We start from the raw sequence: 60714 nt of genomic DNA, 5'->3' as shown, positions 1-60714 counted from the left end.
ATCTAAAATGATACAAAGTTAAATACTTAAATCATTTAAAATGATAAAAAAAATTCCTAAAAAAAAATTGACATAAAAAGATAAATATAATATTCTATTTTTTAATCGGAAAAAGCTACGTCATAACCTGCCAGGTCTATTCTGATTCTCACACGCAATGCCTTTCTTATTGTTCAATTTGTTAACTTCAAATACACATTTGTTCTGTTTTTCTTCACCTTTCTGTATAAGATAAAAACCAATAAACATTTTCCCACTTTTCTCCTAATAATTGTTTTTTTCATGATGCTTTGTCTGTGTTTTCGGGTCTACTTGATGATTACTATTGAATACTGATACCAATCATAAAGCCCATCAATGCACAATCCTGTGAAAGGTCATTATACTAGTCCTATCAAGTTGGGACCATTAACTTAACTGTGCAGCCCTTTTTGGTGTTGCCACTTGCGACCCATTCTTCCTGGCCCCCCCACCCCAAACAATCAAAGCGCACTCCTTAGTAACATAAAAATATACCTTTAATTTGTATATATCTTCAAATAAAGTTGTATGTATTATTAATAATATTTCAACTTTCAACTTTCAACTTCCTCCCCTACTTTTAATTTATACACAAGTGCCAGACATTTTATGTCTACTTTTTCTTTTAGTTCTTTCTGTTGTTTTAACAGTTAACACCCAATGGAATTGTTGCCCTTTTATTAAGACATAGTTTTAGTGTATTTTTTCTTATTACTCATATTTTGTAGTGCAAAGTGGAAAGTGGAAACTGCAGTAGAAAGCGCTGCATGCTGGATGCTCCTGTAGTCCTAGATTCCGCTTAGTTCTGACAATAAATTATAAAAGGTAAACTGAAGTTTATTTTTGACTCTCCTCCCCTGTCAGGATTTAAAATTAAAGTATTTAACAAAGGGGCGTTTTATTAAAGGGTTTAATGTATTTTCAGGGAGATAATTTATCTTTAATGAGCTCAAAGTTATGTCGTTTTGAGGTTAAATAAAATGTATTTTTATAGTTCCAATTTATTTTAGGGTTATATTAATCTTTATCATCAATTTTTTTTAATTTTTTAACTTTAAAATGACATCGTTTTGAACTCATTGAAGATAATTTTATTTTCGACGAATGAAGAAATATTAAACTCTTTATTAAAAATAGTATTTTTATAATAATTCTTTAGTAATTCTTTTGAAAAGTTACTAAAAATATTAAAGTTGATTCTTTTATTAAAAAATTATTCAATTATTAAAAAATCTGTAGATATATCTTTAATTAAAAAAAAATACCGTTTTTCAATAAAAGATTAAACAAAGGGAAAAACTACTCTTATGCAACATAAGAGTAGTTTATCTTCAATAGACTCATAAAAAATCATGACACTTTTTTTTTTTTTTATAAATTATGAGTCCCACCACACATGTATCTATAACATGAGAGAAGATCTCTAATGTAATATGAGATTAGATTAACTCTTAAACAAATGATCTCAATATCTTAATTCTGTTGACGACTGGATGAGTCAACAGTTCATTACATTGTTACATTGGTTGAATTGCAGTTGCATGCATGCTGTGAACTGTGCAATGAGGGGAGAGTATAATACACTGACACTGAAAATGAATAATCGCATGTGCTCTGCACGTGATTCCTCGAAAGTGCACGTACTCTTACTCCTTTTCCTGTAATTTTGCCCCCTGGCAGCAGTAAGCTATTTTTGGTTTTGGAAAATGGATTGGCCTACTACTTAAAGGGGGGGCGGGGGAAATGTACATTTTTAATAATAAAGTATAAAATTATAATTGTTAATAAAAAATATTTTATAATCTTATAATTTGTTATACATATATCCATATTTTATTATGATTTTGACTGTTATATATTTAAATTAACATTTACAAGTTCTTCACCTTTTGGGTAATGGATTAAAAATGACAATGTAATGGGTCATGGGTATTGCCAACGAACCAGACTCCCCCCAAACGAGATTCCAGCTGAGTCAGAAAATTAAATGCTCAAAAACATGTGAAAGCGACGTTTCGAAACAACATGGCAATGTTCGTTTCTTCAAATACAAATATAAGGAGAGTCACAGACATAGAATATACAGGGCTATTTTTAAAAAAATTAAATAATTAATATAATTTTTAATGTACGAATAAAATATATATATTATCGCATATAATATGTAAAATATATCTCTACAACTATAGGGGTTTACACTTCTTTTGATGGAAGAAGTAATTTTTCTCCCACTGATCCACAATGAGACCCACCTGCATTTAAAAAAAAAAAAGGTTTGCATGAAAATTGAAGGATCTGTTATAGAAGAAGACACTTTTCTTTTTTTGAAAATATTCCAATCGGTTCATTGCTTCGCAACTAATTCGATTCGGGACGGGTCCAGAATTAAGGTTTTAAACCTCTCCTAAAGATGATATTGGAGAGATTCAAACACATGCTCTCATTTTCACCTGCTTAGCTCTCGTATGTCAACTGAACTACCATCATTTAGTAAGAAGACACTTCTCTTATTGCTTGAAGAAATGCTTTTCCCTAAATAGAATACTGTGACAGGCTAAGTGTTTCTTGAAGAAAAAAAAAAAATCCTCATATTAATTGGGATAAAATCTGAATTCCAATTATGTCCATGACAATTTTGCCCATGTCACTATTGTTGTGTGACTACCTCTTCCTATGAAATCTTAGTCATTCCTCTTTGTATTGTAGACAATCATAGCACAATTGTCAACTGCAATTACAGAGATCCGATTTTATTTTTTATATTTTATAAATTACGTGTATATTTTATGAAAATCAATCCTATTTGAGTTGAGAATATCCACATTATAATAAAACTAGCTCTCCTAATTGAGATTTTTTGTATTCATAAAGACTTAAACCTAATACCTTACTTCAACAAAATCATACACCACTTGAATTAATCTCTTCGATTTACAGAGACCCGATTCTAATTCATTAAATAAGAATACATTGTTTACAGATTTAAATCCAACACTGTAACAATAACTTTTCTATGCGGGATTTGTATAAATTGGCAGATCCAGTAATAATCACTCACATGCACGTAGTTGGCCAAACATTAAAAACGTGAAAATTAAATAGCTTTATAAGAAGATATCAAAACACAAATAAAAAAGGGTTATATTTATCTTATGTAATAGAAAAATGATTATCTCATATTATAAAAATAAAATTATAACTGAGACTCACATGTAAGAAGAAAAAAAAAAATAGACGTGAGACCCACTTTCACTTTGTGTATGTAAAAAGCTTGTTTATCTTACGTAACATAAAATAAATATGGGTTCATTTTTTCTGCAGTTACTGTAGATAAATTATCTGCAGTAACTTGCATAAAATAAATACGATATCGTTTTGGCGCGGAAATCATGGTATTTTTGTAATTTGAATTTATTTCAAGGTTATAATAGTCTTTATACTTATAATTTTTTAATATTTTAATACCAAAACGACGTCGTTTTGAGAATAAATACAGATAACTTATCTGCATTAACTGGAGAAACATTTTTCGCAATAAATATAATCCAATAAAAAAAACCCTGGCTTATTTATGTGGGGCCAAGAAGGTCCGATGGTAGTAGCAATGGACCCACTCTTCAGAACAATAACACAAAAATGATCGTCCTTCCCTCACATTCTTCCTTTTATATATAATGCATTTAAAATTGTGAAGGCTCCCTAGGCTCTCCTAACTTTCCCACATTCCTATAACAGCATTATGATTAAAATCGTTGCCCCATTTGGTGAGTGGAAAGAAAAGAAGATCCTCCCTCTCTGATTTGATCTGCACAAAGTCCACATTACTTTAAAAAATCTTTATAAAAGATTGGTAGGTCTATCTGCATAATATGCAGTGCATATTCTCGATCTGATCCTCTCTGACTTATAATGTTTTTTTATGAGCTCCTTTGATTTCACCTTCTTAACCTTTGCATAAAAGAATTTAACACCATAAATTACATTTGTCTTGATAATTTCCTTCTCTTTGTTCACGTGACTTCAAAGTCGCTTGCTTTGGGACAGATCATGGAGTGGGTCCTTCTACAGTTCTACTTCTTTCTTCCTATCTGCCTTTTTTTAAAAAGAAAACATATATTTTAAAGGAAAAAGAGTGATTTCCAATTTCAATTCTTTTTACCAACAGAGACATAGAGACATGGAGATATTAATGAAACCTACAATTCCTTTGTTATTATAGCAGCTCTTACATCAATGTGAGGGGGAGTGAAGAGGAACAAAGATAGTGTCAGTAAATATTGCTATGAAGTCATACATACGAGAGATAGTTATTTCTTAAAAGAGTAAATTAATGTTGGATTCTCAACAAATATTATGGAATCAAATTTAATTCTTTAAAAAATAAAGCTGACTTGTGTTCTTTTTAAAAATTAAAATAGATTTATATTACTCCTTTTATGAATTTAAGGAAGGGTTTTTTTTTAATTTTAGAGATCACAGTTTCAACTAACTAAATTTATTTTAAATTTTAGAGGGCTCATAAGCCAATTTTTTCTAAATAATTAAAATAAGCCCCATAATTTTTATTGAGGAATCAGAAAATACTTTACACATATTAAAAAAAAGAAGATGCCGTTGTTTTGTTATCGTGTATGATGACACTGCAAGTATATAGAACATATTACCCTCTCACGTGATTAATGTTATTTCTCTCAAGTACAAAATCGAAATATATATATAAAAGAATGATTTTGGTAAAATAAAATGATGAGAAATTTTTGGATTTTTGTAACAAACGAATGGTAGATGGTTGATCTATCATACATTCTTAAAACATGAAAAATATAAGAATAAGAAACTACAAGATAATTAACTAGAAATAAAATGAGGCATGTATCAAAAAGAAAAAAAAAAACTAGAAACAAAATGAGGTATGAGTATTTCACTCTTAACATATAATTTGCGATAAATAAAATATTGTTAAATAACGAGAGAATGAGATGAACATTTGAAATAATACTGTGTGTATTAACTGATGAAGGATGTACAATATATAAACAAACTAATGGGCTAAGCCCAAACCTAATGTAATCAGACCTAATACAAAATAAAAAAACCCTAATTGCAATATATTTCTAACACTCCCCCTCAAGCTGGAGTGTATAGGTCATATGCACCAAGCTTGTTACATATAAACTCTATTCGAGGACCCCTCAAAGATTTTGTAAACACATCTGCTAATTGCTCATTAGAGGGTACAAAGCTAGTTTTAATTTCACCAGCAAGAATCTTTTCTCGAACAAAGTGACAATCTATTTCTATATGCTTGGTCTTTTCATGAAACACTGGATTTGATGAAATGTGTAGAGCTGCTTGATTATCACAAATGAAAGTTGCCTGTCCAGTGTCTCCAAACTTAAGCTCTCTGAGAAGCTGTTTAAGCCAGATGAGCTCGCAAGTAGTAGTCGCCACTCACCATGGAGCGGTATTCTGCTTCAGCACTTGATATGGCAACTACGCTTTGTTTCTTACTTTTCCAGGAAATCAAGTTACCTCTAACAAAGACACAATACCCAGAAGTATATCTCCTATCAGTTGGACAACCAGCCCAATCAGCATCACATTACCCAACAACTTTATCATGACCTTTATCTTCATATTCAAGGCATTTTCCTGGAGATGCCTTGATATACTTAAGAATACGAATAAATGCATTACAATGTTCTTGAGATGGAGAATTGAGAAATTGACTGACAACACTAACTGCAAAGGAAATATCAGGCCGAGTGACTGTGAGGTAGTTCGATTTTCCAACCAATCTTCTATACTGCTCAGGATCTGAAAAGGGCTCCCCCTGATTTGGTAGAAGCTTGATACTTGGATCCATAGGAGTATCAACAGACTTTGAATTCAACAGAGCAGTTTCTTCAAGAATATCCAGAGCATATTTCCTATGAGATATCACAACACCAGCTTTAGATTGGGCCACCTCGATTCCCAAGAAGTATCGAAGTTTCCCAAGATCCTTAGTCTGAAAATGATGACATAATTGTTGTTTTAATCGAGTGATCTTATGCCGATCACTGCCTGTGATGACAATATCATCCACATATACCACCAGATAAATAGATCCCGAAGCAGAATGACGATAAAAGAGAGAATGATCAACTGCACTCCAAGTCATGCCAAATTGTTGAACAACACTGCTAAATTTACCAAACCAAACTCTTGGAGATTGTTTGAGGCCATAGAGAGACTTACGAAGACGAAAAACAAGACCTGACTCCCCCATGAGCAACAAATCCAGGAGGTTGCTCCATATAAATTTCTTCCTCAAGATCACCATGAAGAAAAGCATTCTTGATATCCAGTTAGTAGAGAGGCCAATGGCGAATAGCAGCCATGGCAATAAAAAGGCGAACATTAGACATTTTCGCCACAGGATAAAAAGTATCAATAAAATCCAAGCCAAAGACTTGAGTGAAACCCTTCGCCACCAAGCGAGCTTTAAGACCATCCACTTAACCATCAGGTCCAACCTTAACAGCATAAATCCATCTGCAACCAACCACAGATTTTCCAGAAGTAAGAGGCACCAGATCCCATGTGCCATTATGATGAAGAGCACTCATTTCATCAATCATAGCTTGTCTCTATCCCGAATGTGAAAGTGCATCACCTGTAGTCTTAGGAACAGATACAGAGGACAAAGAGGAAAGGAAAGCAAAATATGATGGAGAAAGACGATGGTAACTAATATTGACTGTATACCTGGCCGGAGGGCGAGTATCACGAGTACCCTCACGAAGAGCAATGGGAAGGTCATTATCCGAAGGTGGGACCGAAGCCGTGGGAGGAGATGCAGTTGAATGTGAGTCCACAGATACATCTGACGAACTATGCTCGATCTCATCAGCAGAGAAGGTGATAGAAAGAGAGTCAAAAACATGGACAGGTAAATACGGAAGGTAAAGAAGGTCATCTGGGAAGGATGACTGTACAGAATCAGTGTCCACAGGAGTAGTATAGGATCCAAAAAGGGAACTGATTCAAAAAAGGAGACATCTGCCGAGATAAAGTATCGACGTAAAGTGGGAGAGTAGCAACGGTAACCCTTTTGAGACCGAGGATAACCCAGAAAAACACATTTATGAGACTTGGGAGCTAACTTATCCAGACCTAGACCAAGATGATGAACAAAACAAGTAGAACCAAACACATGTGGAGTTAAAGGATATAGAGCTCGAAGGGGAAATAAAATAGAGTGAGGTTCCTTATGATTGAGAAAAAATGATGGCATGCGATTAATGAGATAGCATGCAGTAAGTATAGCATCACCCCAGAATGTGTATGGAACATTGCCATCAATTAACAAGACACGAGTGGTTTCAACCAGATGATGATTCTTGCACTCCGCTACACCATTTTATTGAGGTGTATGATGGCAAGATATTTGATGAAGAATGCCACAAGATGAAAAGAATTGTTGAAATTGATGCGATAAGTACTCACAGGCATTATCACTACGAAAAGTACGAATAGGAATACCAAATTGAGTTTTTATTTCATTATAAAATAACTGAAAAATAGAAAACAAACCGCTTTTTCATTAAAAATAACCAAGTACATCTGGAATAATCATCAATAAAAGTAACAAAGTACTTAAAACCTAGAGTAGAAGAATGATGACTTAGTCCCCAAACATCAGAGTGGACCACAGAAAAAGGAGAAACAGCTTGACGACTAAGACGACTCGGAAACGTACTACGAGTATGTTTCCCAAACTGACAAGACTCGTAATTTAAAGTAGAAAGAGACGATAAATGTGGAACCATCTTCTGAAGTTTTGCAAGACTAGGATGGCCCAGACGAGCATGTATAGTAAGAGGAGAATCCACAGTGGAGCAGGCTGAAGAAGAAGGAACTAGTTGATAGAGGCCCTGAGACTCACATCCTTTGGTAATCTTCTTCCCGAACTTCGATCCTGAAAGATGACATAGGTTTTAGTAAAAGAAACAACGCAGTCAATGGATTTGGTCAAACGACTAACAGAAAGTAAGTTAAAAGGAGAATCGGGAACATATAGAACATGATCCAGAGATAAATTGGGTAAAAGAAGAACTGTGCCAATCCCCCTTGATTGGACCAGAGACCCATTGGCCATAGTAATAATGGAAAAAGAACCAGTAGTACAAAGGGAAGTGAATAAGGACTTATTACTAGAAATATGATTAGAAGCCCCATAATCAAGAGTCGAAGGACCTATAGAGTGAAATTGAGAGATGCCAGCAAAAGAATTACCAGTGGGAGCAATGGATGCAGTAGGACCTGATGTTTGCTTCTCAGACCACCAAGTCACAAATTCGTTCAGAAGAACAACTGGAGGTTGTGCACTGGAAGGTAACTCTGGAGTCGAGGTACTAGAGAAAGCCTGAGCAACATGAGCATTCCGACGAGGTGGAGATGGCCTTCCATGGAGCTTCCAACAGCAGTCAACAGTATAGTTGGTCTGATGACAATGAGTGCATAATAGCTTTCCTTTAGAGAATCGACGTCCACGACCATACCCTTGAGCAGCAAGAGCGGAAGAGTCAACATAATCCACTGGGGTATATGAATCATAGGAGGTGCTGATGACGTAGAGGGCTTAGAGGGAATTCTAAGCAAGGTAGACATCACGGAATCCAGTGTAGGAACTGTAGCAGATCCCAAAATTTGATCTCGATTGGCAGATAAACGGTCAGGCAAACCATATAAAATGAACAACATAAAAAGTGTATTACGTTGTTCCTGTTCCTTAGTAACATCACCAGTGAAAGGCAGAAGTTCATTAAGATCATGAAGTAGACTCTGAGCTTTCCCCAAATATTCAGTCATAGGACAATGGAAGTCCCGAGGAGCAAATGTAGTCATCAATTTCTGACACACACCATAGAGTCTCTGGGTATCATTGGTGTACAGTGCTTTTGCCTGACTCCAAACAGCTTCACAAGTATTGGCAGGTCGAAAAATCTGCTTAATAGACGGATGAAGAGTAGCTTTAATGAGACTACACAACTGAGCATCAATCATCTTCCATCATGTGCGCTCATTTTCCGCCACAGATTCAGCCTTAGTGGTAAGATGGGATTGATAATTCTGCCCATCCAACCAAAATCGCAGATCGGAAGACCAAGAATCATAGTTGGACCCATCCAATTTATCCACACTCAACGAAGCAAGGATATAATTTAAAAAAATAGTAGACTATGGCTTTTGTCCAGCCGGAGTCCCAGAAACAGAAACATTGGAGACAAGAGAGTCCATAATAAAAAAAAAATCAGAAAGAACAGATCACACAACTAACCAGTAGAAGAGGGATCTGTGCGTCAATGCAAAAAGATGTCGAAACAGAAAAACAAGACCGGATCCAGAATCGTCTCAGCAAGACGAAAAAATTGCAACCAGTCGCGGCTGGAAAGGAGGCTCCACGCGCCTCCACGCGCCGCCGGTTGGAGGAGGGTGCTGAAACTTGCTCGCGCGCGTGAGAGCGCGTGGGACGTCTTCTGAGGGGGCGGCCGGTGCCGTTGCGACCGCGTTGTCAAGACGATCACGACGGTAGGCTGCGTGCCGGAAAATACCATCGGACGGTGGTGGTTGACGGTACAGAAGCGTGAATGTGGAAGAAAATCGTCCGGAAACTGACAACGAGACAGTTCCGAATTTTTTTTTTGTAAAATACGATGAACAGTTGGTTCACCGGAAAAAAAATCAAAATTCCTTAGGCTCTTGATACCATGTTAAATAACGAGAGAAAGAGGAACATTTGAAATATTACTGTGTGTATTAACTGATGAAGGATGTACAATATATAAACAAACTAATGGGCTAAGCCTAAACCTAATGTAATCAGACCTAATACAAAATAAGGAAACCCTAATTATAATATATTTCTAACAAATATCTTTGATGATATTTTCGTACAGTAATTATAGTCGAGTTGGTCTCAGGTATAATGTTGTCGTCTAGCAAATGTACCGGTCGTACGAGTAATAAAATGATAAGTAAAGTATCGTTCTCTCAAAAATTGATCTCCCAAGCACTATTTTCACTACTCTATCAAAGTTGGATCAACCGAAATAATCTTTGTGAAAATGATTAAAATAATAAAACTAATGCTATAGCTACCAAGTAACAATCAAGAACAAGAAAAGGAACTTAGAGTAAAAATCAGAATTAAAATCACTAATGCAAATGGTAGTTAGGGTTTCAACTTTCTCAATTTCTTCCTAATCAATCTGTCATTTCCCTCAATTAACATTCAAAATCATGTTGTTGACAATTCATCACAAATTAATTGAAACTCAATCTCATGGTATTTCAATACTTTGTCCTATTAAGAATCATAATCTTTTAGTAATTTCGCTTAGGGCAAACATTAAGAAAAATGAATAAACACAGTCATAGGTTCTATTAGTCTATCTCTAGATCAAACAAAATCTAGCAATTATTCAAATCAGAATTTCACATCAACATCCATATTATCATACAAAACTCAAGTATCCCTTTATGAATGGCCAATTCACAAAGGAATTAAGAATGGAAAGCAGAATAATTGCACAACACGAAATAAGAATATTGTATTGAAAGGAAAGAGTAAATATAATTAAGATTCAAAAGGTTCTATCTAGTCCTAACTACAAGAAAACCTACCCTGGAATGGTAAAACAAATTGAAACAATAGATGAAAAAGTAATGAAATCCATAAAAAGAATTTGAATGTCGATCTCCATGGTGAAGCTTTGATCCTTTCTCCCACTCTTCAGTCCAAGAATAGAGTTTTTCCTCTACTTAGGTTGCAGAAAATTGAATGCCTTTTGCCATTTTTCTTTTTCCTTTTAATAAAAAGATCCATGAGCATTTTACGATGATGTTTGTTGAGTTTGCTCGCTGAAACGAGTAACTCAGCGAGCAAAAAAATGAGGTTTTAATCTTCCAATAAAAAAGAAAATAAGACTGCCTTTAATTTCACATGTACATTTTATCTACTCAAGCAATACATACGATATATATGGCATAGCTAAGGTTGGGGTATAAATGAGGTGGGTTAAGTTAGGTTTTGATCTAAATAGGTCTGACTTTGTCTATTAGCTAGCCTGATATAAGTTAAATTATTAGTCAGTTCTAGCCTATATTAAAAAATCATAAGGTCTAACGTAGACATGTTAACATATTTAATGCTATCAAATCTTCAATATTTATAAAAAAGAAATAAATAAATAAAGATTATTATTTTACTAATTAAATTTATTTAAATATTTATTTTATTTTAATTAAAATAAATAATATGATGTAGGCCGACATATAAACTTGTAGAATAGGCCTTATAAAAACAAATTTATAGCATGTACTATAAATGGTTTTGTTTTAAAAAAAAACTTGAGTCTATTTTATTTTCCACTGAATATATTAGGACAGATGTGTATAACCTCTGATAAATTGCTTCCCCTAGCTGATGTATATGTTTCTTACATACTTTTTCGTACAAAATATTCCTAAATATTGTATTAAAAAATATATATTCCTAAATATAGGCATGAAAAGAAGCGTTCAAGTTTCACCTTTTAATACTCATTTGACATACCAAGCAAAATTTATTTAACGTATGCTTTAATGGAAGTGTGACTTATCACTTACGTAATCAATGACATATTTAAATAACTTTCAATTATGTGTTTATTTACCTATTAAATTATAAAAAATTATATTGAAAACTGATTTTTATACAAATACTCCAGCATTTACAGCAAAATTGAGGCTCCATATTGTATTTGACCAATGCAATTATTCTTCAGTGACTCGGAAGAAAGAAATATATTAAAACATAATATAAAGTGTTAAAAAAATCATTACCCACAATTTAAGCTTAAACTTTTTTGGCATGAACTTGAACTTTCGGAACAAAGTTCGGCCAATCTCTTGTCAAATGTGGAGTTTGTCAGCAAATTCTACGGACTGCGATTTAAGACATTCCATTTTATAGTACTTACATATATTTGACCTATAAAAATTTAGTTTTCCTCGTTGCACCTTAATTTTAGTTCCCATTCAGTTCATTTTTATTTCTATTAAATATTTATTAAAAATATGTTCTTATTTTTTATTTTATTAACAAAAAGTTTAATTGGGTTAGACTCTGACATCCTACTAAGATCAAGGCAGACCTTCCCAACTCATGTATTTGTGGAGTATGAGTCAAATCCTTAAACAACTATGTCCACTCTTGTTGACAAAAAAGAAAAAGAAAAGCATATTTAATATCTAACCAAATCTTTATAACAATAAAATCATGCTTTTAAAGTGAAATAGATGGAAAACGGGAAACACAATTTAATGGCCACTGTATGGTATTTTATGGCCTGAAAACGGCTACTAAACCGAAGGACGAACTTCCAATCCTATAGTCTATAGATATTCTACAAGCGGTTGAAGAATGGCGAAAAAAGGAACATGTAATTTTCAAAAACTTTTGAAGAAAAACGTAGTTCACTTAAGTGATACCCAACTAATGTATCAAATCCGCGCCAACTTTTTGGTTGTTTCAATTATGTAATCACAAGGTCTAAAAGATTAGCATCTAACTTTACTTATTAAATTAAAAAAAAATAGAGGTGAGTTATATTTATAATTTTTTCTTCATAATTTTTTTTTACAATTCTTTTATTATCATTATATTAAAATTAAATTAATCTTTTTTGTTTAAATTATTATTTTATAACTTTTGATTTGATTTTGATTCAACAATAAAAAATTAATTATAAAAGGCTATAGGGTAAACATATTGTAAGTTTAATCTCCGTAAAAATAAAATATTCTTAGTCATATTTTCATTTACATATCTTTCGCATATTTGTCTATAATGAATATTTGAATAAACTAATTTTTAAAAGAAATATTAGAGCATAAGTACTGTCCTCATTTCTATGAATAATAGAAAATTGAAGAAAACAAAACTGGAGTGTTCACAATAATTGTATCACACAGTGACACAGGATTGATTATTGGGGTAAATTCCGCGCTAGGAATAAATTTTTGATACTACTGCTGCTGTACCTAGATTCAGTGTATCTCATTAATAAAAACAGTACACATCAGAAGAGAGAAAAAAAAATTAACAATTTTTTTTTTAACTAACATGTAATATTTTCACTGGTGAAATGTACTGAATCTTTGGTTCAGGAGTAGTACCAAAAATTTATTGATGTTACTTACTGTTAAAAAGACATTCACTCAACTACCCAATAATGATAAAATAAATGATTTGATTGGGTGAATTTATGACCCTACTGTATAACTTTGTTGGCAGTCATTTGATTTCATAGCGAGGTAATGTGATCCTTATTTAATTAATTCAAATGGTTATCTTTTTTTTTTGGCGTTACAGAGAATCGAATCACACATCTAATACACCCTAAACATACCCAACACCACTAGGCTATTCTAGTGGCTGAAATGGTTATCTAATATGATATTAATTTTTTTTTTTAAAAAAATAGGCTCGTATTTCATCTCATCACCTAAAAAAATCCTATTTTATTTACAAAAATATATATCATATTTTAATCTCTAAAATGGGCTCTTGTGATCGCTGCCTAAATATTCCTTAGAGATTTAAGGAAAAAAGCAACAAACACAATGAAAAGTAACGTACGGCGCCAAGTGATCATGTCTCAATTTTACATGGGTTTGCAATATTGGAATTTGGATTGATATAGAGGTGTTGATCAATTTGAACTAAAAAATCGATAACCGAATAAATCGAAAATTAAAAATCGAAAAATCAAAAATAAAAAAAAATCTGCAAATTTTAATTGGATTAGATCAATTTTCGGATGGGTTGATGAAAACCGATCCAATATATTAATTATCATCTACTTACTTGTCCTTTCTCCAATCATAGCCCAAAAATTTCTAAATTCAAGACTCATTAATTCATCAATTAAACACAAGAAAAAACTTAGTCACGTCTCATCAACTATAGTATTATTTACTGATATTTTTGTATTTCAATTTTTTTTTACAAAAGATATTATTTGCACAATAATCATGAAACTAATTTTAGGATATTCAAAAAATCGAAAACCGATCCAATCCAATCCAAATCAGAAAAAATTGGATTTGATCGAATCGGATTTGAAAAAAAATTCTAAACCGAATGGATGATTACATGATCAAATCGAAGGAATTGGATCAGATAAGTTTTGCTTCCAAAATCGATCCAATCCAGACCGCGAACACTGCATATACCATAAATACAATACAATCAAATGGGAATAACTATGGAATATACTAGCTACGGATTATAGGCATCCCCTGATATGAAGATGATTGACAGGTCTACTCGCTTTTGCTTTTTCTGTTGCTGGTAAAAACAACTGTATCTGTAATTTAGAAACGTAAAGCAGAATAACATAGTCAAAAAGGTGCACGTTATCAAACATGATTGATTTAAGTAAGTAATATATAGTTAATTTCATTTAAATAATTTTTTGATTCAAATTCTTGTGAATTTTATGTGAATGTTTTCGGCTCCAACAAGTTAAGAATGTTTCCGGCGATTAACATTAGATGTGGTATTGTGGCACTTAATTGTTGTTTGTTTGGTATATATTTACAACACTAGCAATCATGGCTTTGGACCCCTCATTTTCAAATCACGCGGTCACCCACAAACAATATGATGATGCTGAGATTCATATTTGAGTAAGATAATATAATAAATAACAGTGGTCATTCTTATATTACAGTTGTATTGGAAAATTTTCATTGATTGATTCGTTTTCTTAAGATTTATTATTCATTATTATACAGAAATTTGATTATTATAGAGAAATTCTGTTAGACTTCGCGTGTCTTAATATGTTTTAAACTTAATTCCTTCGACGATATAGGTTAATACTAACGTAATATATATATATATATATATATATATATATATATATATATATTTAAAAATATAAAAATAGCATTTATTTTATTATTTCATATTATTATTAAACAATTACAAGATTTAACACGAATAATAAAAGTAATAAAAATTTATAATTTAATTAATTAATCGATTAAAATTATTATACTTTCATATAAAATTATTGAGTGATATCAGAGTATCAAATCTTATGCCAATATAATATGATTCTCTTATTTAAAATAATTTTTTAAGGAATTTTAATATAAGAATATATTAAAGTATGTATCTCATGATTTTCAACTAATACTATTGAACTGGACTTAACACGTATTTAAATTTGACCTATTAATTTTTCGGAATTATATTTTTAAATAAGTCATGATCCCACTCTTAGGGAGCCCAAAATAGAGGAGACTATCTGTTGGGAATTCGGTTTCCTCAAGCTCGGCTAAGCAGCCTTTCGCGAGAATCAATCAACAAGATCATCGATCTCGGATCTCGACAATACCTCGGCCTGAACTTCACCAGGTCGGACAGCGCAGCGGAAAATCAAAAACACAAACAGGAGAGAGAAGAACACAAACAGATTTTAACGTGTGAAAACTTTCTCCAATGAAGAAGTAAAAACTCACAGGACCTAGTCCAGATCAAAAATTCACTAAGAAAATAATGGTTACAAAGAATCAGGATTCACCAATGTGGTGGTTAACTTAACCTCTCCAACAATGTTGATAGTCAAACTCCCCTAGAGATGTTTCGTTCAAACTCTTTGTAGAGATCTCTCAAATACAAAGCATAAAGTTTTGCTCAAACAATTTTCTCTCAAATTTCTAATCTCTCTCTTAACCTAGCCTCCACCCACAACTAATGAATATATAGAGAGGTGAGATCTAGGTTTAAGGTTTTTAGGAAATTCCTCAATGGGCTTGGACATAGCATTGAAGGAGGAAGTCCAACACTATTATCTACACAACAAACGAGTTTATAAGACAAACCATAACAAATTAATCTAACACCATATCTCAATCCAAAACTTTAAGACATTAAGTTTATAGGTTCTCTTACTTATATACTCCATGATTAGCTCATTCATTCCCGATATGAATTTTTTTTATCACTTGCACTTAAATTCCCAACATGGTTAGGGAGAGCCTATCATCCACGCAACAAATGAGTTTAAGCGACAAGCCACAACATATTAATTTAATACCATATTTTAATCCAAAATCTTAAAATATTGAGTTTGTAGGTCCTTTTACTTTTATATACCATAGTTAGTTCATTCCTTCCCGATATGAATTTTTTTTATCATTCACACTTGAATTCCCAATAGGATAGGAGCTTACCTTTAATTCTGATGTCATATTAATTAATGAGGAAAGTTATACTTACAATCTCTTACAACCATATCTTAACCGTTGATTTTCGCAAATCAACGGTTATTATTTTTTCAAATCAAATTCATTAATTAATTATTAATTCACAATAAATGATAACCATTGATTGACGGAAATCAACGGTTAAGATATGATTGTAAAAGGTTGTAAACGAAAATAGGTTGTAAGTCCTTCCTCTTAATTAATTATTATAATTGTTAAAATTGCCTTTTTTAATATTTATCAAAACATTATTTTTAAAATAAATATTCATATAATAATTAATTATAAATCTTTTAATAAATGTTAATTTAAAAATTAAATAATTATTTAAAATTAATATTTTTAAACTGTAATTGATTATATAAATAAGTAAGAAACAATACGAGATAGAAAATCGGTCAGAGTAACACGTAATTAGTCTAATAAATTTTCAATCTAAATCGTACTTAATTCATTATGGACTGGTTCACATTCGTATCAATTCGCAATGGACAAACTTCAATGAGTTGAGTTGGCCCGAATTGAAGTAGAGATCAAGTTTCAAATCCTTGTTATTGTTAGTGATGAGGGTGAGTCCATATCCAATGTCACCTATTCCTTGGTTGTTACCGATAAGGGTATCTTTTAAATCTTATTCGCTTTCATACTCATAGGTAGGTTTATGCATTTCGTTTCGTATTCGTTCGTTCACTCAATCAGTTTTGGAATATTTGTAGGTGGCTTTACTAAGGTTTCTTGTTGGACATCTATCTTTTCAAGCCTTCATCTTTCGTAAAATTTTCTTAAGAATATAAAGGACATTGGAAGCTAACTATTTGGATTGGATGGTTGTTACTTTCGTATTTATTTATTTTTTTAAGAAAAAGGAAATAGATTATGAATTATTATATCATCATACGAAAGAAAAGACATCAAGATGGGAAGAGATGAGTGGTGATGTGGGCCAATTAATCATCCGAGACATTTCTCGTAGAAGACTTGGAGATATTGTTGGTGATGGTCGTGATGGTGCCTTTGTTATGTTAAGCTACAATATTAAGAAGCATATACAAGGAATATATATCATAGCACTGACTGACTCAATAAATGTTGAAAAAAAAGGTTTACCAAAAAATGATTAAAGGAATATTAGTGGGCAATATAATGATACGCATTTACCATCAATAACATGACGTACTGACCAAGGTACTTAATTTAGAGTAAGAAGTGGTATTGAACCGAATTGAATCTTGGGGTAGAGGACGTGTAGGGTTAAATCTTGGGGTGTGTATTGATCAAATTGAATCGAATTTTTTAAAACAAGAATCGAATTAATTTAAACAGTTCGGTTATTGGTGGGCTTGGAGAGTTGATTGATCACCTTGGAGGCTTGCAATCTCTTTCTTACATGATTCTAGGTGAGTTGATGTTAAGAAATCCTAGTTTCTTTTAAGTTGTATGAAAGATTGATTTCTATGTTTTTCTATGAAAATGGATCTTTGAATAGCATGATTGAGTTTTAAGCCTTGTTGGTCTAAAGAGACTATTTGGCACTTTATGGGAGCAACATATGACTTAATTAAATAAACATCAAGTGTCCCGCATGTTGTTTAAGTTATGATTACAGTTGTTTCTGGAAATTGTTTTAATTATGAAATTAATTTGAAACAAAAACGTTTATTTACAAAGAGGACAAAGTTTATCCGTATTTTAACTCAAACGTTGTGATTGTAATTGCGCTTAATGCCATATGTAATGTTAATAAATCGGATATAGAACAGGGTGTTACATGCATGGGTCGAATTGAATCGAATTTTTTGAAAAATTGAATCTAATTGGTTTAAACGGTTCAGTTCGAAAATGGTTCGTTTCGATTCAAAATCGGTTCGGTTTGATTCAAAATCGGTTCGCTTCGGTTCGGTCGGAAACAGTTCGATTCGATTCAGAACCGGTTATGGTCGACTCTATTATAGAAAAAAAATTAAAGAAATAAAGTAATAAAAATCAATTCAGTTCGATTCTGGAACTGATTTTTTTAAAAACGATTCGGTTCATGAATAGATTTTTAAAAATCGGTTATTTTAAGTGAGTTAAGTTTGGTTCACGGTTTGGTTCAATTTTTTGGTTATTTTACATATTTATAGTTAAATCAGTTAAATTTAATTTATATAATAGATATAAAATTAATAATATTATGATAAATAAAAACAATTGGTCTAACGGTAAATGTTGCAAGCCTCAACAATCAACAAGGGTCATTAGTTTACAATCGGTTCAAATGCAAAAACGGTCCAAACATTAGACCGAACTAGCTGGGGTACCCGTCGGATCGACGGGTTTGGTCCGGTTTTCACAATGTGGTTATGCAATAGTTTTTTTGGAGCAAAATTATATAATATTAATTTATCAACATCGTTAGATTCGATGGGAATTGAATCCAATTAGTGTATAATATGACGACGACAATATAGACATTCCAAATTAGGACTGTTGCAGGTGGAATCGGGTCACTTCAATGATGATATAAATATTCCAAACACATACGAGACTTGGGAAAAAGTGACAGCAAGGAAGGGGAGGGAGAGTCTGGAAACTTGTTTTGCTAACCCAAGAAAATGTGATTTAAAACGCTAATTAGACAAACGAACGTAGAATTTGGTTCACAATGGAAGAAATTTAAGTCACTAAAAAGCAAAAGAAAAAGAGTTGGCACATTTGACAAGTTAGAAAATTATGTACTAAAATAACATTTAACGGTGATAGATAGGGATATCCGAACAAAATTGTTCTTTTTTATGTTAAAAAAAATGATATGATCAAGTTCACAATCATATAAAGGTGATTAACAGTTACAATTTTATAACTATTTATTTTAATATTTTTTTTCTCTTTATTACTGTTGATCCATCTCTTATACTATTCCCCTGATTTTTTTTTTAATTCATATCTATATATGAGACATCATGCACCCATTCCTATGTAGGTCTAAGTGAACATAACTGCGGGTTGGGCGGGGAGTGGGGTGCCTCTACACGTTTGATTATTGATATGGCCAAAATGTCCGTGCATTTGAGAGCGACTGCTAAGGTTACTTTTCCTATTCTGCGAACTTAACTAGAATTCGCAACAAACAAACGCTTCAACCGCTTCTAATACAAAATTAATTGCAATGGGGTCTTTTTAAGTAACCCATCGAGGCCCTTTAGTTTCAAGACTCGCCCAAAATTTAAATCAGCTAACCCTGTTCGGTATTTTAAAGTATTTTTTCCCCACTTTTTTTTTTTTGCTTTTGTTTGTTTTTTTCTTTCTTAAGGAATTAGGCATAGTTAAATCTGCATCAGCTCATTTTGAGAGTTGGTTGTAGTTTGGTGAGATATTTAATTAACTGCTAATTGCTTTCTACAACGGTTCCGGTTGCTTCTCAAACCTGCAAGAAAATATTTTTTCTTTCTAGAGTGGGTGATGATGTGGCGCTGTTACATCTTAACAAAGTAATTATATAACATATAGAAAACCAAATACCATCATGTGCATGGCATGGAGATCAGTGAAGTTATTGAGTCATGCCCTCTGCTTCTCTCTTTTATGTAATTTCATTTGAGGTAATTTTAGATAGCAACAATTCATTTCATTCCATGATATCTATGCCACAACCAAATCTATGTGCAGATTGATTGAGTAGGAGTGTTTTTTCGTGTTCGGCATAAAATAATGTAGAAAGAAAAAGAAATCGGGGAACTTTTATAATATTGGAGTTAAATCTAATGAAAGCGTCTTACATGTCATTTGTTTTGTATGTATTGTTCTTGTTGAGAAGATAAGATGCTCATTTTTCAAGTTACGTGTTTTAATAGGAAAAGCGAACAAAAATGTAACCGCTGGACTGGGAATTCCAATAAGAAAGAAACTTCGAAACATATGAGCAAGAATTCAATGCGGCAATGGAATTCCTGGTTGGTTTTTAATAATAATAATAAATAATAATAAATAAATAAATAAAAAGCAGATTGTTGTAACCGAAAGGAGGAAGGGGCATAAATGGAAATGGAAATAGAAATAGAGCAGAGGCAGGCGTCAATTGTCAAAGTTCGATTTTTCAAGCTTCCAAAATAGAATAGTTTGGTGCTTCGGTTTTTTCTTTTTCCGGAACTGCGCGTGCTAACCTCCTAACTCCTCATAAGTTCCAAGTTCACACCATATTTATTCTGCTCCACCTACCTACTTAGCCACCACGAAACTCCGATGAATTGAGACTTGAAGAGGGATAAAGAAAACGCAGGTATTATAAACATATATATAGGACATATGGTGCAATAATAATATATATTTATTGGACAAGTTATTTTTTACACCAATAATATAAGTGTAAAATTATGTTATCTATCCATCGATTGTATTGTATATATAAACGGTAAAAGGAAAGTCAACAATAATATATATATAAATAAAAGAAAGACGGACAACCTCAAGAGTGGACCAATGTAATAGAAAATAAGATTTATGAAAATGATATTAAATTTGATTAATTGTTTATAAAACAAATAATGATGGTGAGGAGTAACCGAAAAAAGAAACACAGGATATGTGAGTGTTTTTTGTTTTTGTATTATAAACATTAAAGATTAAGCGAGAGAGGATGAGAGCAAGAAGCACGCACCGACGCAACAAGAACGCAGGCACAAGACAAGAGAATGGTCACAGAACGAGACATAGACACAGAGAGTGGGGGTGGTCTTTTAGTTTAATTAATTAAATTATATTTTAAGTGCTCACAAATACAAAGAAAAAAAAAAACGGTAGAAGCGGACGAGGAAGTCCGTGCTGGCAAAAGATTCCCTCATTCACTCACTCGCTTGTTTTCTTCCCCAGGTAACTGTACTAGCACTAGCAAATAGCAATATCAATAGCACTAACTCAACCCCTTTTCCCTTTTTCCCTGTGTTTTTGATAACAACACAATTAGAAACCCTAAAAGGTTCTTCTTCTTCTTTGTTTTTGGGGGACAGCTATTCTAATACTACTACTACTACTGTTTTTGAGTAATTGGAAGGTGGTTGTGGAATTTATGGGGTGTGCCAGCTCGAAGCTGGATGATCTTCCAGCGGTGGCGCTATGCCGTGAGCGGTGTACCTTTCTCGACGAAGCAATTCACCAACGCTATGCACTCGCCGCAGCTCACATCGCTTACATCAACTCTCTCAAGGCAATTGGCCACTCTTTAAATGTTTTCATTCATCAAGATAGGGATTTCGCTGCTTCTTCACCACTCTCTTCACTTTCATCATCACCGTTACACTCACCACCTCATAAGCCTGCAAAACACAATAACGCCGCCTCTCTTCCTCATCACTCCGATTCCGATTCCGGTTCACATCTCCATTTCCACTCTGATTCCGACGACATCCCTTCCCTTCATCATTCCACCAATTCCTCTCCTATGCATCTCGATATGCCACACATGAATAATTATTATGAGAATTCTGAATCACAATCAGATTATCATCATCATCAGCAGCAGCAGCAGCAGCATCACCTTCCCTCTAATCTTCACATGAATTTCATGAGGAATAAACCCACTTCTTCAATTGTCTACGAGCAGAGACCTATGAGCCCTGACAATGTTTATGTCGGTGAGTCATCTTCCTCTTCTTCCTATTACCCTTACCCTTCTTATCCTTCTTATTCTTCTTATCCTCCTCAACCTTATGATCCCTATTCAAATCCTCCTCCCTTTTACGGATCCTCCTCGCCCTACCGCCAACCTCCTCCTCCAACCACCGCCTCAAAACCCCCTCCTCCGCCTCCTGAACCAAAGGCTTCCACTTGGGATTTTCTCAACTTTTTCGGTAACGATGATGACAAGGACTATGCTCAACCTCAACCTTACTCTAACTTCACATTCACACCGAGCCGCGATTCGAAGGACTTGAGAGAAGAGGAGGGGATACCCGATTTGGAAGATGAGGATTACCAGCACGAAGTGGTCAAGCAGGTCCATGGGGATCAAAAGCTCGTCGAGCCTCATCACGAAGCCTCCCGCGCCGCCGCCGCAGCCGCCGCCGACAATGACCATGGACATGGGGTCGAATACGAGGTGCATGTGATGGACAAGAAAGTCGTTGATGAAGATGATGACAGGGCCAAGTCCAAGGAGCACGCTGCATTCCGAGGAGGACCAAGGGGTTCTCGGAATCCCCTTGAGGTTGCCAAAGAGATTCAGCTTCAGTTTCAGAGGGCTTCTGACTCTGGTGTCGAAATCGCCAAGATCCTTGAGGTGGGAAAGCTTCCCCATAATCGAAAGCATGGAGCTTATCAAGGTTATTTATTTATTTATTTACATTTTCATCATTTCTTTCTCATAATTTCCCCGCTGCTATGCTTCAATATTTAATCTTGTTGCTGATTTTCAAATACCTGTGCCTGGTCCCCCACTATGAAGCAGCTTCTTCCAAGATGTTACATGTAGTTGTTCCCTCATTGTCCATGGTGTCTTCGCAACCTTCTACTTCTAAAAGTGCCGAATCCGCGTCCACCAATGACATTGCTGCTCCTGGTAATCTGGATTTTGATGTTGATCTAGCAACGAGGTCACGCAATCTTTCGTCTACTCTGCAGAAGCTATATCTTTGGGAGAAGAAACTCTTCAATGAAGTTAAGGTATGTCAGTCTTATACATAATGTTATGGGTCATAATTGACCAATCTGGTTCCATTCATTTCACTTTCAAACCAGCTAATCTTTGGCCATCCCAATTATTCCTACTGCTATCTCGCATGAGGTAATTTATTCCACGCTGCGTTTTGCTGGAGATCTGACTTGACTTCTTGTATGTTGTAATCTAATCAATGTTTAGAATTTGGGAGAAATCAACTGGTGACTGGTTTTTTATGCCATAAATGTAATCTTGTTAACCAGTATTTATAGGTTTCCACAAAGCTTTTTTCAATGTATTTTTGTCTGCAGGCTGAGGAAAAGATGCGGGTCATGCATGATAGAAAGTGTCACAAGCTGAAACGTTTGGATGAAAGGGGTGCTGATTTTCATAAATTTGATTCAACTCGAACTTTGATTAGGGATCTGTCCACAAAAATAAGAATGGCAATTCAGGTTGTTGATAAGATTTCTATGACAATAAATAAGATAAGGGATGAAGAGCTGTGGCCGCAGCTGAAGGAATTAATCCATGGGTATGTAAAGTTAAAAAAATTCCAGTCTTGTTATTTGTGCAGGTCCTTCATGTCTCTCTATTCCTGACAGGTTATATGTTCGCTTTCTACTCTCTCTTTTTTTTTTTTTTTTGAATATCTGGAAAAAGGTTTAGGGTTAAGTTATGTGCCTTCTCTACTAAATTTGACTGCTATTTTGTGTACTCTCCTATTATCATTAAGGTGATACAACATACCTCGTATCACACATATATGTATCAATCAACTGTAAAGTGTCAATTTTTTGCTATTATAATAGAAGAGGAGGGTTGTGTTAAACATTTGGTAGCCAAAGTACAACTATGTAGGCAACCCATCTATAATGGGATAAGACTTGAGGCTTTGTTGTTGTTGTATAATGATCCAGTCATGTATTTTCTTGCCTGTTCAGTTGTGCTTTCCACTTTTAGCAGTTTGGATTTTCCTCCAGCCACTAAACTATGTGCCTGACACCATAAAACATTAGAGAAAGAAATGGAAGGAGTTATTTAGTTACTGAGGTTCCATTCCATTAGCATCACCTCTCCTATATTTTAACCCTGTTGAAATAAATTGAAGTACTGATGCACAACTCCCCACAATTCTTTGTTTGCCTTGATGAAATGATAATCTGAGAAATTCAACCACCTATTCTCATAACTGCTGATAGAAGCAAGTACTTGTCCATCTTCTAAGATTATTTCTGATAGTTCGAAGTATTGTTATTTACTCTGATGTCTGTGTATAGCCCCAAACAATATCCGTTCTAGATAATTTGGTAACTCATCTGCCCAATTTCTAGATTTTTTTGTGATTGATTTGTCAGCCAGGGGAATTATACTTTACATGGAAATGATGCTGCCCTCTTAAGAGTCACGCTGAGTAATTTATTACTCCCCAATCACCAAAAGGAACCTTAAAACCCTAAAATATACCCCCACTATCTTTGTATGAGTGGATTGTGCTCTTGAATTCAGAGTCTTTTTCATGCTCCTTCAAGTTACCCGTTGCACAAGACATGTTGTCGTTAACCATGCCCTTATTTATTCTTCTTAAGTTTATACTTCTTGAATTAATTCTCTCATTTTCTTTGAAGTTGCGAACTTTTATATATATATATATATATCCTTTGGGATAAGACATGCATGTGATATTCAATTCATACATAGTATAGAATTAATGTTTTGCTTTTTCTCATTGTAATATAATTATAATCTTAGAACTTTTGTGGGTTTGTGCATAATGTTTTGTGTATAAATGGTATATAACATAAACTTCTTTTCAGGTTGACCAGAATGTGGAAATCCATGCTTGAATGCCATCATTCTCAGCGTGAAGCAATTAGAGAAGCCAGAATTCTGGGTCCAGTTGGATCCAGGAAGAGGAGCGGTGACAGTCATCTTGAAGCTACCAAGCATCTTGAACAAGAGCTTATAAATTGGACCTTCCAATTCTCTGGCTGGATAAGTGCCCAGAAAGGTTATGTAAGAGCATTGAATAGTTGGCTGCTGAAATGTCTCCTGTATGAACCTGAAGAAACACCTGATGGCATAGTCCCCTTTTCCCCTAGTAGGATTGGTGCCCCCCAAATATTTGTGATATGTAATCAGTGGTCCCAAGCTTTGGATAGAATATCTGAAAAGGAAGTTGTTGATTCGATGCATGTATTTACCATGAGTGTGCTGCAGATATGGGAACAAGATAAGCTAGAAATGCATCGGCTGGTGATGCAGAACAAGGATCTTGAGAGAAAGGTGAGAAATATAGATAGAGATGACCAGAAGCTGCAGAAGCAAATTCAGGCATTAGAGAGGAAGATGGTTCTGGCATCTGGGGAAGGTAAGGGTATCTCAGTTTCTGAAAACATCATATATCAGAGTAACAAAAGCAGTAGTCTACAAGCTAGTTTGCAGCGCATTTTTGAGGCCATGGAGAGATTTACTGATGAATCTGTGAAAGCTTATGAGGAGTTGCTTCAACGGAGTGAAGAAGTAAGTGCTGCTCGAGATCAGGAAAGAGTTTCATAGGTTGGTGTAGTTTGATGGAAGTTGGAATTATATCTTTTCGATTTGCCAAGAATCACTTGTTGATCTCCTGCAACTTGCCAAGAATTTTGGGAGGAGGGGTTGGGTTTGACTTCTCATCTCATCTGGTATATTTTGAAGAAAGAGTCTAGCAAAGATCTTCCTCTACACTAAGCCGCATTTGGTACTTTAGATGCTGGCATGGGACTGTAGAGTTTCTTGTTAGACAAGAGAGATATATTTTGGGGTTCCGAAGTGTGAGGCCTGAGGCGTACAATTGCTTTTTGGGTACTCAGCACTATAAAGCTACAAGGAAGTTGTGCTGATATATTGGTTTGAGCTACTAAAAGACAGAGGAGCCGACAAATTTAACACCTAAATGATCCTTCTTTCTGCATTAGAAAATAAAAATACATATTTAGATGAAGGACGGAAATTAAGGTACTTAACCCAGCAAGTCTGGTGAAGTTCTGATGATAGAAGGGTGCTCAAACTGAAGCAGTATCATGAGCATACAAATGGGAAATTTTTTATGATGAGCATTGGAAGGAGTCTCTCTCGCATGATAAACATAGCTGTCTGTCGGAGTGACGTAAGTCACTGAATGCGTGGGTATTATTAGTTCCTGTATAAAATTATGTTCCCTCCATGAAAATATTCGTTTTTTTTTTAGTTTAATTATTGTACAGATTACCTGTTGACACTGAGCAAGCTCAAAGCATTTTGAATGAAATATCTTTTCGATAAGCTATTTGGGATTTCTGTTCCTCTTTTGTAGTGGTTGTGATCTGTTCAAAGATTGAATAGAGAACTACACTGCTTAATGTAAGAATGTTAGGTTCCAACAAGCAACCAATGTGATGATAACATGGATTCGGTATGTGCGCTACATCCAACAGCAACTCTCATATGACTGGTCACGTAAATTTTTTGTATTTATTTCTCGCTTCGGTAACGATAATTGAATCTCATTTGTTTAATATTTGTGAAGAGATAGATAGACATAAAATTTTTTATATAATCAAATCATGTAAAATTATAATATGAGAAAAATTTAGATCTTGCTTAAATGAGTTTTTTTCTTTTCCAAAAACTGTTTTTTGGGAGAAATAAAAAAGCATTTTTCGTTACAAAATTTATTTGGATGTCTATTTTTTTTTAAAAAAAAACAAAAGACATAAAAAGCTAAAAATCTATTTTCTTAAGTTAAAAATTTTAACTTCTAAAAAAAGCAAAAGCGAAATATTTTTTTTTTAAAAACTAAATACTTTTAAATTTTGTAAAAGACATTTCTAAAATAAGCAAGGGATAATAATTTTTTCTTTTATAGACTCATCTAAACAGACCCTTACTCCCACCCAAATTAGTTTCCCTATATCTATGGATCAACACTTGCCTTGTAAGGAAAATTTGTTTTCGGTGCATTAGAAGTATCAAGTCCTACTCATTTTTCCTAAATGGGAAAATTCTCTTCCATTTAAAATAAACTTTTAATTTGTATTTTTATTTAAGTCCCGAAGACTCTTTCTTTTTGGATATGATGAGCCTGTTTGGATCCTCTTATTTTTAAGCTAGAAGGTACTTATAAAAAAAAGAGTTTAAAAAAATAAGTTAAAAGCTGTTTGAAAATTACATAAAAAATTTAACTTAAAAATTATTTAAAAGCACATATTTCAAGAAAATTATCTCTCTCTATCTTTATCACTCTTCATTTTGAAAAAAAGCTCACAATTCAAAAAAGACAGATAAGAGCTTAAAAAAAGCTCCTCTCAGGAGCTTTTAGTTTTTAGCATTTTTCTTCATTATAAAAAAAGAACTTTTCGTTATAAGAGTTTTTTCTAAAACCTATTTGGCCTAATTTATGCTTATAAACAGCTTCTAACTTAAAAAAAAAAAAGATCCAAACAGGCACGATATAAGTACATATGTGCTACCAAAGATTTGTTCCCTTGCAAGAACAACGTTAAAATCTACATGTCTTGTCCAGTCACTTATGAATGTTTTGAAGTAAATATATATTAAAAAATTGTAATTTTAAAATTAGTTAATTAATATTTTTGTATGATCAAAAAATATTTTTAAATAAGCATTGAAATAGTGAAAATGGTTAATATGATTAATTTTAGTAATAACGAATTAAACATAATATAATGTGGGATGCAAGATGAAACTTAATGAATTGACGGATTGATCCAATTGTGCATATGTCTCACTCCTCAACGAGACTAAGAGCATGTTTGGTACATAATATATGATAAAATTCGAATGATGGAATAATATTTTATATTATATGAAATTAAAATGACAATCATTTGGTATTCGAAAATAATTAGTATGATCAAGATTTGACTCCTATCTATATAGGCTGCTCTGCGCGACAATAAAATAAAAGAAAATGACTTTTTATCAAAAAAATAAAAATAAAAAAATAAAATGACTAGAGTTGTGGTGAAAATTAACAAGAATTATGAACGTGTAAATATATCATTTAATACATAATTTATTAATTCTATCCTCATTTTACTACAATGTCTCGCTCATTTTTATTCCAACAAATCAAATATAACCTACCACCTAAACTAATAGCATGTCTGGTTTATAGTTTGGTTGAGTTTTCACCCACAAGTAATATTTTGGGAAAACCATGGTTGGGTTGCGTTTAAACATTGAAACATGGGTCCTCAACTCTCTAATTATGGTTTGAGTAAAAATGGAAAATAGGTTGCTTTTGTGTTAAATAATTTACAAATTAGAGTCCAAAAATTGCTATTTAACTGGGAATAATTAAGAAGAGTTGTGGCTAGTGAAAAATGAATAGTGGAGGACTTGAAGAAACCCTTTTCCTACTCTCGTACTAAGAGGTGATGTAGATAATCAAAGCTATTCCCTGGAATTCCCTCACTCGTTGATGGAGTTGCGCAAGTTCCTCGAATGTTGGCAGAAATAGTACGAGTTGAACAAGAAGCAATTAAAGACACAGTTCTCTGAAGATGAGCACATTACTCCAATCTTGTTATGTCCTTTCGTAAACAGGTTCATGAAAATCGACTTAACAGTCACAATTTAAAATTATTGAATATTGCAAGTTATTGGATTACTGGTCCAGTTACAACATGTTGATTTTTAGATGCTTCAGATTTATCGAATATTTGCAAAAACAGTTCATGATCTGCAAGCAAGACAATTCAGCCACCTAGTTTTATTCGCTCTATTTTTTTTTCCATGATATGGATCATTTCATGTTAAAAATTCATATGATCATGTGAAATTCTTATGTCTAATTTTCTCTTCTTCACATGTATTAAATAAGTGTAATCCAATTATTATTAATAAAGAAAGAGATCTACACATAAATTTCACATGACCAAATAATGTGAAATTTTAACACAGAGGAGAACTATTCTTATTTTTTCATGCGCTTTTATAGGGTTGTTACATGTAAAAATTATTTAGTGTAGATACTTAAATAGTTCTTAATCAACTGACTATTTTAGAGATTATTCCTCACTTGTTTAAATTTTTTTAATTTAAATTTTACTTTAAAAAAAAGCAAAAAAAAAAAGACAGCAAATTTGAATATAACCTTGGTGTTGATAGAAAAGAAAAACGAATTTCTATGCTCTAGCCTCTAAGAAAAATGTTTTTCTCAAAAGACAGAGACATGATTAAGGTAGACATAAATCTTTGGAAAGATACCAAATAGTTCGGCAGAACTTTTACAATCGCAAATGCTTTTAATATAATAAAGTTTAAAGGTCGCATATATTCACTCCAGTTCTACTCCACAAAAAGCCAGTACCCCACTCCGTTGAACAAAATGCCACATTTGGGTATTTATAAATTGTAATCTAACTTTTGTGTACGTGCTCACCAGCGAGCTATTTTTAATTTAATTATGAAGTGTGTATGAGATTAACTCTGCATTTTGTATTCCTATAATATAAGAAAGTGCATATGTGTTTTATCGGATGGTGATGGTCACTGATGGCTGCTAATCCATATGTCATCCTACTGAATTGAATTATTCCGATATGATATGTTCTCTTATATTTTTTTACTACAGCTATTCACACACACTCTAATATCGGAATCATCTATGTCATTCTTTTTTTTTTGTACTATTCTCACACATTTTAATATTATTTTACATATTTACATTTTTTGTCTGATTACACTTCGATTGTACTATTTTACATATTCCCCCAATGAAATTACATGACAATACTTGGGTTGGCAGGTTGTCATTTAACAAAAGGTGACATATTGCAATTTGCACAAAATGGGATGGATTATTATTGAATTTGGATAGAGAATATTTGTTTGCTGGCATGGTTACGTGTGTGTGTGTGTATATATATATATATATATATATATATATATATATATATATATATATATATATGAATGAAATTTACAAAAATTGATCAAAATAGTAAGAAAATTGGGCAATGTCTCATAGGATTCTATATTTGTCAAAAAAACATAAGATGTGGAAAGGAAAGAGAAAATTATCTTTCACGGCAACTTCTTACCTAAGCAGCACCAAATTTGTGACACGCGAACTCTTTTTATAAGACCTAGGAAAGAAATAAAAAAGAAAAGACGTTGACTTGGTTAGAATAGAACATGCATCCTTTAGTTTCGCCTTAAAAATATTGCTGTAAGGCAGCACATGTGATATGTGGTTGTCAAATTAACGGAGAAAACATTTTCCACGATGTGAGCAAGTCTTAAAATGCACACTTGCTTGCTCTAATTAAGCAACTTGATTGGATCTATCTGCACAGAAGCTTCTCCACGATGACCGACGAAGTCCGTAAAACATTTTCCATAACTTAAATTTAAGTTTGATACCAAAAAATTAAAAAATAAAAAGGTTCAATTAATCAAATTAAGTAACATAGGCGATTATAGTTAAAGAAGTTTGGCAGGAAGGAAATGATAAAGGTGAAAATGGATAAGATGGTAAAAACGAAGGAACCGTATGAAAATTAGAATATTTAATTAGTTATTAATTACAGTGAGTGCAAGTTCCAACTGGTAATCCTAATAAGTAAATAGTGACTGGTAATTAACAAACAGGGAGAACGATAAAGGAAGAGAATGAATGAATAGAATAATAACATAAAGCAATCAAAATCAAAATTTCATGATCTGTGAGAGAGAGAGAGAGAGAGAGAGAATTAAACCATGGGAAATTGTTGTTGCCAATCATCGTTGTTGTTCGGAGTAGGCGAGAGAGAAACTCACCCGGAAAAGGAAAATCAGCAACCCTACCGCAACCACAATCACAACGCTATCTTCTCTCAGAGTCAGAGTCAGAGTCAGAGAGAGACTATGACTGTTTCTGTGTCTGTGTCTGTAGCTGATGATCCTTCATCGTTCTCGGAGTTCTCCTTGGCAGACCTGAAAGCCGCGACAAATAATTTCAGCTCGGAGTTTATCGTTTCGGAGAGTGGAGAAAAAGCACCGAACGTGGTTTACAAGGGTCGGCTCCAGAACACGAACCAGAACCCGAACCAGAATCGCCGTTGGATTGCTGTGAAGAAGTTCAGCAAAGCTGCTTGGCCCGATCCGAAGCAATTCGTGGAAGAAGCTTCTGGCGTTGGGAAATTGCGGCATCCGAGGCTCGCTAATTTGATCGGTTACTGTTGCGATGGCGATGAGAGGCTTCTCGTTGCTGAGTATATGCCTAACGACACTCTCGCCAAGCATCTCTTCCACTGTATGTTTTTTCTGTTTCAATTCATATCTTCTACAACTGTTATTGTTTTGCTTAATTGTTTTCGATTCAGGGGAAAATCAGACAATTGAGTGGGCCATGCGCTTAAGAGTTGCTCTTTATATTGCACAAGCTTTACATTATTGCAGTTCTGAGGGTCGTCCATTATATCATGACTTGAATGCTTATAGGGTTCTTTTCGATGAGGTAACGCTCACACGTCCATTATTTCCTCTATATTCTATATTTCTTGCTCTTGTTTATAATTATTATATATCAAATCATGCGTTATTCAGGATGGTGATCCACGCCTCTCCTGCTTTGGTTTAATGAAAAACAGCAGGGATGGAAAAAGTTATAGCACGAATCTTGCTTATACGCCTCCTGAATATTTAAGAAATGGTAACTCCCTCCTCAACGTTTGCTTTTAATAACTGACAGATTATTACATTAAATAATCTTAGTTTGAATGGTTCCTTTATAATTATTTCAGGAAGGGTCACCCCTGAAAGTGTCATTTACAGCTTTGGAACTGTTCTTCTAGACCTCCTAAGTGGCAAGCACATCCCTCCAAGTCATGTAACTCCCTTCTATGTGCTTTTCTCCTTTGTTTCCCTAACTAGTTTAACTGTTTTTGTTATTATTAACTATCTCGACTGACACCTTCTACCTAAAATGCGTGTTCACAAATAAATAAATATCAAATACTAGTTTTCCCTGTATTGACTTAGGATGGAATACTTTCCCTGGATTTAACTGCAATCAATTGATGGGATTAATATACATAGAATGAAAAAATTCTGGTTTTTCATTTTTCTACTTTATTTTGAATTTGAGTGGCACATTCTCTCATTAAGCCTGCTTAAATCAACTTGCCATTTTCACCACTCTTTTGATAATAGTGAGTGGCTTGCTGTCACAGTATCTGAGTTTGACATTAATGCATTTTCCTTACTCAGACTTGTTCAGTGAGTGTTTTTTTTTGGGTGCCATATGGAGTTATCTGATTCTGTTTGCAGGCACTTGATATGATACAGGGAAAAAACAACATGCTGTTAATGGATTCACATTTGGAGGGGAAGTTTTCTACTGAAGAAGCAACAGTAGTAGTTAGTCTTGCCTCTAAATGTTTGCAATATGAACCGCGGGAGCGGCCTGATACAAAGGATTTGGTCACAACACTTGCTCCATTGCATACAAAACCTGATGTACGGATCTCTTCTTTAACTAATAGATGGAACAAATTATTTACTAAATCCAGAGATTGAAACGTTGTTGCTTGAACAGCCTTGCCTAATAACCCATTATCTCCTAAATAAGCCTTTATGTGGGATGTTAAAGTTCTTTAATGTCTAATATTCGAGTTCTATGACTTGCAACATTAAATGTTTGTTTCTTTGATTGCTTATTGTGAAATGGAATCTACTTGGTTTGGGTCCCTTAGCTCATTATCCTTGAATTGCATAAAACCTGGTAACCCAGGTCTTAGGCTGGGACATTTTAAATTGTTTTTGGTGAAAATGTAGTTGAACCTGGGCTATCTGCATGAGTTCATTTTGACTCTGATTAGAGTTTCTTTAGGGCATGAACTTTTCCGCTTACTTGAAGTTATATAATATGACAAAGGTTTTTGTATAACATAGGTTGCACTTGTCTGATATGTTAAAGTTCTCAAACAGCCCAAGTAATTGGTGTATGGTTCTAGCTGACTTCTTGTGAAGTCTACTTAGCAAAAAATTAGTCATCTTTACTGGCTCAGCACTTGTTTCGGAGTTATATGAATAAGCTTCATTCACACAAAAAGTAAAATCTTGTATGTACTTCTGTTAGTTTATTACCTTTAAAGGCCCAAAGAAAAATTTGTTATTTTTCCTGATAATTGTGAGCTATAAAGGATGTCAAGGTACTCATTAATGCTGAACTCCAATATCATGTATTTTGAATAAAATTGTTACGGACCTTGAGGTCACTATCCCAAAGACTTTATAAACCCCACATTAGTTATATAGGCAACCAATGTGGGACATGTAACATTGCCACCCCTTTAAGGGCTGATGTCCATGGCGGCTTTCACTATATCAACACTGACCCGATGGTAGCCCTTTCCCTTTTGGTGGCTGCACTCACCTATCAATATTCAGTACAACACCCCTTTGGGAGGCATGACACCTTAATCCAGCCTATAGGTTGCCCTTTCCGTGGCCTCAACTCTCAATAAAAGCACCAATTGATAGGATAAAAACCTCTCCTATCAGTATAGAGAGGGTGAACTGTATTAACTCTAAAAAAGAACGGGAATACAAGAAAATGCAGAAAAAAATAAAAAAAAAGAGCACGAGTGCTCCCTGCTATGGAGAATGCTCTCCAAGCCCTTCTACCCCTGTAGAAAAAACAAACGTAATTCACGCCCCCTTCCTAATGGTTACCCTATTCCACTATAAAGCAACGCAATAACAAATTACACCCAATTCTCTCTCCACAACTGCCAATGCAAGACAACATAACCATAACCACCTATTACATGTCACTCACTCTCCCTTCCTTATTCTTATTCCTCTTCTGATAGATTAATACTGGGCCTGCCCATCTCTTCTGTTTGGGCTGTAAATCTGCATCAGGGCCTGCTGCTTTGGGTTCTGATTCTGCTACTGCATCAACATTCCTATCAGCCCATTCTTGTATTTCTTCTGTATTTTGAAATTTTATACTCTTGTGCAACTAAAACTCAGCTGAGAATATCTTGTCAATTAAAGTACATGAATGAGAAATAAAATTGACAAATCTCATAATACGTATATATTTATAAAAGAAATATTGATATGTCATCTTTTTTGTAGTTAACAAGCGTATTGATATGTAATATTTTCCTAAAACATTGGGATAAAGGTGTTGTTGATGTTGATGTTGATAGGCATATGTATGACCTGCGAGAAACCTGTTCTTTGCACATACCTTGCCAATAAGGAGTTTAGTCCAGATATTTTATCTATAGTCAGTATGCAAAATTTCATTAAACGTTACTTCAATTCATATTTTCCAAGCATTTTAAATATGAAGATATAATTTTATCTGCTAATTATTTATGTAGAGAGTAGAGACTGTATAATGTATTGCCTTTATATATTCAGTTGGACAAGTATTGACCCAGTTGTTAGACTCATGATTCCAAACTCTAAGCTTATGTCTTACACCTGGTTGAATGGCTGATGACTAAGCCAGTGCTATATTTTAAAAGCCTTTGGCTGCCATCTGACTTTGATGAGGCCAGTATTACTTTAAAGTTTGCATTTATTTGCAAGTTGAAAAGTCTCAAGCCAATGCATATAAGATATATGATTTCCATGCATGTACATTGAGGGCTTTGGTCTTTAAATTGTCATTGGATAAAATTTATTTATCCATTTATAAATTTTAACTTTGGATTCATGCATATCTTACAAGAAAATGTTCATTTAAGCAGTATGATAGTGCAATTGCTAAGCTAATTTATACATTGTTGGATGCGGCTAAACAAAGTTCTTCCATGCTAAGCCACTAGGATTGGTCTAGTGGTGAGGAGTTTGGGTAGGCTGTACTAGGTTATGTGTTCAATTCCCACTTGCATAAAAAAAAAAAAAAAAGTTCTTCCGTGCTTTTTGTATACTATTTTCAATTGTCATGCATGAAACTATATTTTCTTCCCTTCCTTAGCGTATGTTTCTCAGTTTAGACCAGGGATCACATGTGTATATTGAGCTATGGCAATGCAAGTATCCTATCTCACTTGATATGGAAACATATCTTTTTTAAATGGCAATTTTGGTGGATAAAAGGGATCAAAACAACAACACTTCTAGCTTATTTTTGTTATGTGTGCTTCAGGTTCGTTCTCACATCATGCTTGGAATTCCAAAGCACGAGGAAGCTCCATCAACCCCACAACGACCTCTTTCAGCAATGGGTGAGGCTTGTTCAAGAATGGACCTCACAGCAATACACCAGATCTTGGTCGCAGCACACTACAGAGATGATGAAGGAACTAATGAGGTAACTGATAGGTTCCGTCTTTTTAAACTTTACAACTTCTAGTTGGATGCTATGCTATGAGGTTTGAATTTGGATTGGTTCAGTTGTCGTTCCAGGAGTGGACTCAGCAGATGAGAGATATGCTGGAGGCAAGGAAGCGTGGAGACTATGCATTCCGTGACAAGGATTTTAAGACAGCCATTGATAACTATTCCCAGGTGCAATTCAGCACTTGTTTGACATTATAATTGATTGTAGCTTAGCTATGTGCATGTTGGTTATTTTTGAGATGCTTCCGCTTTGTGTTATTTGTGCAGTTTATTGATGTGGGAACAATGGTCTCCCCCACCGTTTTTGCAAGGCGCAGTCTATGCTATCTGTTATGTGATCAACCAGATCCTGCGCTACGAGATGCAATGCAAGCACAATGCGTTTATCCAGACTGGCCCACGGCTTTCTACATGCAATCAGTAGCTCTTGCAAAGCTGGACATGCACAAGGATGCTGCTGATATGTTAAATGAGGCAGCAGCATTGGAAGAGAAGAGGCAAAAAGGAGCGAGAGGCTCATAGTTGTATGCATTGTGCAAATTTGAGGGTGCCAAGTTCTTGTATAAAGGTTGAGCTGGGAAGCAAAAACTAACGTTTAAATCTGAACTAAAAATGTGTCAGAGAAATACAACACTGGGGGAGTAGATAGCACTTGCACGTTGTTTCACCTATTTATAGGAATCGGTCATAACTTGAAAACTGTGCTTATGCACTCTAAATTGGGAAGGAATACCGGTGATTTTTCCTTTGTTAATGAAATTGATTGTTTGATGCATACTTTGTTACTATCAACCAGGTGTTGATTCAGGTTATTCTATCGCCTGACTAGTCAAGGCGATGATGTTCATAACATTATATTATACCTGCATCATCTACATGGATAATATTTATACATATGCAACCTCTCTTAAGTCTTTGATTAATCATATTATTTTTTTTTGAAATATATATTTCGTTTTTTTTTTTTCTTGATTGACAGAATCTATAATAAATTGCACTGGCATGAAGTATACATTTCGTTTATTTTTATCACTCACACGACATACTTATTATATATTATCTGTGACAATGGAAGGTGGCATTTTCTTCACTTGATGCATATACACTCATCCATTCGACAGAAAAGAAAAAGGCAATGGCTATGATTGCCCGAAATACAAGAAGTAATTATGATAAATGTCAGTTCTTACTCAAGTGTTAATCCAAACCTAACACTTATTTTCCAAACAATATTATTCATACTTTTTGATAGAATTGGTCTAAAATAAGTAAACAAAAAAAGAGATAAATTCTTAAGGGGCCTTATAAGGTAAAATTAAAAGTTATTCAGCTCTATCTATATATTAACCCCAGAGAGCTGGACAAAGGAGATTCGAATTTTCTCATATTGGGCCCTTTTTTTTGGGCTCAGTATAAGAAGACCATTTTGATACTAGGAAAAACGACAATAACGATTTGAATGTTGATTTAAAATGCAATTTTTTTTAGATATTATTGATTATTCAATTAGTATGATTCAGGCCGGTAGAACCACATAGATAGTAAAGCTCTACCTATTAAATTTTAACACAACTGCGTTTTTAGTTATCTCTTTTTCTCTTATTAACTGCTAACCAAATCCAAATATAGGGATTTTGCTATTCGGTTATAGGATGGCTGTTCAACATCAACTGTTAGATTCAGGAACTTAATTGGAGGAATATTTGGGAATGGGATTTCCAATTCACAACCAGTGACGGAAGAGTGTGTAAACATTAATAATGAAATTTCATGGTACAGTTTATAAATTTGAACTGAGGTTTTCGGTCTTTGTTCAAAACAACTAAATGTAGTTATGTGAAATTGAAAAGGGAAACTGTTACCAGTTACCAGACAACTAACAAAGTATCACCATTCACCACCAATGCTTCTCTACGACGCGAATAAATCTTTGGTGCTACTGTTGCACTAAGATTCAGTGCATCCCACCAATGAAAGTATTACATATTATAAGAGAGAGAAAAAATTTAACAGAGAAAAGAAAACTTTAACTGACATGTAATATTTCTATTGATGAGATGTACTGAATCTTTAGTGCAACAGTAGCACTAAAGATTTATTCGTATGTCGCGTCGCACTGTGTCTGATCCACGTAAGCAACGCAGATTTAGTGTGTTTGATGGTGTTAGGAGAAACATAAATAAAAGATTGAGTTATAAGATAATTTTATTGTTAATTATTCAATAATTAATACATAAAACTCTAAAATTTTGTATTTTTTTTGGTATCCTAAATAAAATTTTGTATTATTTCTTGTTTAATTGGCATAAAAATTTATAGAATAAGGCAATATATATTATAATACTCTTCAAGTTACATATTATTTTGCATCTAGTAAAGTTAAAAAGAATAAAAGGTAAATGTTATCATTTTTTTCTCTTTTTTATTATGAATGAAATTTATAATTCTATTTAGTAGATACAAATATATAGAATTTTATATTATTTCTAGACTACTTTTATCTAATATTTATATTATTTAAAAAATAAAATAAAGTAAAAAATTTATATTATGTTATTATTTTTAAACAAATTAAACAGTTATTAGTTCAGGCCATTTCTGCTTCTGCAGCTAAACATCTTATCTTTTCTTCTCAGTACTTAGCTTTTGCTGTAACAATTTGATCATCAACATGTACGAAATGTGTCATCCGATATAATATCATTATTGTATTACATATCGTGTCATAAATATTTAACTATTTTACTTTCTGAATATATACAAATAATTTATTTAATATTTTTTTTTTTTCATTTTTACACATAATTCTATCATTGAGTAACTTATACCTGATACCACTGAGTTTGAGATATTATATAATTAAGTTATTTTAGCTACATTGGTTATATTAATCTAGTAGTAGTGTGATGATATATTGAGAAAGGATCAACTTACAATATTATAAATTTATTTTTTATAATAGTGAGCAGTAAATAGAATGAAATGGTGAATAATATAAGTTCGAAAGTCTAATATGGAAAGCATAAATTTTGTGGTGCGCATGCAAATAGTGTTGAGATATTCAAGTGTGATGAGTTTCACATTGATTGATAAGTGAAAAATATATAAATGAAAGGATTCATGAATCCAGTATCTTAAGATTTTGAATTGAAATGTGACGTCGGATTCACTTGATATAATGATATAATTTAACCCATTAATGTGCCGGACCTGCCTCACAAATAGTGAATAGTGGTTGGGTTGTATAAAAAAAAAAAAATAGTGGTTAGGTATTAATGGAATGGTCGAGGTCCCACAGCGGACACTTGATTGCATGATAAACACGTGCATTTACCATTTGGCCGTGATTTCTTCTCAAAAAGTAGGTATAAATTGGAAAATAATAAGAAAGTGAAATTCGCTTTTGTTGGTCCTGGTGGCATATGCATTTATATAAGCTTTGCCAATTCACTTTTCGGGCAAATTTCCACTAGGAAGTAGAAGTAGTCAAGTAAGCGCAGCACAAACAACTCCATAGCCTTATTGTTACAGATACCACTTTAATTAATCACCTCATACCCCACTTCCGAATCTTACTAATGCCTTGCTGCTATTGGCTTTAAAGTGCACATGGATCTCGCACTATCTTCAGACATACATAACCTCCTCATTTCGTTGTTGTACCTCCTTGACCTATAATCATGATTCTTGTCAAACAAGTACATCTTGGTTTTGTTTATCTTGTATAAAAGTAGGGTTTTATTAATCTCATGTTGTAGGAGATAAGTTATTTCATGTTATATAGATAAACTTATGAGCTTCACCAGCCGAAAAAAAAAAAAACAGGTGACACAGTTATCGAAAGATGTGTATGAAAGAAATTTGTCACATGTAACATAAGAGTAGTTTTGCTCATAAAAGTATTGTGACCTACATTTGAATGAAACGTGTGATTGTATCTATGGAATTTTTTTCGGTAGATAATCTCTATTGAAATTTTATTTGTTGATAGAAATTGCACAAAAGCTGCATCTTTTTAACTTAGTTGCAAATTGTTATTTTATAATTATTTTTTCTTAGAAAAGTTTTTTATTTCTTCAATCCTCTCTAGTATCATTTTTGGGAAGAATTTGAAACATTAATTCTGACTCGTCTTGTATAGGATTGTCTCTCTTAGAAAATATTTGTGATTTATCAAAAAAAGAAAAATAATTGCACAAAAAGCTATATCTTTTTAATTAATTTGCAAAGTGTTATTATATAATTACTTTTCTCAGAAAAGTTTTTTCTTTATCTAGAAAGTTTTAAATATCATAAAAAGTCCAAGTATTACGCGGATGTATAAATTAAAGAGAAAAGAGACTACAATTTTTTAATGTTTACAGTTTACATTGATGCCTAACCTTGTCTAGTTGTTTCCTTGACGCGGATATTGAAGTTGCGTGTAGAACAATAAAATGGATAATGATTGGAGGCAAGTGGTTTCATGTTACGTGATATTACGCTCAGAAATGCATATCTTTCGTAGATATCGCATTACTTTGCAAGCATATATATTATTATTTTTTCTTTGGATAACACAGCGGAAACGAAAAACAGCATATATATATATATATATATATATATATATATATATATATATATATATATATATATATATATATATATATATATATGCAGGATTCTTTATACATCGGTGTCAAATTTAAAATTTGACATCTCATTTGAGCCGTTAGATCAAAAAAGATGGTGTCACATGCTTACAAATCAGAGCCGTTGATCCTTTTTGATCTAATGGCTCTCAGATGAGGTGTCAAATTTCAAATTTGACACTAGTGTCAAATGATCCTACCTATATATATATATATATATATATATATATATATATATATATATATATGGAAAAATATTTTCTCCTTTCAAAATAGAAAATTTTTCTTATGTTAGTGACTCGTAGCATAAGTGGGTCCCACTTTGAATTTGTTTTTTCTCTTCACTATTTTGTGGGCCCCACTTATATTATGAGTCACTAACATGAGAAAAATTCTCCTTTAAAAGGAGAAAATATTTTCTCATATATATATATATATATATATGAGATTTGCATTTGTCATTTAACATGACACAACAAATTTTCCTACACACACAACTTTTTTTTTGTGGCCCACATTTTTTGAAGAAAAAAAAAAAAAAGGAAATTACGACACGCAAAACAAATATTTATAACATTACACAATCACTTTTCCTACAACATAACCCTTATAAAACCTTTTATATATATATATATATTAAGAATATAACATTATTGCATAATAATTCAAATTCTGATCATTTCTTTGAGGAGCATATGAACCCATGTGGAATTCTAGAGTAACTTCAGCTAGACTTGGGAAATATTGAAACTCCAATGACAAATTTGTGATTGGCTGTTAAGGTCGAGAATATGGTTGGTTGTTTCGCTATTCACTTAATTATTCGTGGAAAAAGTATTTGTCATTTTAAATGATATAAAGTTATGTCATTTTAAGAGAGAGATAAACACAGAATAAATTTTTCTATTTAAATTTTAAATTAAAAACAACCACCACTATTTTTTTCTTATGATTTTTATTTTCTGTGTCTATCTCTCTCCTAAAATAACATAATTTATGTTATTTAAAACCACAAAATCAAATTCATTAATTATTGCCTTTCTATCATTCATTTATCACCACGTTGGACAATGGATCCCGCCTCCATCAATTATTAGTTGAAAGAATCAATATGGATGTGTTTGAAGTTTGAACCTTGAATAATTTGTGTAACCCGACACAAAAATAAAATAAAATGAGACCAACTCTTCTGCACATGAATTTCATTGGTATAAATCTTGGAAAAGAAATATATGTGCATAATTTCCAATAATTATATTTTGGAGAATAGATTTTATGTTTGAGAAAAAAAAAATTTGTGTGGTTAAACATGACGTACCAAATTGTTTGTGCAGAAAAATTATAGAAAGTAATATTAACCCACAAAAAACAAAAAATAGAAGGTGACAATTGCTTGTATACTTTTAAATTTGAGCTTCGAAAAAATTCCATTAACGTACTGCACAATTTTCACGGCTCTTTTGAGCAAAAAACAGTTTTTTACCCCTTTAATTTTCGTAGAAATCGATCACTGATCCAATTGGAGTACCTCTACAGGATAGACCTCAACAGAAAACTGAAGAGTAACGGCAGCAAGTGATTGAGTTCACTCCTGGTAGACATTTGATTCCTGGTATTTATTAATGGACCTTTTTTTAGTGTTGGGGGAAGTCTCGACAGAATTGAATGTCGTGACCTCTCCCTCCGATACTCACATAACTTCTTCTTTTTTTGGTAAGTGTCGCGACCTCCTCTACACTCACATGATTATGCCAAGTGGCACAGTCCCATTATCGTAAAATTTTGGAATATAGTAAATTTTGACTCATATATCCAAATTAAATATTTTTTTATTTCATGTAACTTTTCGAAATCTATCCAATGACATCTCACTTGGTATATTTTATCTTCCATAAATATAGTTCAAATTTGCAACAATAGTTCCACAATCATAAGAGCATTTAAATTCAAATTTTGGCGGGAAGAGGTAGAAACCATTGATTTGTTTAGCTTCCTCGATTTTCAAATCAGTTTTGTTGAGATTTTAATTAATTGAATTTCTGTCTATTAGAGTTGCAGCAGCACCTGTGCGAGACAATAATTAATTTAAAATAAAATTGTGAAGAAAAAGTGGAAGTAAAAATGGAGAACCCTAGCAATAGGGAAAAGAGGAACAAAGCAAGGATAAACGATAACATGTTGGCCATGTTTGATGCCTCTGAAGCTATGTTTGTGCCTTTGTAGTACCATTGTTACAAATTTGAACTATATTTGCGAGAGATAAAATACGTCAAATTAGGTGTCATTGCATAGATCTCGAAAAGTTATGCGAATTAAAAAATATATCTTTTTTGAATACTCGAGTCAAAAGTTATGATCTTCTGAAATTATACGGTAATGAGATTGTGCCACTTGGCACAATCATGTGAGTGTCGAAGGGGGTCACGACATTCACAAAAAAAAAAAAAGTTATGCAAACGCTGGGGGAGAGATCGTGACACTCAGTATCGCTGAAACTCTCTAGGATACTAAAAAACTCCATTTATAAATATCGAGAATCAAATATTAGATAAGAAAATTAAAAGGGTAAAAACTTCTATTCGGTTAAAGAGACCAATTTTTACATCCATATTACACTGAAGTGCAGAAATTTGACACATGCGTCATGTATTTATAAATCTCATGGTCATCTTAAAATAATTTAAAAAATATGATTTTCTTGAATAATTAAAAGAAAATTTTGATGATCAAATACAAGAGATTAGTTTCACACTACGCATGGGACATTATATTGTTAAAATTTTGCTTATGAATGCTTTCAAACACTGAAATACACAAAACAACGTTTGGATTTGTCACTCTGGGATAGTGGGGCCGTGGGGGTATCAGATTTTATTTGTAGACAGATTTCTTACGATGAGATATTTACAACCAAAACTCGTTTTTGGATACTAAAAATAAAGAAAAAGGAGAAAAAGACCTGGTCTGGTGTGAAATGGGCATCATCAATTTATCGTCAACCCCTTTTGTTTGTTTATTTTCCTCCACCGTGGAAAGAAGAGAAAATTCAACAATCAATGGCATTTCTCCTTAAATCCCACCTCACACATTAGTTATCTTTTTTAGCAGAAAAGAGGAATCATGGGGTAGCAATGTAACATGTACCCAATTCAATAAACCTTTTCAAGATACGTCCATATATATATATATATATAGTCCTTGCCTTTACATAAATCTTCTATATATTTAGTGTTTTGCTTAGAGTGCCTCTTAGCTTATCCGTCATTCTTTTGAGATTAGTTGTGAATATGAAGCACTTGAATAAGCAAAGAATCATTTTGGTTCCATATCCTGCACAGGGACATGTTGGTCCCATGCAAAAGCTAGCCTCTGCCTTTCTTAGCCACGGATTTGAGCCAGTAATTGTTCTACCCCAATACATTCACCATCAGATTTTGCTTCATGTTGATTACAAGGATGATGAGATAAAGTATGTAGCTGTGCCAGATGGTCTAGAAGAGGACACAGCCCCAGATTTCTTTGCCATTGAATCAGCCATGGAGAACAACATGCCAACTCACTTGGAAGACATGCTTCACAAACTTACAGAGGATGGTGAAGTTGTGTGTTTAGTGGTTGACTTGTTAGCATCTTGGGCCATAGAAGTGGCCAACAGGTTTGGCATCCCTATTGCTGGGTTTTGGCCTGCTATGCTTGCTACGTACCGCTTGATCTCAGCCATACCTGACTTGGTTCGGAGTGGTCTCATTTCTGATGCTGGTATAAATTTTCAGTACTTCTTCTCTAAAGAAAGTACACATAACTCGTTTAATTGCATTTATTTTTACCTATTTCTAATTGGGATTGATGATTTTTACTTATAAGAGATAATTTTTATCTCCTACACATATAAAAATATATATATGAGATTTATGTGGAGTCACGTAAAAAGAAAATAGATAAAATAAAAATTGAATCTCATATATAAAAAATTTATTTCCTATAACATAAAAAATATTAATTCCTTTCTAATTTTAGCAAAGAGAATGTGTAAACTTTTTTTTGCCAAATTGCTAAACTCAGTACACAAATAAGAATCATTCTTTTTTTGGGGAAAAAATATTACCTATTTATCTTCTTGAAAACAGATTCCGTTCTTTGAGCGTATGGCACCGTACATTTATTATCATAAGCAATCCACACAGTGATCTGAGACAGACAGTGAGTAACCATGTGGCATATATAAATGTCTTTATCATGTGACTGACAAAGGCATCCACAATAAATGCTGTTACCTTTGGCATTTACTTTGGTCTGTTGGTAAGTGTTATCCCGCAGAAAGATGCATGTGCGGTCGAGCTATATATCTCAGTCACTATTTTATTTTATTTTTTAATTTTAAAAATAAAAAAAATTATATTTCCAAATTTTTTATTTATAAATTCATACAAATTACATTATGTTTTTTCAGAAAAATACTAGGTTATACTTTTTAGGAAAAACATAGTATAATTCGAAAAAATTTATAATTTTTTTTTATAAATAGATCTTTCCCTTTAAAAATATATGAGTCAATACGTACTTATTTAAAAATATGAGTTCATAATATTTTGTGGCTTTATGTCGGTGTGTCCTTTTAGTGTAAACATTATTTATGAAGAGAAATTTTTAATTCAACCGACTCATGTTGACAATGGCAGCAACCAAGAAACAATGTCTGAAATTAGAGAATTCTTAAAGTCTTTTTAATGTGAGTGAAAAAGGGTCTACTTAGTAATGTAAAGAGTTTTGATTTACAATTAGCATTATCCATGTTTGTATACTATAGGCTCTTGCCAGTGGCTGAAGATATTATCTTTATGTATTGGCAGGACTTGCACAACATGAAGGAAAAATTTGCTTTGTACCAGAGATGCCCATAGTTTCAACTGAGGATCTACCATGGCTTATTGGAACAGTGGCTGCAAGGAAAGCAAGATTTAAATTTTGGATAAGAACATTGGAAAGATCAAGAACGCTTAAATGGCTCCTGGTGAATTCCTTTCCCGATGAAAGCAAACTTGAGCAGCAAACTCAATTGGCCAACATGTTATTACAAGGTTGTCCACGTGTGTTGCCGATAAGCCCAATTTGTAGGAATCAATTAACTAAAAATCTCAGTTTTTGGGAAGAAGATTTGAGTTGCTTGAAGTGGCTATCAAATCAGAAAGCTAACTCAGTTGTTTACATCTCATTCGGAAGTTGGGTCAGTCCAATTGGGGAAGCAAAGTTGAAAAGTCTAGCACTAGCACTTGAGGATTCAGGTAGGCCTTTTATTTGGGTTTTGAGGTCCACTTGGCGCCAAGGCTTACCCATTGGGTTTTTGGAAAGGGTTTTCAAGCAAGGCAAAGGCAGAGTCGTTTCTTGGGCACCACAAACGGAGATTTTGCAACATGAGTCTGTGGGTTGTTATGTCACACATTGTGGTTGGAATTCTACATTGGAGGCTTTACAATTCCAAAAGAGGTTGCTATGTTACCCAGTGGCAGGAGACCAGTTTGTGAACTGTGCCTATATTGTACAAGTATGGAGGGTAGGTTTAAAACTCAATGGGCTTGGACAAAAGGATGTTGAAGAAGGACTTACACGGGTGATGGAAGATAAGGAGATGGGCACACGGTTAATGAAATTATATGATAGAATCATGGGAATGCAGGGTGATAATAAGAGGGGAGCTTTCATGTTAAAAGCCTTTGTGGATGATCTCCAGAAGGCATCATCTACCATTCATAAGCATGCTACTTAAATCTTCATTACTCTTCTTTTTTTGTCTTGGACAATAGTTAAAAGTGTGCTAAATTGTACTTTGGTGTGTCATGAATCCATGAAATATCAAATCAATTGTCACGGTTGGCAATTTGTTTTGTTTTAGATAGAAACTACCAAGGCAAATGGAAAGATACAGAGTTTTGGTCACAATAGGCAACATGGCTTAGTTCGATTAACGCGATAAATGTGAGTTGACCAGGTTGATATTACATTCAAGTTTTTTTTTTTTTTTTTTTTTTTTTGGTATCCTACATTCAAGTTTATTTAGACACGAGATGGCTGTGGTGGGTTTAGTAAATACTAATTTGTTTTTCCTTTGTAGTTTCTCGTAGCATTTTTTGAAAATGCGTCGGGCTCCCTTAGAGGAGCTTATGATATAATCTATATTAAGTTGGATTTGACCTATTATAAATAGTTAAATAAAACAACTTAGACTTTTAAAAAATCTATTTAAAAAATAGGTCATAGTCTTTTTTGTACATATCGGTCCTATAAGTCTAAAAGTCGACTTATATTATATTATTTATTTTAAATAAAAATTATTTTAATAATTTTTAAAGAAAGTAATATTATTTTAATTTTTTATGTACAAGGTTTTTAAGGACAAACTTAATATAAAAAGAAGAAGGAAAAGATGTCTATCATTTTAAAGAATGTAAAGTTGTGTGAGAGAAAGAGCTATATAAAGGAGGGGAGAGAGTGGACAAAAAACTATAAAAGTATGAGTCTCACCTTTTTGTGAGAGTAAAATGACACAAATTGTGTTATTTTAAAAGACAAACATTTTTTTTTTTTGGTAATAAAAAGACAAACACTTTTTCTAAAGAAGAATGTAAAATTATTTATGTATATTTATCTAACATTTTAATTTTTTAGGATTGTTAATTCATAATTTATTATCCAAACTTTAATTAATTAGATGGTTTAAAATTTCATTTTTGATGTTTTCATTCTTCTAATAAAAAATTAAATTTCCACCTAAAATAATTAAAAATATGTGCATTTTCCGTAAAATGGTTAGTTTAGAGAGCGGCAAATAATAAATGATAGCATTAGCGTCCTTTCCGTGTTATTTATGGGGTGAAGTGAGAATAAGGCGGAAGATGAAATGAAAAAATAAAAATGAAGATGAAAACTAAAGATGATAACCACTACTGCTCAATTACGCCTTTATCATTAAATTCCATTTTCATTAATTCCAACATGCACAATTAGCAAGTGGCTTGCTCATCGAATATGTCATGAGTAATTCAATGAAGATGAAAGTTTAGAAGCATAAGAAAAGTTTTATGTGTTAGAAAATAAAAGTGTTTATCAAATGATGGTAGCAAGTGAGAATCAGAATATGTGTTAGATCATTTTTAATATTAATTTTAGAAGGGATTTAAAATCTTAATTTTGGATTTGCCCTGAATAAAATTATCTCTCATAAAAAATACAATACATATGGTGTGATTTATCGGAAATTTTTTTTGAAAGAGTTCAGTTAATTTCATATTAGTATAAAGGGTTATAAATTTCTCTTATTATATAAGAAACTTATTATAGCTCTTCTTCGGGGGAAAAAAATGGTGAGATCCACCAAATTTAAAGAAAAAAAAAAAAATTCTGATGGGACATTTTTTGTATTTGCAGGAGGGGATACAGCACAAACTCATTCCCCTACTATAAATTATTGGAAAACTTTAAAAATTTCTTTATGAATTTTTTTAATTATCACTTATTCTCTCACAATTTTTTTGAAACATTTACATTTTTATTCAGATTTTTTTGATCACTTATTTTTTTCACTTAAAGTTTCTTTATCACTTATCTTTCTCACTTGTGGAAGTAAATGATAAAAAAAAATTTAAATCAGAAAAGTAAATAATTTAAAATTTTGAGAAGGGAGTAAATGATGATGAGAAAAGTTATAATTTTTTTTTTTTGAAGTTTTCCTAAATTATTTTCTCCTAGCTTGGGCGAGGGCCAGTCCGCGAGTTGGAGCACGGCTCAGCTAATTATAAAAAAGAAAAAGAAAATTAGAATTTTCTGTTCAGAGAGTTGACCAAGAAAAGAAGAGAAAAACAGAGAGGCGTTGATGGTGGGTGTGGCGGAGTCGTGAGAGACAGAAGTTCTGTTCTGTTTTGAAATTGAGCGTATGATTGATTATTCATTCTTGTCTCTCTCTCTCTCTCTCCTTGAAATTTGAATTTCATGCCTATGATTATTGATTCATTTGCTATCTTTCTTAGCAATTTGTGCTGTTTTTTTTTTATTCACAGGCACAAGCATTTAAAATAGAGTGAAAATGGGGGTCCCAGTGAGACAAGTCATTAAGAACCTGGATGCGTTTCCTCGCACAGAAGATCATTTGATGCACAAAACTCAATCTGGGGCTCTTGGTAATACTCTCTTAATTTTGAAGGTTGAGATGTATGGTGTAATTCCTCATCCTTCTCTTTTTTGCAGTTTCACTATTCGGTATAATCATAATGGCCACATTGTTTCTGCATGAGCTCGGTTATTATCTTACAACTCACACATACCATCAGGTTTTCATTCTCTTTTATTTTCTCCATTTACAACTTAACAACTATGAATACCCCTCTTTATCCCATTCATGGGATTAACACCAAGCAAGATATTATCTTTGATTTTTTAATCAAAGAATACTTTGTTTTGTTCAATGTTAGCTTAGTCACTGATAGGTGTATGCTAGTCAGAAGAAATTCTATTTAAAATAAATAAATACTGAGAGGGAGAGGGATACATCAACTGCAGGGTACAAAACTTAAACTAACTTGACTTAATCTTGAACTGTTTCCCTTCAGTATACTAAACTACACTTCTTTCCTTTCTGAGTTTGATATTGTGGAATAAATGAAAAGGTTTAGATTGGGTTGTACAACCTCTTGTTTGTTCATGGTTTATGCCAATAATAAGAGTTTTATACTTTACAGATTCATGTAGGATATGCAAATAATTTTCGCTTATGCTCATCTTTATCAGATGTCAGTGGACTTGAAACGTGGAGAGACTCTTCCAATTCACATAAATATGACATTTCCTTCTTTACCTTGCGATGGTTAGCACTTTCCTTTCATGTGTTTGAAGTGACTACAAGTTTCTTGTTGGTTTCTGTCTTTATTTAGAATTTCTTTTCTCCGTTATAATGAAGATTCCAAACATTTGTTACTTGTCTCTGTGCAGTTTTGAGTGTAGATGCCATTGATATGTCAGGCAAGCATGAGGTGGATCTTGATACAAACATATGGAAAGTAAGTTTAATGTTAATCCAGAAAAAACATGTATTTTACTTATTTTGGTATGTTTTCTTATTTCTCGTTTTTCTGATACACGAGATAAACTTGGAATGGCATCATGATTATAAATATATGATTATAAAGAAGAAAATAAAATAAAAATAACTTATCCCCTATTGCTAGGAATCACCATTTCAACCCTCTAGAGGAGGGAATGCTGAGAGAGTGCAGCAATGGAGGAAAGAATTGAACCATCAAGTGCACCAAATGCGCAGTTATAATTTGGGTTTCAGCCTATGTTTTCTTTAATTAAACTAAACTTAAAGACGGACCTGGGAGGTCTGTTGAGCTAATTTGTTTGTTTTATACTCCTTTTTTCTGTTTTGTGGTTGTTTAGGTAAGTTTCTTTATCCTCCTTTCATGCGCCTCAATCTCTGAATAGTTTCTTCTTTTTTTCCCTATTTAAAAGAATATATGTGTGTTAAATGTGCATAGTTGGGCATTGTTTAGTAACCTTGAAATTTTGTTGAGTAAATTTGTCTTGCCACTTCTCATTGTTTTTACCTAATAATCTTTATCTGTTTATTATCATTCATTACACTAATGAATTTGTACGTGCTGCAGCTTCGTCTGAACAGTCATGGCTATATAGTTGGCTCTGAATACATATCTGACCTTGTTGAAAAGGAGCATGCTGCTCATAAGCATGGTAATATCTTGTTCCATTATGCATACAATTTCAAAACTCCAATTAAATATTGGAAAAATTGCATGTGATTGGGTTCAATTCAGTTTATTGCTTGTTAGGTTTTAAGGGAGAATTGATTAAGATGCTGATAATGTTGAATTTACAATGAGAATTAACTGAATATCACTGTTTTACTAAACTTCTATGCCAACCTGTCCTCTTTCCTCAGGGTCTAGTGATAGACCGAATCGTTCAGTTTTTCGGATAATAGAAAGGAAATAATAGGCTTCAGTTTCCATGGGCTGGAACAGTTATCAGTTAAATATGCAGTTGCACTTCAGTTTTTTTATGATTTTTTGGCAATGACTAATTTTTTGGTTGGGGATGGAGAAAATCCAAGAACGTTACCGACTCAAATTTTTTTGGTGGGGACACCAGTCCAATGACTATTGCTACTCATGCTAGTGCTTATAAGTTTATCTCTGAAGACTGAAGGGTATACTTTCCTCAGAACTATGCTTTCTTTAGGTTTAGATGTTTGGGTGATGGTTATCACATTAGGTTCTGCAAGCATGTTTGGGTAGGAAATGTCCCCTTGTTGGAGGCCTTTACTTTCCTTTATCATCTCTCCACCTTTGCTCACTGAAGGCTTTCTCTCTTCTCAAGGATCTCATTTATTGTGGGATTTTCACTTTCATAGAGACTTGAATGACAGTGAGGCTAGTGAACCAGACACCATACTGGTTTTACTTGATTCTATTCAATTCTCTACCAACTTGAATTGTACGGTTTGGACTTGAGACTCTTACGGAGTGTCTTCTTGTAAATCATTTTTCCAGTTTATAACCCATTCTCCTAGATCCTAATCAACATCCATTCCTTCTGGATGAACTGATTTGGAATTTCAAAGCTTCCCCGAAATCAAGTGCTTTGTGTGGAAATTGATTCTTTATATGAATGACTTGCTGCATATCCGAATGCCTCACACTGCTCTTTCTCCTGATATGAGTGTTATGTGTTGCTCTAGTTCAGAAACAATTGGCCACTTCTTGCACTGCAGGCGCCTACTGTCTTATGGAACAACTTGTTTTGGGTTTTTGAGGAGCATTGGGCGTGTCCTATGTAAGATCAATTTCTGTTGGTTAAGTATAAAGGCATTGCCAAAAAGGTGGAAAAAGTTGTGGCAATGTGCAGTTTATGCAATCCTTTGGTGCAACTGGTTAGATCAGAATGCTTGCCTATTTTATTGTTGTCTGTCTGCCTCTCAACCTTTTATGGGACAGGATTGTGTATATATTCTCTCCTTGGGGTTCTGCTATTGGTTGTTTCAAGTGAGTGGCCATTTCAAACATTTCTAGAGATTAAGCAGCTTTGTTGCATCTTTTTTTTTTTTTTTGTTCTATGTTGTTTTGGAGGATATCTTATCATTCTTTTACTTGTACTCTCTCCTTTCTTTCTAATAAAATTTCTATTACTAGAAAAAATATTTCAATAAATTGTATTTTTCTAAAATCTTATTGTAGATCAACTAGACATTGTTGTAAACGTTTCACACGACTTTAAGGTCATGTTTTGTCTTACACTTCATTTCTTCCAAAGTTATTTTCTTGTCACTTACACCCTTATAAAAACTGTGACCAGACGATGATAAGGATCATCATGAGGATTCAGAACAAAAGATTCATTTACAAACCTTTGATGAATCTTCTGAAAATATGATCAAGAAGGTGAAGCAAGCATTAGCAAATGGGGAAGGATGCCGGGTATAAATTCTAATATATATCGCAAATTTACTTTGCGATCTGTTTGTCAAACCTAGATAACTCTTAATATTTGATTTTATTCTCTTATAGGTTTATGGCGTTTTATATGTTCAAAGGGTTGCTGGAAATTTCCATATTTCAGTTCATGGACTAAATATATATGTTGCTCAAATGGTAAGATCTCTGTCTTTCATCATTAATCTCATCTCACCTCACCTAATGTTGTTTTTTAAAGTATACATATTGTAGTTTCTGGTAAAATATATGGTTGAGGGTATCTTTAATAGAATTAAAGGAGCTCCTAACTTCAACTAGAACAATCAACGCAATATGATGCAACTTTTAGTGGCTTCTATGGGATATTACTGTGTAAAATTTGCTTAATAGATTCTCATTTGAACTATTGGATTGTTAACCTAATTCAGTCTTTGATGGTTTTCGGTAGATTTTTGGAGGAGCAAAGAATGTGAATGTCAGTCACATTATCCATGATTTGTCATTCGGTCCCAAATATCCAGGGCTTCACAACCCACTTGATGATACACCAAGGATTTTGCATGATACAAGTGGATCGTTTAAATATTATATTAAGGTTTGATTATTGGCCTCTCTCTTGAATAATCTTTGAACCTGGTCTAGCTAAAGTACATTTGCCATGTTTCCTCCAGGCTCCTCTCTGATTGTTTACAGAATGCCAATGTACTTTTTTCTCATCTATTCCCATGCCTTAGATTGATTCTCCTCAAGTCACTTGTGCAACACTGTTAAATATGTTTCTGGTGTCCCATTTGTTTTAAGAAGCTATGGTCTTTTGCCTGCAAACAAAAATCAGGATTTGGAGTACATCTCGTTTTGTTTCAATTCAATTCTTCATATGTACATATTACAAGTCTGGCCAACAAACTGTCATAAGAAGAAAACTATTCTATCTTTATTCTGTTGTCAGAACTTTTATAATCTCTCTATTGAATATAGTACAGTAGAGTCAGTCGAATGTAAAGTAGCTCTGTGAAGCGAGAATTCATAATTAAGATTTCAAATCGTGGTTATTCAGTTATTCTGTTGTTTAGTTATTATTGCCTTGTGGGAATAGAAAATTGTCACGTCTAACCTTTACTAATTTTTCCCCATATATTACCAAAGGTCAATGTTATGAAGCCATTCCTCCTGCTTTAAAGCTTTAAAATTGCCCCAGTTCTCATGATGTTTATCGTAGGAACATGGTTTGATGCAGAAAGTAATGGCCAGTCATGATTTGATTCATCAAAATGGTTTTATCTTTATTATGTAATGCAATCAAACCCTACTTATGATGCCTATGGACAGTAGCAGCGAAGTCTAGCTTACACCTCTTCAGTTTAAAGCCTCTTTCATTTTTCTTTTCTTCACCAGCCACGATTAAAATCTTTCTTTTGAATACCTAATTTACCTTGCTTGAATATTCCAAAAGCCCATTAGCGCCTGAAGTTAGTATTGTGGGTACTGTCCATGACCCTTGATCAATTTAGTGATTGTCTTTGTTATTTTATTTAATTTATATCCTAAACCTCCACAATTCTCCAATTGTGATGCAGGTTGTTCCAACCGAATATAGATACATCTCAAAAGAAGTTTTACCAACGAATCAGTTCTCAGTTTCAGAGTATTTTTCGCCCATGATTGAGTTTGATCGGAACTGGCCAGGTTGGTTTTATACTTTTATGGTTGAAGTTGGCTTTGTTCTTTTAGTCCATATGTTATGATTATCATTTCCGATTTGTTTGATGTCTGCAGCTGTCTACTTTTTGTATGATCTGTCACCTATTACTGTCACAATCAAAGAAGAACGACGTAGTTTTCTTCATTTCATTACTCGGCTTTGTGCAGTGCTGGGTGGAACCTTTGCTCTAACAGGTTTTTGTCACAACTACACTAATTATGTACCATTTTGCCATGTCGATAGTGAATTGTCTTCTGAGGTGCTCTAGAAAAACAAAATAGTGAATGTTGAGAGATGGTTATTTTCTTTGTATGAAATTGTTAATTTGAAACATCAAAATACTTTATATCAGCGCATAATTTAGATAATTAAATCACATGGTTTGGCATTTTCAGCGAGAATTCAAGCTATTAGGACATAAAATTCCATAAAGTTGGTTTTCCGTAGCCCTTATGAATTAATGTTCTTCCTGCTGCAGTTTCTTTTTCCCTCTTGTTCACATTCATGTTGTAAAACTCATTTACATCAACAGGGATGCTAGACCGTTGGATGTACAGACTTCTGGAAGCTTTAACTAAACCTAAGTCTAGAAGTGGATTGCGGTAGATATCAAAGCCACGATGGTGTAATGGTTGAAATTAAGGATTCCTTTTTCAATTCTTTCACAGATTTGTGTTCCTATAATCCCTTGTATAACGGTACATTAATGCCTAACTGTTTATAGTTTTTCTTCTTTCGGAATGGGTGTTTTGGGGCTTGGTTTGACTACATTGCAGAGTATTTTCGTGGAATCCCCTTTGTAGAACTCAAATTTTGAATATTATGATCAGATAGATCGTCAGTTTCTCATAGTTTTACCCCATTTTTTCTGCCAATTTAATAAATTTTAACAGCAACTGATTACCCGAAATTCATGCACAATAAGAGACCTTAAACTGTAACATTTTTTTTTTCCTTATCATTTGGGAAGCGCGAGTAACATTTCCTGGCCATATGAAATTAATTTTTCCACTTCATATCACCAATCACTATTATCGTTCTCACAAATGGCTGGTACTAAAGGGTACTTTCACTGATAGGGTAGAATTAAGTTTACAGTATAGTTTGTCAGGAAAAGGAAAGAGAATATGAAAGTAACGTTTAACTGTATTTAACGGTGCATTCAAATACCTTGGTTCACACCAGTGAGTGTAAATCCTTGTATTTGTAGCATGGAAAATTAGGTAAAATAAATGAAGAGAACAAAATTCTGAATTAGTTGTTTAAACTGTTGTGGGAGGAGTAACTGTCATTGATGATGCTGTCCTTGATCTTCCTGCTCCTGTTGTTGTACATGGTCACGGCGCTGCTGCTCTGTCCTGTTAACATTCTCATTTGAAGATCGAATCTGCCTACTTGCTCTCCATCTAATATATTCCATGATGAGAGAATTCATACTGATTGCAATCCCAAATCCAGTGAATGAGGAAAGGAGAATGGAGAGAATTGCATTGAAATCAAGCTACAAAAGAAAAAGAGAAGTGTTGCGTGTGTTAAAAATATATATATATATATATATATACTTTCGTCTCACCCAGTCCCAAATATCTATCATTGGACTGAGGGGAAGTAACATGACAGGCACAAAATCAAGTTAGGACAGAAACTACATCATCTTACAATAGTATAAAATACATGAGCAAACATGATCAGAATTGCAAACTGGAAGCAAGCATAAGCCCACACGTAGCTCCTGCTCACTGCCACCAAAACACATTATGAGACTTTCACATTTATTAAACAATATTAATCAGTATCAGCTAACAAGTGCTGATGTTAATGAGACATTAATAATTCAGTATCATGTAGTCTACTTAGTGTCGGATTAGAGCAACTTCAATGAACGGGAAAATTACAGAATATGGGCCTTCTTCTAATCAAGTCTCACATCAGAAACACTTGAACAATGTCAACATTTGCTTTCTTTTATCATTTACCCATTTTATAAAACCCTAATGTAGTCCTTTCTTCTTTAATCCAAAAAAAAATAAAATAAAATAAAATAAAACCCTAATGTAACGCACCAAATCAGATGTTGATGTTAGAATTTTTTTATATTTTTTCCTATAAACTCACCAGACTTAACTGTATCCCCATTTGCCTATACCCAAACAAATCTGGTTCTGAGTCCAAGATTTACATTTTACTTACACATACCAATGTCCAGTACAGGGTAAAACAACGTGCATTAACTAATGACAACTTTGAACTGCAGCCAGCCACCCACTGTAGGACAACATCCAGGATGTTCTATAACATCTTATCATAAAACTTCTTCTATTTCCTTTCTTCACCGCATTCTATTTCAAATGATTAAAATATGCTTGAAAATGCTTATTCTTCCTTGAGAGTCAGAGACTTCGACTCAATACTCCTCAGTAATTAAGGTCATGACGAACGAGGGATATTTTAAGTAGAGAAATGAGGTGGACAGACCTTGTCACTTGTCTCAGTTCTTTTGGTTGTCAGGAAAGGTTACATAGTGTATGAGATTTACAGGTCTACTGAGGAAGAAGGACATACTACAAAAGAATTCCAGGTCAATGGAGGATAAAATAATTAGGATTTAGACGTTTATGATCTAAGTATTATCCTATTACAATACATTATGAGTCCAATAATTGTCAATTCTCAATATCGTTATCCTAATCTTTAACCATATCTTGCAAGTAATATTAACCTACTTTTATATTTTTAGAAAATTATACATGTATGCTGTTCATTTTTGTGTTTCATAGTAAAAATTACAACCAGCACAAAAATGAAATCAAAAGTGCAAATAAAGGGAACTAAGACAGATACAAAATGACTTCTTTGATATGAGAAGGCAGACAAAAGGAAACAAGTTTACCCATGGTTGACGCAATCATAGAGGAAAGGAAACCTAAAACGCAGGAGAAAGGTAATGCAATGGCAATAGCACGAGGACCCAAATCTGAAACCTGGTAAACTAGAAATCATTGAGTCAGACATACTGTCATTTCATACAAAACAGTTAAAAAGATGACAACGGAAAATAAAAGCCAGAAAAGAAAAAAGTAAGCATATACAGCATTAACCAAGAGCTCTCCATATAAACAGTATCACTAAATATATCCTAGTAAGTACTAAATAGGCAAAGAAACAGTATCTCCTTTTTGTCACCGGAATACAATCAGGTACAAAAATTATTCCATGAAATGATTATTTACTGAGTGACTTGAACAAAATAGTAACATCGTAAATAATAAAATACAAAGAAAGTCACTTCTCTAAAATTTAGTCCCACAAAACAAACCACCTAAATTTCAAGGCAATTTTCGCCACTCCTTCAGTATTAATTAACTATGAGTTTCCTGTTCTTTATACTCCAAAATGAAGAAAAATTCCCTACGTGTAAACTGGGAAAATTGCTATACTCCCAATAGATGAGGTTACATTTTCTGAATCGCCTAATGACAACTATAAGTTGGTCAAATCATCTTTCAGAACCAAGTTTCTGGTGCAGATGGCAATGTGACCATTGGATGCAATAGGCCCAAACCAATAACTTGATGAAGCACTTAGTCAGTTAACATAAACTTCAGCACATGTACAAAGAAAAGCATACCAGTAGTTGCTCTAGAAAGCAAAAGTAAGCAAGCATGCTGACCAAGATAAGCACTGGTACATCCTGCCAGATCCTGTCATGCATGAAATAACTACAATACATTACAATTAAAAAACTAGTGACTCGCTGATGATTTGTCACAGGTTTTTGTAGACATAACAAGATGTTATCTCTTGATATATGTATATGTTGTTCAAATTCAGGATCAACTGCTTATCAATTCTTACACAGCTCAGCAGCCAATAACATATGCGGTAAGTAGGCTTTTCAGTTTGTTCGGTGGGTATTGGATTTTCCCTCTTATTCTGGAGCAGTTTCTCATGATTAACTTCAAACGTTTTGGCAGGAGCAAGGAGGGTAAAGTTTTATGGCAGTTGCTTCTACACTGTCATTTGGTGTCTTTGAATGGAGAAGAATGTTTGGAATATTTCAGGGGAAATATCCATGGACTTGATGTAGTATATGATTGTTTTGATGGCGTCTCTTTGGAGCTCTGCATACTTTAAGGGAGTTTCTTTTATGGATATAAAAAGGGATTGGACATGAACTGTTTTAGTAATGTTTTATATCTTTTTAGTCTCAGCATACCATCATTTTAGTCTCATTGGAGCTCTGTTTTAGTAATGTTTTATATTTATTTATTTTTTCTTTTGTCAAGTTAAAGGAGGAACTCTAATCATCTATTCTTTGTAATCATTCTTTCCTTCCATTCTTTATTTTTTTATTAAAATAAAAAAACAAAGGATACCTGAACAACACCAAGAGCACATCTTACTGCCACCTACCCATATGAGCATATAAACTGAAGCTGCAGTTTATTAAACCTAACAACCCTAAACAATTATGATCTACTAAGATCAATGCAATATTAAAATCAGCCCTAATATCAGAGATAAACCAAAATAAAGAGATACACTGGCCTTTAACCTTATACCTTCTCAAAGATCTCGAAGTCTGGATCAAAAGGCTTATCAAATAAACATTACAGCAACTTTTTAGGTCTCTCCTATGTCAGTTTGAGAGAGAATTGAATGCAAAAATGACTAGTGCATTGAAGCAATTGATCTTGCCTGTAATAAGCTATTTCTCTCTGTTGTGGCACATTTGATGGCTGCCTAGCAGCAGTTTGAGGATTATAAATTTTCAACAGTGTTACTGGGAGGTTTTGGACTTCCTGCTTGCAGACATCACAGGTTCTGTTTCCTTTAATACTAAACCACTTTACAGCACAGTCTTGGTGAGCAAGTGCAAGATCACCTTTACAACTGCATTCCATCTTAAGAGTAATCCCTCCTTCCCCAAGCTCCACCAAACAAATCCTACAAACTGCTTCTTCCTCTGGAATATCCTCAGTATCATCTTCAATGGCTGGAAAGGGATGAACAGAGTTAAACAAATATGAACAAAGGAGGAGGAGGGATTTAAGCATACGGTCAACAAGATAACCAAAGACAACGTGAATAGCATAGTAACTAAAAATATGAATTATGCATGCAGATGAGAACTTCTACTCCCTAATAAACATGTTTATACTTAAATACCAAGTAATCCTAACTCACATGGAAAAACAGAATTTGTAATTAAAAACCCTAAAATCAAAATTACAAGTTAACATCTATATAAACTTATTTCTTTCACTATCATCATGTCTTTTCTTTTTTTAAAAAAAAAAAATTGGAGAGTCCGTTGCAATGGAATTAAGGGGTTTTCTTTAGATTATATCTCCTGGAAACCTCTATATTTTCTGTCCTCTATATTATTGTTGATTTTTCATTTTATTTATGGTTCAGTGATCAATATCAAATAGTTGTTGCCTATCAAAACAACTTAATGCTTCAAATTACGCACATTCTTGATCAAGAAATATAAAAGGCACACCTAGAAGAAAATTATGTACGTCCCATATATTTTGAAGAATTACCAATCTCTGGAACCGAAGCATCATCAGTTGAGGCTCCACCAACAGTTTCAAGATGTGGTTTTGCTGAAATTACACGAATCAGTCCCCTAGAATCTGTACGCTTTAACTTAGTGGCTTTGCCATTAACTGGAACTGAAAATGATCGAGTCATATGCTGCTGAACTTCCATTGTCTATACAAAAAGAAAATATTAATCAATGCAGCATATTTTAAGTATCATACATCATTTTTATTTACAAAATGTTAAAAAGAACTTTTAGTGTGAACATTATTAAAGTAGTTTTGATCTTGAAACAAGAATGAACAATGGAAACATACCCTTAAACCAGAATCACACAGTGGATGTCTTCCGTGTACATTCTCTGCACCTGAAGTTGCAATTGGAGTAACTGGTAATGAATGTGCAGCTTTTGCTGATGGGGAGAAGAAGACCTTATTATTAAGCAACAACGACCTCGAAGTGGAAGGTTTATCCAAAGGAGCATCTGATGGGGGAGTATCAGGAACTACAAGAACTGTCCTTTCAGTATCAGGGGAACAAGTTTTTGTCCTGAAGCTTCTCTGGGGAAGTAAACTTCTCATGGAAGATCTGACTTTAGCTGAATTTGGCCTTGGGGGAAGTCCTCTAATGGAACCAGGACTTGACATTGAAACTGAAGGACCATCCGTCTTTGCAAAAGAAGATAATGCAATATCCAGTGACCATGCTGGTATTTGCAGCGAGGAGAGGGTAGGTTTTCTGGATTGGGGAATCATAATCAAGGAGGCATTCTCACCTTTTTCATTTCCAGAACATGTCTACAAAACCATCAAAATAATTACTCTTTTTATGATGTTTATTTTCGAATGGCGTGATAATTAAATACTTTAGCCTATCCAATTAACACTAAACACTAAAACATTAACAATCTAATCAATTGCTGTCCACTGCCACACCCAAAAAAAAGAAGATCTCAAGTGAAAATAAGGAGTAATGCCAGTTTAAAGTTTAAAACATAAAATTTATAAGAAACGTAATGTAATTTAGAAGTCACATTATGATTATACATAAAACAGATCGAAATCATTCGATTAGGGTTTTCACTTTTGAAGAAAGAATTGAAAGTCACCTGAGCAGGATCTGACACAAAATCAGCATCACTTTGAAGCTCAGCACCTATCTTTTCCATCAAATTATCAGACCAAGGAAACACTTTGGCAAAACTGTAGTTACAGTTACAGCATCCAATGCCCACACACCATAATATATTATATTCTGATATGATTATAATAATAAAAGGCAAAGAAAAAGCGTATGTTAATGATGATAATGTTTGCGGCAAGCTAGGGTTCCTTTGATTCAGATAATTAATTAATAGGATTCAGATAATTAATTAATAAATGAAAATCGAAATATTTTGCAGCATTCTTTCAGGTTTTTTAGAAATTGTTATGTGATGATTATTACCCGCCAACTGCAAATTGTGACATGCGAACTCTACGATCCTTCCACTTCTCTCACGATTCTCCATTCTACATTCTACGTTTTTTTTTTTCCTTCCTTCTTCACTTCACTCACACAGTCACTCCCCTTTCCTTTGTGTCCTCACATTGCTCTTTCAATTCTTTACTTTTTTTTCTTTTTACTGTTTCAATTCATAAATTGCAAATTTTCATGTTGACTGACAAAAAATTATTTTATGCACTCATAAAAAAAAAGTTGGAATTTATTTATTTTTTTCTCTCTCTTTTTTTAATAAGTCTCATTTTTTTTTTTTATGTCTCATATAATATAAAAAATATATTCTTTTTGAAGAAAAAAAAAATGCATAAAGAGATTTTCATATTTTTACTCTTAGTTTTAGAAGATAAAAAAATATTTTTGAAGCTGAATTATATACAATTCCCTTCAACTGAATTATAAAAATAAAAAATCGACACACAATTTCATAAGTGTGCAACATAAGATAGTAGTCTTATATGACATAAGACAACTATTTTTCTATTTTTAATTCTATTATTAGTTAACCATTCACTTAAAGTGAGTTGAGTCTTGGGGTCGAGACGTGGGCCATGTATG

The 60714-nt window shown here is 33.4% G+C and overlaps 5 protein-coding genes across 14 annotated transcripts; 4 read left to right on the top strand and 1 right to left on the bottom strand.

Moving 5' to 3' along the window:
• The first annotated feature begins 20949 nt into the window (after nt 1-20949).
• On the top strand, nt 20950-26229 carry LOC133290075 (protein ALTERED PHOSPHATE STARVATION RESPONSE 1-like). 2 transcript variants are annotated; one of them, XM_061488132.1, is made up of 5 exons: nt 20950-21177; nt 21315-22625; nt 22748-22965; nt 23272-23495; nt 24778-26229. In XM_061488132.1, exons 2-5 carry the CDS (start codon nt 21374-21376, stop codon nt 25517-25519), a joined length of 2436 nt encoding a protein of 811 aa, XP_061344116.1. In that variant the 5' UTR covers nt 20950-21177; nt 21315-21373; the 3' UTR covers nt 25520-26229. The 2 variants fall into 2 exon arrangements, with proteins under 2 accessions (XP_061344116.1, XP_061344117.1); XM_061488133.1 differs by lacking the exon at nt 20950-21177 and having other exon boundaries at nt 21186-22625; nt 22751-22965.
• A 4406-nt stretch (nt 26230-30635) lies between these two features.
• On the top strand, nt 30636-36186 carry LOC133290043 (serine/threonine-protein kinase BSK1-like). 4 transcript variants are annotated; one of them, XM_061488092.1, is made up of 8 exons: nt 30636-31241; nt 31312-31445; nt 31535-31640; nt 31732-31817; nt 32276-32446; nt 35100-35264; nt 35348-35461; nt 35561-36186. In XM_061488092.1, the coding sequence occupies exons 1-8, from the start codon at nt 30707-30709 to the stop codon at nt 35813-35815; spliced, it is 1566 nt and encodes a 521-aa protein (XP_061344076.1). In that variant the 5' UTR covers nt 30636-30706; the 3' UTR covers nt 35816-36186. The 4 variants fall into 4 exon arrangements, with proteins under 4 accessions (XP_061344076.1, XP_061344077.1, XP_061344075.1 ...); XM_061488093.1 differs by having other exon boundaries at nt 32258-32446; nt 35375-35461; XM_061488091.1 differs by having other exon boundaries at nt 32258-32446; nt 35360-35461.
• A 6861-nt stretch (nt 36187-43047) lies between these two features.
• LOC133290067 (UDP-glycosyltransferase 82A1) lies at nt 43048-45788 on the top strand. Its single transcript, XM_061488123.1, has 2 exons — nt 43048-43683; nt 44775-45788. Exons 1-2 carry the CDS (start codon nt 43212-43214, stop codon nt 45686-45688), a joined length of 1386 nt encoding a protein of 461 aa, XP_061344107.1. The 5' UTR covers nt 43048-43211; the 3' UTR covers nt 45689-45788.
• Nucleotides 45789-47752: 1964 nt separating this feature from the next.
• On the top strand, nt 47753-53939 carry LOC133290102 (uncharacterized). The gene is made up of 12 exons (XM_061488165.1): nt 47753-47849; nt 47976-48095; nt 48163-48245; nt 48703-48778; nt 48904-48971; nt 49581-49665; nt 51286-51407; nt 51498-51581; nt 51853-51999; nt 52982-53090; nt 53181-53300; nt 53639-53939. The coding sequence occupies exons 2-12, from the start codon at nt 48002-48004 to the stop codon at nt 53710-53712; spliced, it is 1062 nt and encodes a 353-aa protein (XP_061344149.1). The 5' UTR covers nt 47753-47849; nt 47976-48001; the 3' UTR covers nt 53713-53939.
• Nucleotides 53940-54172: 233 nt separating this feature from the next.
• On the bottom strand, nt 54173-60213 carry LOC133290044 (uncharacterized). 6 transcript variants are annotated; one of them, XM_061488094.1, is made up of 9 exons: nt 60103-60213; nt 59765-59910; nt 58974-59453; nt 58656-58827; nt 57805-58102; nt 56735-56807; nt 55997-56087; nt 54766-54845; nt 54173-54607 (listed from the first exon to the last, which is right to left on the bottom strand). In XM_061488094.1, the coding sequence occupies exons 1-9, from the start codon at nt 60164-60166 to the stop codon at nt 54395-54397; spliced, it is 1617 nt and encodes a 538-aa protein (XP_061344078.1). In that variant the 5' UTR covers nt 60167-60213; the 3' UTR covers nt 54173-54394. The 6 variants fall into 6 exon arrangements, 5 of the variants coding, with proteins under 5 accessions (XP_061344078.1, XP_061344079.1, XP_061344080.1 ...); XM_061488095.1 differs by having other exon boundaries at nt 59765-59811; nt 60103-60153; XR_009748573.1 differs by having other exon boundaries at nt 54554-54607; nt 55997-56095.
• Between the last annotated feature and the right edge of the window lie 501 nt (nt 60214-60714).

Source organism: Gastrolobium bilobum, unplaced genomic scaffold (genome assembly GCF_033153095.1).
Source record: "Gastrolobium bilobum isolate Gb01-03AN ecotype WA unplaced genomic scaffold, APGP_CSIRO_Gbil_v1 utg7782, whole genome shotgun sequence".
Classification (NCBI taxonomy): Eukaryota; Viridiplantae; Streptophyta; class Magnoliopsida; order Fabales; family Fabaceae; genus Gastrolobium; species Gastrolobium bilobum.
The sequence above is the reverse complement of the archived record's forward strand: the minus strand, read 5'-3'. Positions and strand labels throughout refer to the sequence as shown.

What these genes read in the sequence shown, in the direction of transcription:
- LOC133290075 (XM_061488132.1), top strand. Translation starts at nt 21,374, where the DNA reads ATGGGGTGTGCCAGCTCGAAGCTGGATGATCTTCCAGCGGTGGCGCTA. An exon ending in AAAGCATGGAGCTTATCAAG is followed by an intron (nt 22,626 to 22,747) that starts GTTATTTATTTA and finishes CCCACTATGAAG; the next exon opens with CAGCTTCTTCCAAGATGTTA. An exon ending in AACTCTTCAATGAAGTTAAG is followed by an intron (nt 22,966 to 23,271) that starts GTATGTCAGTCT and finishes TTTTGTCTGCAG; the next exon opens with GCTGAGGAAAAGATGCGGGT.
- LOC133290043 (XM_061488090.1), top strand. Translation starts at nt 30,707, where the DNA reads ATGGGAAATTGTTGTTGCCAATCATCGTTGTTGTTCGGAGTAGGCGAG. An exon ending in CATTGCATACAAAACCTGAT is followed by an intron (nt 32,447 to 35,099) that starts GTACGGATCTCT and finishes TGTGTGCTTCAG; the next exon opens with GTTCGTTCTCACATCATGCT. An exon ending in CCATTGATAACTATTCCCAG is followed by an intron (nt 35,462 to 35,560) that starts GTGCAATTCAGC and finishes TTATTTGTGCAG; the next exon opens with TTTATTGATGTGGGAACAAT.
- LOC133290067 (XM_061488123.1), top strand. Translation starts at nt 43,212, where the DNA reads ATGAAGCACTTGAATAAGCAAAGAATCATTTTGGTTCCATATCCTGCA. An exon ending in TGGTCTCATTTCTGATGCTG is followed by an intron (nt 43,684 to 44,774) that starts GTATAAATTTTC and finishes ATGTATTGGCAG; the next exon opens with GACTTGCACAACATGAAGGA.
- LOC133290102 (XM_061488165.1), top strand. Translation starts at nt 48,002, where the DNA reads ATGGGGGTCCCAGTGAGACAAGTCATTAAGAACCTGGATGCGTTTCCT. An exon ending in AACTCAATCTGGGGCTCTTG is followed by an intron (nt 48,096 to 48,162) that starts GTAATACTCTCT and finishes TCTTTTTTGCAG; the next exon opens with TTTCACTATTCGGTATAATC. An exon ending in TCCTTCTTTACCTTGCGATG is followed by an intron (nt 48,779 to 48,903) that starts GTTAGCACTTTC and finishes GTCTCTGTGCAG; the next exon opens with TTTTGAGTGTAGATGCCATT.
- LOC133290044 (XM_061488094.1), bottom strand. Translation starts at nt 60,166, where the DNA reads ATGGAGAATCGTGAGAGAAGTGGAAGGATCGTAGAGTTCGCATGTCAC. An exon ending in TTGTGTCAGATCCTGCTCAG is followed by an intron (nt 59,454 to 59,764) that starts GTGACTTTCAAT and finishes ATGGTTTTGTAG; the next exon opens with ACATGTTCTGGAAATGAAAA. An exon ending in TGCTTCGGTTCCAGAGATTG is followed by an intron (nt 58,103 to 58,655) that starts GTAATTCTTCAA and finishes ATCCCTTTCCAG; the next exon opens with CCATTGAAGATGATACTGAG.